This window comes from Diadema setosum, chromosome 17 (genome assembly GCF_964275005.1).
Source record: "Diadema setosum chromosome 17, eeDiaSeto1, whole genome shotgun sequence".
Classification (NCBI taxonomy): Eukaryota; Metazoa; Echinodermata; class Echinoidea; order Diadematoida; family Diadematidae; genus Diadema; species Diadema setosum.
This window is the reverse complement of record NC_092701.1, coordinates 7,002,286-7,071,454: the sequence shown is the minus strand read 5'-3', so window position 1 is coordinate 7,071,454 and position 69,169 is coordinate 7,002,286. Positions and strand designations below refer to the sequence as shown.

The window sequence follows — 69,169 nt, the reverse complement described above, 5'->3', positions numbered from 1 at the left end:
TAGATAGATGGGTAGATAGATAGATAGATAGACAGGCCTAGATAGATAGATAAAGAGAAAGAGAGAGATAGATTGATACCAAACATGATGAAAACAGATTTGTCATGTCATAATAAATAACCGAATCATGATGTTATCCCATCGAGAAATATCGAAAGATGGAGAAGACATACAGAGAGAAAAAAATATATGTATATGGAATATATACATAATATTGCTATGAATCCAGCTTCAGGGAGACATTTCAAATGCTCATACAGTGTACTTACTTTATTACGGAGACACTTCACGTTTTCAATTACTTTATGTATAATAACCCATTCAATCGCATACTTTACTGCTGACATTGCTTGTCTACAAAATTTCTCCCTATAAAGCTGGATCCAGAGTTTACTATATTCTCTGAAGAAAAGATATTTTATATGGATTTTTTAATACGAGAATCTAGCCATTTTATACGTTGATATTGCTAATTCCTGTAGATATAATTATTTCTGACATCGTTGTTAAGTATAATTCATTTCAATGTTGTGATTATTTACCACCGTAGGTAAAGTCACCGTATTTTTAAGTAAAGCCTACAGCGATGATTTTTATTAGACCTAATCCATTTGCCGATAGATTGAATGGAATGTTACTCCTACCTAACGGTTTATGTTCAAATAATTAGTCCTCTTTAAATCATAAGACTTGAGGACCTTGCGTGGTAAAAACGTTCCTATTTTGTTATTATTTTTTCCTCTCTAGCATTTTATTTTTTTTTTAAATATATTGAACAGGGAGCTCGATACATCCTGTAGCTGACATAGCTGAGGTGAGTGTACACTTTCGGTCAGAAGTAAAAGTAATACACATGTACACCCAACTGAAATAATAGAACGTTGAAATAATGCGTATGTGTGTGTGTGTGTGTGTGTGTGTGTGCTTCAGCTTTGCCCAGTGTCGTTTCTAGTTTGAGAAGTCGTAGACCTCTATTTTCTTCAGCCATTACTTGCCAGGGGCCTTGAGAAATGACAAATTGTGATGGTCTTTCTCACATGTTTTTATATTTCTTCTTCTTTTAATTGTAATTCCAGTCTACGTGAAAATCTACAGTATAAAGAAAACATTATTCTTGAAATTGGTTAAGGACATTAGAAGAAACATTATACGGGAATCATTAGGTGTGTCAGTTTTGACACACGAATTAATATCTATATGAATATGTTCACATGATCGTGTGTGCAGGATCATGTAAATATTAGCTGGTAGATAATAGTTCAAATTATCCATACGGAAAGCTATTTAGTTACGTAAAAGTACATGCTATACAAGCCATATGTTCGAGATATTTTGATTTTTCACTAAGCTCTAGAATAGTCTACTAACAACTAACGAAAAAAATCCTCCCATTTACAGAAGTAAAACATCTAAAAAGTGTGAGATAGCGAACATTTTTTTCTTGAATTAGGATAAGACTAATATTTCATCACATCATAGTCATTCTATATCGACTGCGAATTCAACCATGGAATTTTCTTACATGTCCAGAGTAATGAAATATTGGTTACAGTTCGTTATTCCGAAGGGTCGTTAATCCGGAAATGAAATAAGGTTCGTTAATCCAGTGTTCGATAATCCGGAAACGAATTACGGATTAATAATTCCAGAGGATGGTTAGTAGTCACCTTGTTTTCATTTTTATAGTAACAACCCTTGGGGTGACGAACCTCAATTCATCTTCGGTTTAACGACACTTCGGAATAACGAACATCACCCAAAATGTTATGCTCAGGAGATACATGGAATATAAAGTATAATAGACCTACTTCAGTATCATCCTCTGCGACGTCCTACTATACACACACACACACACACACACACACACACACATATATATATATATATATATATATATATATATATATATATATAATATTCCTCGGGTCAGGAAGTTGCGCGTCATCTGACGCCTCTTTGTGACGTCATTCTGTTGCATTTGAAGAGTTTCATTGCAAAATGTATTAAGCGCCATTTTTAAAACATAAATTTTGTTAGTATGCCCATCATTACATTGAGCGAAAAAGAATTTTAACAGTGATAACTCACTTGTAACATACAAGAAATAGTCTTGTTCAGGTGTGAGTTTCTTCAGTTTGTCTCCCTCTACAAATTAAATTTGTTAAGACCGCAACTGCTGATCTGTAAATTAACAAACATGTCGGGAAAAAAAAAGTCCCACTGGTTCCTTTTTTCCGACATGTTTGTTACTTTACAGATCAGCAGTTGCGATCTTAACAAATTTAATTTGTAGAGGGAGACAAACTGAAGAAACTCACATCTGAACCTTCACCCCTCTGAATAATATCTTTCTTTCATTGAATATTCTTGTTATTATGATTAACAACATCCCGTATTTTCAGCTATTTTCAGGTTTAATTGCAAATATCTCAAACTACCAAGAGGTGAGTTAGCTTGTTTTGCGATAAAACTCTTCACTTCTTCTTTCGGACTGGTTGCGAAGAGTACTCCAGTATCGCAATGTTCAGTGCTCTTTGGAAATAGAGTCGATACAAAAATGTAGCATGACCCAAGAGACGGAATACGTAATGGCGATACTATATACTGGCTTTACTATAATTCTATTTGTTAGCAGTCCCCTCCATCTAGAATCAATTTTGGTTTGGTACTTGCCATTAAAGCCATAGCATTCATTGCATTCCAAATGAATGTATTTTCCTTGTTTACAATTTTTATTAGGTTTGTGCACCTACGTGTAGGCCGATAAAATGTTTATCACATAATACTACTTAAATGAAAATGTGTGCGCGTACAAGAAGAGGGGGTAACGGGGATCCATAGGACGCAAGTTATTATGGCATATGAAGGGTTAGCAGGGGGAGCTACAGTATAATATACAGAGTCCCCGTTTTATCAAATTATAAAATCAATTTTAAATTTCCTTACCACACGGGCTGTCATAGATTTAAGAGTTGAAATCAACTATATAATCAATTTTAACTCTTCATAAAACAGGGCCCGGGTCTAGAGAAATTGGCTTGTTTGGTCTGTATTATTGTACTCTATTTTGCTATACAATTGTATTTACATTTCAACTGTTATCAATTAAACAAATGAAATACTATGTACTCAGTTTCTATTATCAACTTTTAATTTCTATAGTTTACTCTGTAGAAGAGAGAGAGAGAGAGAGAGAGAGAGAGAGAGATTGAGAAAAAGAGTTCCGTATAGTGTAAATTACACCATGAATGTATTACATGAATCAACATTCTTTATTTCCATGTCCAAGTGGAGTTCCTCGGATTAATAATAACAATAAGAAAATGATCCCGACTTTATCCATTTATAATCACGAATACTATCATAGTCATATTCAAACCATAAAACCCTAATGTTGATACATGACGTTTCTCTTTATGCAGTCTGAGGGGTGAAGGTCATACTGTCTTTTCTGACGAGATAAAGCTGCAGTGGTGAAATAATCAGATCAAATTCAGATCAGTTCATCTGAATGACAAAAATGTTTATTTACATTGACACAATTTATACAAATATTTACACAAAATTTACAAAATGCTCTACAGGCCTACTACACATTTTACTCCCAGTATACTCTGGTGTAGCACATTCTTGCAAGTTTGGTAAGCATTCTTTCGGTCAATTTGTCTTTACTTGTTTTTTGTCCACAAGTCATACAGCCCATGAGTTTGACACTAAGAACACAAGGCCCACGAAACGGACACCGCATGAAGTTGAGTGTTGTAATGTGGAATTCGTGGGCTGTTTTTTACCTAATAGTGTTCAGCTCGTGGGCTGTACGACTCGTGGGTGTCGGTCTCGTGGGATGACCCGGCTCATCGACCGATATCACTATGAACACACAAAGGACAACCAATCTGGAGGGCTCCTTTTGCGGTTCTTGCACATACAACCTGGCAACCGCACTATCCTGATATAGGTCCAAGCAAAGAAGACAATACAAAATGAAGTGATTCGGTTGAAAAATATGCAATCCAATTTGTTGCTCAAAACTCAAATGTTCGATAGGTAAAGCCTAATGTGTGTCCACCCCATGTTTTTAAAGTTCTAGAATATTTTCGCATTTAATGCTTTTTTTTTTTTGGGGGGGGGGGTTAATAAAGTAATTTGCTCATTTTGCATTGATGCGCTGTGTTAAAATGTGTTTATGTCTCTTATGCAAATGACAGCATCTGAACTTCAAAACGCCCCGGAAAAAAAACAAGACAAAATACAAACCCTATGTCTATCTGTTAGGTAGCTTTCTTACATTGCTTTTAATAGGTTCGGGAAATACATGCATCCTAGAGGGGCAAACTTATAACACTTGAAAGTCTGAAATATTTTAAAGGGACTGTACAGTACTGGTTGAGGTGGGGATTCATGTTTTGAACATTCCTTAGTGAGACAATGAAAAGCCTCTTATGAAATATGAAAGAGCATGTAATTTTAAGAAGGATTCAACTTTATTTGATGAAAATTGGTTTTCAAATGGCTGAGATATCCAAAAAAGTGCTAATAATAAAAGGCGACATGCCACAACTTTATTAGGATCTCTTTGTTTCACCTTGTTTTTAGATATCTCAGCCATTTCAAAACTGATTTTCATTGCATAAACTTTTGATACCCCTTAGAACGGCATGCTCTTTGACATTTCATAGAGTGGTTTCTGAATATCTCGCAAAACGTTAAAAGCTAAATCCTCACCTTGACCAGAACTGTGCACACCCTTTAAAGCAACCACAATCAGAATAAAAGCCACCTATGTTCGAGGAATTTTATGGCAACATACCACACAAGTAATACTCAATAATGTTGATGACCACAACGCTGATAATAATAACAACAACAATAACTTAAATATAATAATAATAATAATAATGATAATAATAATAATAATAATAATAATATTAACGATAATAACAACAACTGTGATGTGCATTGTTCATTATGATTATTTATGATAATTCTCTCTGTACTTCACTCTCATATAAATATAATACATACATGTACTGTGTTGAATAGCTGCAGGTACATGGGAAACTCAAGGTAGGTATTTTGGTTGGATATTGAGGAGATTGAATGATCGATTTCTTCTCTGTCCAAGAAATGCAAAAAGAGGCAATCATATTCATGCAGCAATACAGTTAAAGCAAAGTTAATTCTTGTGTGATAACATTCAAATGCAACATGGGGGGGGGGGGGGGGGATCCTTGACTCTCAGACAAACTGCACCAAAACAGAAACACTTGATGGTACTCTCATTTTTCAATACCGGTAATATGACTTGGGAATATTCCTATTGTGCATATATAGCAGTAATCTTGAACATACTGTAAACAAGGAAAAAAAAAATTGTTGATTTAGCAAGGAGCCAGGATTCGCAAAAGTTAAATACCCACAAAAAGTTTTGTTCATGCTTTGCTTCGAATGCCAGTGACCAATATGTAAAAGTTGTACGCCGCGAAAAAGGCCATCCACCCTGATTCATGAAAATTTCATGTCACGAATGTCACTGGTTTTACATAACGTACAGCAAGAGAATATCCTATTTTTTGACTTTCCACTCATCTATCCTCTTTTATCTGAACATTCCTTTAAAGCATTAGCGACAAATTATGGTACTGCAAATATCTCTATCCTTTCTCATTTCTGTAAGGGGGTTGGGTTCATTCGTTTGAGTTGATGGTACCGAGAATGCATACATCAATGTACACTGGATGCCCGACACCAAATACATTTGAACACACTACTGACTGCACTTTGTTCACAAAGTGGCACCAACACTGGAGTATTGTCTATTCGAACTGGGCACAGATATTTGGAAGCTACAGTGCCAATGAATACAGATTACCAGTACATAGTCACCCTAATTTCTATTGTTTTGTTATGGTCCCTCTTGTCCTATCTCAGCCTACAATACTAAGCCAGACTGATGATAAATCACTCCACATCTAGATGCTGAGGCCTACTTAAGTCACGTAGTCACTGATTTATTGTCTCTATGTTGCTGTTCTGCGATCATTTACATCACGCACAAGCAATCTGATGCAGAGCTCATATTGGGTTTGCATATTCATGTCACATCCGTTAGACTGATGCACATTGCTATGCCACAGAGTGGGCTTGCTATTCACTTTACAAATAGGTCATGTTTCGAGGGATTACTGCAGACTGATTAAAAAAAGGAGCTGGTCATTAGCTGAGTGCCTGGACACACAGAGGGTAAAAAGACAATAAAACCTGGCCTAAAGACCACCTGTCTATAGTGGTCTCCCCATTCATGCAGGTACCTTAAACTCCCTCTTGAGATCAGACACGTGGGAAGATTTTGCATAATAGCGGCCAGCTGCTTAAAGCTTAGAAAGCTGCCTCCCTTGGGCGACATTTCACCGTGTATAAAAGCCACACACTCCTAGTAGAGTCAGCAATCTGTCAGAATACTGATAATGCTGCTTAACTTTCTGCTGGGATTTCTGCTTCTCACAAGAGGAACTGGTATTCTTTGTCTTTCTCTCTCTTTTGGTTTTTGGATCTATCAAAGTGGTAACTGAGAGTGAAAATAATAATAATAATAATAATAATAATAATAATAATAATAATAATAATAATAATAATAATAATAATAATAATAATAATAATAATAATAATAATAATAATAATAATAATAATAATAATAATGATAACAATAATAACAATAATTATAATAATAATGATAATAATGAATAACACTTACATAGCACTTAACACTGACTTCTTAAGTGCATTAATACAGACAAAAAATTAAATTAAAATACAGCATTATGTACATATTTATATAAAAAGATTAGAATTGAGTGAATAGATAAGTTTTAAGGAATGATTCAAACTTATCTACACTTCCAGCATTTCCAATATAAAGAGGGAGTTTATTCCAAAGAGATGGAGAAATGACAGAAAAAGTCCTATCACCATAACGGGTACAGGTGCATGGACCATGTGATTATTAGAGAGTGGAGGAAGAACAGAGAGAACGGGTTGAAGTGGAGGAGCGGAAGGAAATCAAGTCTTTAAGATAAGATGGGGCAAGATTATTACATACCTTTATAAACAATGAGAAGGATTAAAAAAAGTAAATATGCAAATATTTTTTCTGCACTCTGCAATTTAATAGGCTAGCGATCTTCATGTGTTTGAAGGAGACATGCTGTAAACTTCATGTCAGATCTTGATTTTTAAGAGATAGTATAGTAGGCCTACTGGTGGAGATGAGGATTGGGCTTTAAACTCTTTGTGAGATATCAAGAAACCACTTGTAAAATAGTACAGAGCATACCATTCTAAGAGGAATTCAGAGTTTGTTTGATGAGGATCAGTTTTTGAATGGCTGAAACAATCCAAAACAAAGTAAAACAAAGCAATTGTAATAAAAGGTGGGTCTCACCTTTTATCACAATCACCCTGTTTTGGATAGCTCAGCCATTTCAAAACTGATTTTCGTTAAAATAAATGTTGATTTCCTCTTGGAATTACATCCTCTTTCACATTTCATTTCAGAAGAAGTTTCTCATTATCTCACCAAAAAATGTTAGAAACTTGAAGTTAAGTTTCAACCAAAACTATACGAGCCCTTTAAGACTCATTTGATTTGGTCCCATGTCTGTAGTGGCAACCGTGACTGTTTTTCCTGTAGCTGTGGCTACATGACCACAAACTCCGAATGCTGTGAACTGAAATCAGGACAAGTACACTTTGGTCAAGAGAGGGCGACATATCAGTAAAATTGCAACTGCAACATTGGGTTGAGAGTTATTGTACAGCCACAAACCACTACATGTATGGCATGAAACAGTAGTAAATTGCCACTGGCATTCAAAACAACAACTTTTTTAATTCATACAACACAATAGTTATGTTCAGACAGTGATCCTTAACCTTAAGGATAAGCTAACTTTGCGGATTTGAGGATAAGCTTGTGGTTAAGTACTGCACTAAAAGATAAAGCTAATTTGAATTCAACTCAAAGATAACAGCCACAAGATATCTCAGTGTAGCGCTCTATCCATGAGCCGTGGGGGGGTCCCCACTCGTAGTTGAGTATTGTGTGGACCCGATAATCAACAAACTTGTAGATAAGCGTGACCTCTCCATGAACTCAGCCCACTTCAAGGATAAGTCTCATCATGTGAATGTACATTGTATGAGACTCACCATCTGAACATATCTTATGGTAGCATGAACTGACAATTCAACAATGGAAATATGACAGCAATTGAGAAATTTAAAGAATCATAAGTTTTAACTTAATGACTGGAATGTTCAAAAGTATGCTGTCAACATTTTGGCATCTGCTAACATTCGGTAGAAAACCAGGTCCGTTAGTCTTTTCAGTACCAGCGTTTAGGACAACTCTACTTTGCCTAATGGTGTGTTACGAATACTTAGAATTCATGAAATGATATTTTTATTTGGTGAAGGAAAACAATATGGGAAGAAATGACATGACAGTATTTGCAGCCTCATTGGCAAATGGCCTCCTACAGCAGTTTCTGTACAGTTCAACAATCTTTTCCTTGCGCAACTGGGCCTGAGGTCTCAGCATTCTCTAGCTACCAATCGTGTCATCCTTGTCCCTCTTGTAACTGGTTCGACCCAGACTTTGTCTGCTGTGCATTGGAGACATCTTTGAGAGTTCCATACTGAGCCCGGGGGAGGCACTGCTACGAAGCCTCGTCCGCGATCGGATTGGCATGGATGGTGACGTCCACTATCCTGCAGTCGGTCAGTGGTCTGAAATTCTTCTCATTGACCGGTAGTTTCTCCAGCTCATCTAGGGCTTCGAGCCCATCAATCACTCTGGTGGAAAAAATTCATATTGGACACAGGAGCCTATAAATCAACTTTTTTTCTCAGTTACAATTTTGCCAGGTATGTGTATATGTTCAGTACAAAGTGAAAATCCTTACAAAAGTTGAAATGTTTTCTACAATGGTAGAAAGAGAATATTGATACACAGGAGGGAAGATGTGCTGTAAGAAGTTGCTATCATTTGTCACCCTCTGTGTTTTTAAGATTGCAACAGCTGATCTACAATTTTAACAAACATGTCAGAAAAAGGAACCACTGGGAATAGAACCTGTCATCTATTGCTTTCCAGGCAGTGACACTACCACCAGGCTGTCCCTGACTGCTGGGAGTGGCACAATGAATTTGGATAGAGCGTACACTGATAGGCTCACAGAATCTTTTGTGCTACACAAAACCAGGCACCTGAATGGGGTGACTGGGGTCAGCGAACACAGAAATCTACTGAGCCCAGCTTTGATGGCTATGTACATGTTCAAATGAGTATTACAGCAGAACAAGTGCAAACTAAATCAGAAAAAAGGTAAATGATACTGTGAATATACAGAGTACTAATTTTTCAAACAGAAGGAGAACAAATGATGATGGATTAAATCTATCAAACCCACTTTTCTGCGCATTATAACACAAACATGAATTTAGGCCACAAAAACAGGCACTCTTGTCTTCACCTTGGGAGCAAACCAGGTTCCCGTAAGGAACATGTTAATATAGTTCATCCTCAAATCATGAAGCTAACTCGCTATAGAAGAAAAGCACTGAGCAAACATAAGAGTCTAACAAATATCTACATTGAACCTAAACTGAAAGAGGCAGAGATAATATTTTAGTATAATCTTGAATACAGAACTGCTAAAATACTCACACATCAAAATGAGTGAGGTTCCAAAGAACTATCCAACTAATAATTGTGTATTAAATGTGGTTCCAATTTGTTTCTATTCCTTTTAATAGTTTTTTTTTTCATTAAGTGTTCTTCAAAAAAAGAATCTTCTTTCATTTTCTGATTAACTCAACTTCGGAATAATAACCTTCTGAATAACAAAGTGCAACCCTGGAACTAGAAATGTCGCTATGGCGACTGATGCCTCCGCCATAATGCATGATTCTCCCAATAGGTGTATAGTACAAAGTCTTCACAATGTGTGATGACAGTTTCACATAACTGGCAAAATATTGAAATGACAGGTTTATCAGAAATATCTTGAATTTTCACTTTCCTTGAACTGGGTTTGCTATAATTGTCTAAGAGTGCAGGTACACGTATATTGGTGAATTGAGGATTTTTACTTGACTTCTGACCAACCCTTTTATAAGTTTATGCATTCAGTAATTTTCAAGGTATGAAGAAAGAGTGTAATTACAGTACAAAATAGATTTCTTTTTTTTTACATTTAAACCTGGCCTTTGACCCTTAACCTTTGACCTTCTGGTTGGAAATTTCCCAGAGAATCTCCATTAGGTAATACATGTAGTTTTAAAACTAAAAATGCAAGCATTGCATATACTAGTATATGAGGGAAATAGTAAAATTTTGAGTTGACCTTGACCTTTGACCACCTGACTATTGACCCATGACCCCTAAATTCCCTAGATAATCCCTGCCAGTGTACCAAGTTTCATGAAGATACACTGAACCATTAGCGAGAAAAGTGATAACATTTTCACCTAACCTTTGACCTTTTGACCACTGACCTTATGACATGAAACTCTCTGGAGAATCTTTACGCAAGAGTACATGTTTACTCTAAGTTTCAAGGAAATAAATTTGGGCATTGCATAGATATAGGGGAAATAACATTTTTAGCATTTGACCTTGACCTTTTGACCTTTGACCTCATACCAATGTCACCAAAATCTGCTCAACTAATTGCCCCATCATACATCATCCTTGGACCAAGTTTGGTGAGAGCTGCTTCATCCAGTTTTGAGTTATCACGTAAACAGATAAATTTTAGGATTTGACCTTGATCTTTGACCTCTGACCTCAGTCCGATTTCACTAAAAACTAATAAAGTAATTGTCCCATCATACATCATCCTCGGACAAAGTTTGGTGAAATTTGCTCGATCCAGTCTTGAGTTATCGCGTAAACGGATACAATTTCATGATTTGACCTTGACCTTTGACCTTTGGCCTTCGGCCGATTTGACCCAAAATCTAATCAAGTAATTGCCTCATCATACTTTATACATGGACCAAGTTTGGTAAAATTCCAGTCAATATTACTCAAGTTATCGCGTAAACGAATGCGAACGGACGTACGTACAGACGTACGGACGTACGGACGGACGTATGGACGTACGGACGGACGGACAACCTGAAAACATAATGCCTCCGGCACCACTTTGTGGTGGAGGCATAAAAATGTGTGTGTGTGTGTGGGGGGGGGGGGAATCTTACTTTCCAATGATGGTGTACTTCATGTCGAGGTGAGGCTGCTTGGCGTAGGTGATGAAGAACTGAGATCCGTTGCTGTTGGCCCCATTATTGGCCATGGACACCACCCCTCGCACATTGTGCTGCAAATGCACAAACACAATGATAAAGCATGATATACACAAAAGATACACATGACTGCTTCAGACAAATAAAGAGTGAAATGGAATTCCCAGAAGAGCTTTTGTTGGATCATCCCACAGGAGAATGCACACAGGGTCATCTGTAGATCAGGCATGGTATTTTATACAGCTTGTTTTATCGGCACTGGGCTGGTGGACTCCATCTTTGAAGAATCAAAATGTAAATTATAAGTCACCTACACAAAATGATATTCCAAAGTATGCTGCATATTAGAATAGCACTCATAAAGAGGCACATGAGTCCCTAATGAACAAATTTGACAGTACTAGCTGATAGTCAAGACAAATGCATTATTAGCCAAGAATAGTGCATTTTCTTTTCCCTTCTGTTCATCTTCTTTGACAGAAGTGTTTTACTGGGGCCATAGACCAGGGTAAAGCTAAGCATGAGAGCTAAGTATGTGCTTTATATCGCATGCTGCCTGGAATGTCGCATGGCAGAGTATTAAAATTGTTGTTGTACTTCATATAGTGTATTAACAGTACTGAATGACCCATGCACAAATTAATAACTATAGTGCATGACTGTACTGTGCATTATAATGAAAATAATGCACGTCAAGTGGTGCTAATTTAACCAATTCAAAAACAATGCTCCAGTCGTATGATTCACTTCATTTATAAATGTCTCTGCACTTGACAAACCATAAACTAATACTGACATTCAAATCTACATCACGACTTATGGTTTTGCTACAAAGTAACTGAAATTCATGACCCTCCTTTTAAGATTAAATACAAACAAAGATGACTAATGCAGACCTTCAGGGAATCAACTAATTCATCTTCAAACTTCTTCCCCCAGATGCTGGTGCCTCCTTTCCCGGTGCCCGTCGGATCTCCAGTCTGTACCATGAAACCTTGGATGTTCCTATGACCAAAGAAAAAACAGAAACAAGCAACAAGGCATGTGAATAGAAAATAAGCTTAAAAATTTCAACCCATGGCTGTGGTTCAGTTTCACTGCTTTAATCATCATCATCATCATCATCATCATGATAATATAGCAATAAGGTTTTCTTTGTCCAAGATAACCTTTTTAGTGTTCTTTAATCATCATCATGATTGGGGGGCTGTGGCATAGTGGATAAGACTCCCGACTCCTGCTCGGAGGACCCGAGTTCAAATCCCGCCCAGCGCTTACGTCCTTGGACAAGATGTTTTACCCACCATGTCCCTCTCAACCCAGGTGTAGAAATGAGTACCTGGCAAGGCTGGGGTAATAATAATGGCAGGGCCCTCTGGCAGACCAGTGGCAACACTGAAGAGGTTACCCTGGGTAAATAAGACCTTATTATAATTATTATTATTACTATCATTATTATTATCATTATCATTATTATTATTATTATTATTATTATTATTATTATTATTATTATTATTATTATTATCATTATTATTACTATTATTATTATTATTATTATTATTATTATTATTATTATCATTACTATTACTATTATTATTATTATTATTATTATTATTCTTATTATTATTATTATTATCATCATCATCATTATCATCATCATCAACATCATCATCATTATCATCATGATAATATAACAATAAGGTCATCTTTGTCCAAGTTAGCCTTTTTAGTTTTCTTTAATCATCATCATCATCATCAACATCATCATCATCATTATCATCATCTTCATCATCAACATCATTAACAACATCATCATCATCATCATCATCATGATAATATTACAAAAAGGTCTTCTTTGTCCAAGTTAGCCTTTTTAGTGTTCTTTACTCATCATCAACATCATCAACAACAACATCATCATCATCATCATCATCATGATAATATTACAAAAAGGTCTTCTTTGTCCAAGTTAGCCTTTTTAGTGTTCTTTACTCATCATCATCATCATGATAATACTACAAAAAGGTCTTCTTCGTCCAAGTTAGCCATTTTAGTGTTCTTTAATCATCATCATCATCATCATCATCAACATCATCATCATCAACATCATCATCATCATCATCATGATAATACAACAATAAGGTCTTCTTTGTCCAAGTTAGCCTTTTTAGTGTTCTTTAATCATCATCATCATCATCATCATCAACATCATCATCATCTTCATCATCACCATCATCACCATCATCATCATCATCATCATCATCTTCATCATCACCATCATCATAACAATAAGGTTTTCTTTGTCCAAGTTAGCCTTTCTAGTGTTCTTTAATCATCATCATCATCATCATCAACATCATCATCATCTTCATCATCACCATCATCACCATCATCACCATCATCATCATCATCACCATCATCACCATCATCATCAACATCATCATCATCATCAACATCACCATCATCACCATCATCACCATCATCACCATCATCACCATCATCACCATCATCATCATCATCATCATGATAATATAACAATAAGGTCTTCTTTGTCCAAGTTAGCCTTTTTAGTGTTCTTTAATCATCATCATCATCATCATCATCAACATCATCATCATCTTCATCATCACCATCATCACCATCATCATCATCATCATCATCATCATCGTCATCATCATCATCATCTTCATCATCACCATCATCATAACAATAAGGTTTTCTTTGTCCAAGTTAGCCTTTCTAGTGTTCTTTAATCATCATCATCATCATCATCAACATCATCATCATCTTCATCATCACCATCATCACCATCATCACCATCATCATCATCATCACCATCATCACCATCATCATCAACATCATCATCATCATCAACATCACCATCATCACCATCATCACCATCATCACCATCATCACCATCATCACCATCATCATCAACATCATCATCATCATCAACATCACCATCATCACCATCATCACCATCATCACCATCATCACCATCATCACCATCATCATCATCATCATCATCTTCATCATCACCATCATCATAACAATAAGGTTTTCTTTGTCCAAGTTAGCCTTTTAGTGTTCTATCGTCAGCATCATCATCATCATCATCATCATCATCATAACAATAAGGTCTTATTTACCCAGGGTAACCTCTTCAGTGTTGCCACTGCTCTACCAGAGGGCCCTGCCATTATCATTACCCTAGTGTTGCCAGGTAGCCATTTATACACTAGGGTCAAGAGGGACATTGTAGGTAAAAAACATCTTGTCCAGAGAATGTAAGCACTGGGCAGGAATTGAACTCGGATCCTCTGATTGGGAGCTGGAAGTCTTATCCACTATGCCACACCATCCCCATCAATCATCATGTACACTTAAAGCCTGCAGTCAAACACATATCTGTTCCTGCCTGATAGCAGTCAATCATGAAGTTCAAAAACTATGGGAAATTACACCATTTATTTTTAATATGCAAACTCCAAAACAAACCTTAGAATAAAGAAATACACTGATGCGCATAGACTCTCAAACAAAGAAACAAACACACACAAACAGACATACAAACACACTAAATGTACATCATATTCATCACAGCAGGAATTTTGTTCTACCCTAGAATAAGCCCCATGACATTGCATTATACAATATGCTTCATCTCTCACTAATTTATGTGACCCATAATGGTGTGAACAGAAGCTTTCATTTCCCTAACCTTCGACAGCTTTCACAATATACCTGGTATAATAACCCTGGCAAAAACCATACATCACCTATCATTCATTGACATAAACAATATGCTTCCTGCTTATACATTATATCTTTATAATCCCCTCAGTGCCAACACGATAATTTTTAAATGAGCATAAACTCCCAGACACTTTTTTTTTTCACAAAGTGTTTCTGCAGGTACCAGAACCTTTTCACATCTGAAAAGTGCAATGCCTTCTGAAGAACTGCATCTTAGTCAATGAAGGCTTGGAATCATAGTTGTGTCATGCTTTACAATGAGACATCAGTTGGTATCAAATATCATACGCACACTTGTCATCAAGACGCCATAATCATTTCTAGCTGTTAAACAAGTCGTAAGAAAGCACAGGTGGATCCAGAAATTCTGTAAAGGGGGGGGGGGGCAGCTAATATTTCTGGTCCCACTTCATTTTTTTCTTCTTTTTATTTCTTTTATTTTTAATGAAAAATAAAGGGAGGGGGGCATGCGCCAGTTGCGCCCCCCTCTGGATCCACCACTGTTAAAGGACCAGCCATGGTTGACAGTGACATACAATGATTAATAGATATCATGGTACATGATACAAGATATCTGTCAGTGGTTCTTACATGAGGGTTTTCTGACGGTATTTGAAAGTTAAGGAAGTTCACAATGTGAATGTTCTGCAAATATGCTTTAAAATGTTATTGCACAGAAATTGTACAAAACATTCTCATTTTTTATGGGATGCTTACTTTCAGTCAAAACACAGTTCTTCTGCAATCAGAATTCACCTTCACGGATTGCATAGATATGGTGGCAATAGTGAAATTTTTAGGAATTTGGCCTTGACCTTTGACATTGAACACGTGCACCCAATGGTTGGTATGCACAATTTTGTCTACTCACACGTGCATATCATCGCTGGGGAAACAAGACCTCGTATCTACAAAATGTCAAATGTTCAGGAGAGCCAAAAAACATGGCAGCCAAAGCACTGTGGCGAATGGGATAGCCTTTCCTTTGACATGCCGTGGTGGCTTCATTTTTGGAGTAAGACAGTTGGGATTTGGACAGGACATCACTTAACCCATTATTTGACCATTAATCAAAAAAACTCTTTTTCACCAAAATTGCACATACAAGGTCTTATCACCCCAGTGACGATATGCCGATTAGTTTCATTAGGATACCTCAAAAGTTCTAGAGTTAGGCTGGCAATTAAATAGATTACGGACGGATTGAAGGACAGATGGATGGATGGAATTAAGGAGGGAATGACAAACAGACAGATAGACGGACAGACGGACTGACAATCCAAAAACACATTGCATCCGGTGACACTTCATGGCAGAGTCCTAAAAAACGGTGGCCTGACTTACATTTCTGGAAGCCCTGGGCCACCGGGCCACTGCCATTGTCGAGCCTTGTACATGACAATTTTGTAAAAGTACCCCCCCCCCCTCCCTTTACGGATTTAATGGATCTGCCCCTGTGTCAGAAATATGACTTCCTGCATTTTTTTTTTTGAATGTTGCTTAATGTCACTCTCAAGGTCTGATGGAGCTTACCTGTGAAAAAGACAGTTGTTGTAGTACTCGCTGGCACACAGGGCCAAGAAATTCTCGCAGGCTCTCGGCACCTGGTCGCAGAACAGCTCAAGCTTGATGTCGCCGACGTCAGTATGCAGCGTGACAGACTGCAGGGACAGAATCAAAACAGACAAACAGACAAACACTTGGGATGAGATGCATGCAAGATATGTATAAATATGGCATGGATAGAAAAAAATACAAACGAAATATCTAATGCTCTAGCAATAAGCCTGCCAAGAATAATCCCTGAGCATTCTAAAATTAACCCCCCTGACACCAGTCCAACACTACGGTCTGCAGCTGATTACAAAATTGTCAAGCACCATCTCATACCTGCCAGATTTATTGTTTTGTAAGTAATGCAAGCTACTATGAATATTTTTGCTCGTTTGGGGTATATTCATTTTTTTTTTTTTGAGGGGGGTGGCGTATTTTTTGCCCTACAAAATAGTAAGCTTCAGTAAAGAGATCTATGTCTGCTTAAGTGAGTGAATGAGTGCAATGTCTGTTGCCTCTACAGTTATAAAGAGATTAAAGTGTACATTCACTCCATGTTTGTATCGCCTTTAGAATCTAGAGTAAAATGAAACATCCCCCCCAAAAATCTCCACCCACCAATATTTGGTTCAAATGGAACAAAATAATACAGCATAAAGGGTTGAAGGACATGGAAATATCACTTCTTTCTGGAACAGTAATATTGGTTGCAGTCACATCAAAATGCACTTTAATGAAGTGCCCATGTTGTCACCTTGCTAGTCTCCTGTCAAGCCTTTCGACACTGGATAGTGCTGCACGGGGCAAGGAGATTCTGGTTATTAGACAGGCATCATATCCAGACAGACTACAATACTCCTAGCACATTCTCTGCATGTATACAATATGTGCATACCTGCCAACATTTCAAGATGAAATATCTTACTCGTGGATTGCAAAAATCTTATTTTATATGCAAACTGAAGTTAAAAATCTTGCTTTCAGTCAAATCTTCAGAAAATACACATGAAAGGTATATCTAAATATTTTGTAAAATCTGATTTCTCTGACAGAAAATCTGATTTTGCTATTTTTAACATAAAAAATCTTACTGACTCTGATAAAGTCTTACTAGTTGGCAAGTATGTATGTGCACACACACACACACACAACATGCAGTGCTAGGTGGAGAGCACTGAAGAAAATACTGTAAAACATGATATATTCGCGGCATGAATTTTTCGCGAATCGGAGCCGACGGCCTTTTTTTGCGGCATGAAATTTTCATGAACAGCCACTGGCATGCAGTGCATATAGTGTAGACAAGAACTTTCGCGTGCATTTTGATTTGCGAATCTTGGCGCTCGCAAAATTCGCGATGTCAAAATGCATGTGAACATTCGTTTTACAGTACCTAGTATGTGTGTACAAGAAACAGTTTTCACTGCATTGAGCTTTACAATCTTTGAACATGAGCGCACAGGCAAAGTAAAGCTTTACCCGAAGAGATTTGGCTTTACCTCGCTATAACAGGTTTGATTAACTATGTTTTTCCTTTAAATTTATCTCGTCATAGCAGTTAGTTTGTAATAGCCGATCTCGCTATAAGAGTAGTGTTTTACATAGACTTGTGTGGAAGGAAATATGGAACCGGGAAAGTTTCCTCATAATAATTAACCAATATCTTGTCATAGCAGTGTTCGTTATATTGAGTTTCCCCTGTGCCATACATGTAAACAGTTTACACTATCTACTACAAACAGCCAAGTCAACAGTGTCATTGGGTGGATGCTTGTCTTATATTTCTGGTGATACCGTGATTGTTTGTTTCTCTGGTGTGCATCGTGTACTTGCTGCCAAGTTGAACAAATTATTATTTTGTGTTGGCTATACAGTATTCATCGCATAATCGGGCATCTGATAATCGGGAACCTCGCTTAAATGACATACGCTTCCCAGAAACATTTCCAATGCACGCTATTTTCACTGGATAATCGGGCAGGGACCTCTGATAAACGGGACAATTTTTCTTCAAGCGATCTTTGATTTTGCTGATATTTTACACAAAAAATCTACCAAAATAACACAACAATATTTCAGAGATTCCCTATCAGTTGTCGTTTACATCGAACTTACAAAGCAAGCTTCGTACTGGTGTGTTTTGACCTCCATCCATCCAGTACACGTACATTTCAGCTCTCTGCCCGCCTTCGCTTTTCTGTACATGTGTATGGCGAGCTAGATCGCTACATATTGACAACACACGTACAGTGCAGTGATCGCGGCAAGTATAAAACAATCAAGCCGTGATGATTGAATGATTGAAGGACTTTTCATTGACGTTCCCACATCAGTTCGGGGTAATCATTTCCCATGGTTGTGGATACATACAGAACGCCCTACGTGTTCAAGAATTCTACGAATGTTTAAGAAAGTGCTAGCTTTTAATCCACATATTTTGTGTTCGGAGAGAGGTGACAGAAGAAGAACCCGGTTGCGATTATTCTACATCATTGCGAGAATGCAGGGAGAGCTACAGGGTCGCGCCGAGGGGTAGCGTGGTTGTGTATTCATGTACATGTACAGTACGTCAGTATGCGTGTGTGTGTGTGTGTGTGTGTGCACTACATGTACATGTCGTATGCCGTTAGTGTATGGTGAGTGCTCATCGCGAAATCGGGCACCCCGCTTAAAGGGGCTGTGTTTGCTACTCCCAACCTGTCCCGATTATGCGATGAATACTGTATTACATTGTAGCATTACCATTCAAGAGCATTCCTTTTTATAAAGTTTACTCACACCATATAATGTAGCCAATATCTTTTTCTTTTTTTTAAATATTTCAGTAGACTTGCATATCACACACACACACACACACAACACACACATATACACACATCTATATATTCTCTCTATTTCTCTCTGTCTATTCTAGAATACACTAAAATATTTGGGAAAGGTCATTTATGGAGATATTCTGACAGTAAGAGAAAAGGAAAGACGGAATCATTAGACAAAGGTAAAATTACGAGTTGATATTTATCCTTTTATTCCCCCACAGCTTTGAGCTATCAGTTAAAATCCCAACAATATAAGTTTCCACAATATACATTGTACCTTCCTATAAATGAAATATCACATGATTAGATCTTGCATAAACCAGTACCACAATTATAAATGACATACAACAGGTCACCACCACATCATAAAATAGAAAGAGTACAGGACGGTATTAAAAGACTGCACCTAAAATTATGTCACATGAATCAACTATCATTCCAACTTAACTAAAAAGATCAATACTTTACCATATTGCAGTGGAATCATACGTATTACATAGCAGTACCCTTATAATACTTAGTTCTGAAACGAGTTTACACTCATGAAGGTGAATGCAGTGAGTCCCCCATCATTATGAGGTAGAGTAGGTCCATAGGTCACATCTTCATTTCGTTTCGTCGCTGGGGTGACAAGACTTTGTATCTCAAATTTTGGTGGAAATGACTTTTTTTGTTTAATGGTCAGATAATCAGTTTAGTGATGTCCTGTCCAAATCCTAGCTGTCTTACCCCAAAAATGAAGCCACCATAGCATGCCAAAGGAAAGGCTATCCCATATGGTGCTTTGGCCGCCATGTTTTTTTGGCTCTCCTAAACATTTGACATTTTGTAAGGTCTTCGATTTTAATCTTTACTCCGGCAGTGCGAATAATTTTTCGAGCTGTATCAGAATATCAGACCCAGCACCTAAAAAAGAAAAAAAAAAAAGAAGAAAAAAAAAAAGAAACTTATTAAAACAAGAAAAACACTTTGAGAGTGCAGACCTCCCCCAAGCAGCTAATTGCATCCCATACATACAAGCTAAAAATCGTCCAGTTTCCCAATGTAGAAGCCTTTTATTTAAGTCATCGGCTTCCAGCTGCTCAGCGCATGGTGCTTCGCCCGAGCAGAGCACGCACTTTAGAGCGCATTATGTGAACCTCAAATATGCACAGCTTGAACTCCCTAAGTTCATTGACCCTATTTGCAAAGAGATAAAAAATTCTTCAAAAATCCATACATATTCCCAGATCACTACCGAAATTTTATCATCTGTTCCTTACAAGTGTCACAGGCAAACAAACAGACAGATAGACAGACAGACAGACAAACGTCGATAAAACATAACCTTCTTTCATGGCGGAGGTATATCCACCGCATAATACTTAAATCAAATAGAATACGTACTCATTCTTAAATGTGATTAGTAAAATGTAGAAATATATAGATTATTTAATAATGCCACCAAAATATAAAGAATAAAGTACTGTCTGATAAAATTCTTGAAAGCAGAAGAAATCTGTCAAATCTGAAATCTAGATTGAAAATTTTCAACTAGATTTTTCATCAGAGTTGGCAGACTGCAAACACTAACCCTTTCTAGGTCTAGGCACTATACATAGCTTGACAAGCTTTTTCATCGGTATTCAGTAATCCGTCCAAGTTGATCTACATTGTACATATTTTATGTAGTTGCATAGTTACATATAATTTAGCAACGCCCACTCAAGCATAGCAATATGCCTCAGTCCAACATGAAGGGAGGGTGACCCAATAGGAATTACTGGGATCAAATATACCAGGCCTGAGGGGCTCTAGTTGAAACTATGTGCATGGTTATATATTGAAGTGACTTCAGTAGGACCATTTTCTAAGGGGCGCAGCCCAAAAGAAAATACTGCTACTGAAGTCATCGAAGGCACATGTTACCAGAACTTTAAACAATGGTGTGGTATAGTTGTTTTATATCCCTCCCAATGAATGGTAACTCCTTGAGGACGGACTGATTTTACTATATCACACACATTTTCCATAGACATCTACCCGAGTATTCTTGGGACTCGTCTTCAACAGGTTAAACAAAGATCCTAATAAAAGGCGTGGCCTGTCGCCTTTTATAGGGATTGTACAGTACGGGTTGAGGTGGGATTCATGTTTTGAACATTCCTAAGTGAGATGATGAGAAACCTCATATGAAATATGAAAGAGCATGTAATTTTAAGAAGGATTCAACATTTATTTGATAAAAATTGGTCTTCAAATGACTGAGATATCCAAAAAAGTAATAATGATAACTAGAAATGTCGCTACGGCGACTGATGCCTCCGCCATAATGCATGATTCTCCCAATAGGTGTATAGTACAATGTCTTGACAATGTGTGATGACAGTTTCACATAACTGGCAAAATATCGAAATAACAGGTTTGTCAGAAATATCTTGAATGTTCACTTTCCATGAACTGGGTTTGCTATAATTGTCTATTAAAGAGTGCAGGTACACATATTTGGGGAATTGAAAATATTTACTTGACTTCTGACCGACCTTATTATAAGTTTATGCATTGAGTATAATTTTCAAGGTATGAAGAAAGAGTGTAATTACAGTACAAAATATTTTTTTTTCATTTAAACCTGACCTTTGACCCTTAACCTTTGACCTTGACCTTCTGGCTGGAAATTTCCAAGAGAATCTCCATCAAGTAATACATGTACATATATTAAACACTTTTAAAACTAATAATGCAATCATTGCATATACTAGTATACATGTATGAGGGAAATACAGTAGTAACATTTTGAGGAGTTGACCTTGACCTTTGAACTCCTGACTATTGACCCATGACCCCTAAATTCCCTAGATAATTCCTGCCAGTCAGTACATGCATATGTACCATGTTCCATGAAGATACATTGAACCATTTGCGAGAAAAGTGATATTGCAACATTTTCACCTAACCTTTGACCTTTTGACCTTTGACCTTATGACATGAAACTCTCTCTGGATAATCCTTACGCAGTAGTACATGTCTACACTAAGTTTCAAAAAAATAAATGCGGGCATTGCATAGATATGGGGGAAATAGCAACATTTTTAGCATTTGACCTTGACCTTTTGACCTTTGACCTCTTGTCAATGTCACTAGAATCTACTCAACTAATTGTCCCATCATACATCATCCTTGGACCAAGTTTGGTGAAAGCAGCTTCATCCAGTTTTGAGTTATCACATAAATTTAGATAAATTTTAAATAGGATTTGACCTTGATCTTTGACCTTTGACCTCTGTCCGATTTCACTGAAAAACTAATCAAGTAATTGTCCCATCATACATCATCCTCCAACAAAGTTTGGTGAAATTTGCTCCATACAGTCTTGAGTTATCGCGTAAACGGATACAATTTCATGATTTGACCTTGACCTTTGACATTTGGCCTTTAGCCGATGTCACCCAAAATCTTATCAAATCGTTGCCCCATCATACTTCATACTTGGACCAAGTTTGGTAAAATTCCAGTAAATATTACTCAAGTTATCGCGTAAACGAAAGCGGACGGACGTACGGACGTACGTACGGACGTACGTACGGACGTACGTACGGACGGACGGACAACCCGAAAACATAATGCCTCCGGCACCACTTCGTGGCGGAGGCATAAAAAGCAACAGGCCACACTACGCCTTTTATTAGGATCTCTTTGTTTAACCATGTTTTTTTTGATATCTCAGCCATTTCAAAACCGATTTTCATCAAATAAACTTTTGATACCGCTTAGAATTGCATGCTCTTTGACATCCCATAGAGTGGTTTGTGAATATCTTGCAAAACGGTACAAGCTAAATCCTCACCTCAACCAGAACTGTACACACCCTTTAAGAGTAATAGCAAAGTAAAGCAGGTGAGTTGACCGATTGAAAGTCATTTTTTTCACGCACAAAATTACAATGTGAAAGTGTATGTATCGACTGCGCAATGCCCTTTATCTCATGAAGTGCAGAAGCAGTGCGTTTGGTGGAAAACCGGACTGTGACGTACTGTCTCATACAACAAAATATGCGCTTGTGACAAGAGTGAAGCGTGTGCATTTAGCAAATATAGTCATGGCAGTGTGATATACATTTTTTTAAATTAGCAAATACAAATGTATAGTCATGGCAGTGTGATATACATTCTTTTTAATACTTTCCTAGGGAAACAGTTGGACTAGGATTTTCATGAGTGGAAATATTGTATGTTTTGTCACTTTCAATGCCCTCAACCAATCAGAGGACACGAAATAAGTTGTGAGGGATACAACAATCTCTATTCATTGACAGGTACAGATGTAGTTCCATAGACATATCTGTGCCAATTGGCAAAGAAAGCACAATACGGGTTGATGTCCACTCATGGGCACATACATAATATACATTCATACCAAGCTCTATGATTCATATACTGTAAAACATGATATATTCATGGCATGAAATTTTTGCAAATTGGAGCCCACGGCCTTTCACGTGGCATGAAATTTTTGCGAATTGCCACTGGCGTTCAATGCATATAGTGTCGACAAGAAATTTCGCCTGCATTTTCATTTCAAGAATCTTGGCGCTTGCGAAATTAAAATGCACGCAAACATTCCTCATTTTATAGTATATGGTGTTGCATATTGTTAAAACACTATGGATTATACGGTGTCCTCTTAGAAAAAAAAAGAACAAAAAGCAGAAAAAAGTTAATGATTAAATCAAAGCAGAATATCACCTGACCATGAAGATTTTGATAAACATTTATGTCACCAATACAGTCAACTCTGCATACAGTAAAGTCGACGGCTAACGTCAAATAATAGGCTATGTCCATGAAGAAAGGAAGAGTCCCAATGTACATTCATGGCCTCATATGTGTTGTTCCTCTATACACGCAGAAGTTGAATAATGCCTTTAAAAGTCAATGTATTTTCCTTGAATTACTGTATACGCCATATATTTTGTGAGTCTAAATTTTCGCGAATCGGAACTTCCCGACGATTTCACAAGTGATTAAATTCGCGATCATGGATTCCTGTACCGAATGGAGAAATAATATGCATATACATGTCACATTCATAGCTTGATCAGAGTCAATGTTTTCGGGTGTCTTTAATTTCGCGAATAGCACCCGACTCGCAAAATTCGCGAAAATAAAAAAATTGCAAAATATTCAGTGTATGCAGTAGTCCCATCAAGATCAACTTACAGAATTTGTAATCGAAGTTGACTGAAAACGTACATGTAATGTACATTGTAAATCATATTATACAGCACACATGAAACCACTGTTCATACTCGACAGTATACAACAAGTAACTCTGCTTTCTCAGAGGCAACACTTTAGAACTTTGACCTTGCATTTTTTCTTCTGGTTACATTTTGTTCCCCTTCCTCTTTTAACCGGCACAGGAAATGAACAATAGGGTGACCATTGCAGAACTTTCTGCAAAACTCCCTTTTAGGTTATGTTCTAAAAATCCTTATCTTACAATCATGACATTGTGCCGAGTTGGGCGGAATCAGCTCCCCCCCCCCCCTTCCTAAATATGCTGGTCAATATAGAGTTGGATTTTTCCATTCATAGTGGACTAAAAAATTGTGCTTGATGGCAATAGAAGAACATAGCAAGTTTTTGACAATGTAATGTGTGCATGTGCACTTTGCTAGGCCATCTGCTGAAAACAACCAATGTGACCATAACTCAGCCAGCTGGTTGCATATTTCTCTATACATCGAGCAGAAGTCATGTCAGAAACATTTTGAGTTGAATACATGGTAAAGAGTTTACACTATTCTAAAAATCATTACAGCAATTTTCACATGAAGGTACGATTGTATGAAAAATCTCACTTTGGTGCACAGCGGAGTAATTCTGTTAAAGGAAACGCAAACCCAAAGAGCAATGTGGATTGAGTGAAAGCAGCAACATTAGTAGAACACATCAGTGAAAGTTTGAGGAAAATTGGGCAATCGATGCAAAAGTTATGAATTTTTAAAGTTTTGGTGTTGGAACCGCTGGATGAGGAGACTACTAGAGGTTATGATGTATGAGTGGACAACAATATAAAGAAAATATAAAAGGAATAAAAAAAAAAATCACTTTTATAGCAAAATGAAAGAGTACTTGACTAACCGCTTTCAGGAAGCAGGGGAATAAGTGCTACCCCTAACATAATTATGTCAGTATCAAGTTGATGGAATGTGTAATTTTCATGAAAAATGAATTTCTATTGAATTCCCTTTATATTTTCTTCATGTTGTAGTCCTCTCATATGTCATAACCTCTAGTAGTCTCCTTACCCAGCAGCTCCAACACCAAAACTTTAATAATTCATAACTTTTGCATCGATTGCCCGATTTTCCTCAAACTTTCACTGATGTGTTCTACAAATGTTACTGCTTTCACTCAATCCACATTGCTCTTTGGGTTTATGTTCCCTTTAACGGTTCCATTTCACACACACACAAACAAAGTGTTATCATACATGTAGCAACACCTGCTAGAATGGCAAGTGTCATGGTAACAACAAGAATCCAGCTTCCTGATTGGCTGTTGCTACAAGCAGTTGCTACTCTAACAAGAATTGCTTTCTTAGCATCTTTGCTGACATGGGGGCTTGGTGATGTCTTGGGTGGTCTTTGGCGCGGACGCCAAGCAATTCTCACCGTAATATCACTGCCAGTGTGAATAGCCCTCAAAGAACTACATTGTACAATAGGCATTGGTGCATGAAAGAGTGAGATATCTACACAACTATGCCACAGTGGCACAAAGGCATCTAAACAGTGCTAAAGCTGACCTCCGTGTGGTCCAACTTCCCATACATGTGTCTGTCATTTGATTTTCAAATGGCATTGTAATTAAATGTAAAGCCAAGAGCACTTTCTGGCTGAGTTCACACTTGCCCAATTTTCCCAATCAGAGAGTTCAAACCAATTGACACCACTAATTCAAGGCAACCTGATGGTCACCTACAAAATGTAGTCTGTGTGAATATCATCTCAGAATTCACAGCGTGGCTGCTGCCAGGGTACAAAGATCTGTCTCCTACAAGCATTTTTTTTTGAAAGACAATTGCAATGGAGTAATAGCTTTAGATCTTTACATACAGAGAGGTTCAAAATTACGAAACAGAGATTGAATGGTTCAATTTTTGGTTTCTTCTTCCTCGCTCACTGCCAGATTTAAGGATAATTTAACCCTGAGAAAAAAAAAATATATATACTGACTGGCTTCAAGAAAATGAACCCTTAAGTGCATTGAGATTCAAGCTTTTGGTTCATATTGGAAATACATTCAGGTCACACAATGTCAGTTATATAATATCTAATTTCCATGAAGCATGTTAGTCTTATGTACACTTCTGTTTAGAGTAAGTCTGCAAAATCTGTTACCAATAACATTTGGCGGCCTTGTTGAATACAGCCCAGCACTCCCAAATGTAACACAAAAATTGAGCATGATTCATTGCTTTGAGTTGACTGATTTGATTTAAAATTCATGAAGTACAATGATGCAAAGTCATGATTGGACTGAATGATTATCAGAAGCACACTTCTCTAGTATGGAATATAAAAAAATATGCTTAGCATCAAACCAAGTGACAAAGGTTCGGTGAGGTTCATCGATATTGCATGATTTCTATCTTCAGTTTCTCATAAAGCCCGAGGTAGTATGCGCCACCGACTGCAATCCAGATGACACGAGGAACAACACCAGCAAACAGGCCCCTAATGCCGCGCTCCTGCCATACAGCTCTGAAGACATCTGGGATGCGATCCACCTTGCTGCTAGTCCCCTGCCCCCCTAGCATGATACGGGTTTTGACGACATCACAGGGACAGGTCACGACTGCCGCTGTTCCTCCAGCGATCGCCCCGCAAATCCCCGACTGCCAAGCATCCACAGGTCGTCCCTGGTATGAGGACCATACTTTCTTGCTGAGGTCCCACAGGGGATACTGGAGGAAGGCGTACGGAGCATCGCGGAGGACTGTGCTGGCAAATCCTCGATAGAGTCCAAGGAGGCCGTGTCTCTTTATGGCTTCACGGAGAATAACCTGACTGGGCCTCCGAGAGGCTTGAGCACGCTGCTTGACCACCTCAGCAGGTACACGCACAAGGAGCGACGTGAGCTCCCCTGAGGTTGCGCCCAACATCAGCACAGCGGGTTCAAACTCCACCGGAAGACGGGAAGCCCCAAAAGCTTTGGACGTCTCGTAAACACCAAAGAAGATGGCCGAGTTGGGCACCGTCACCAGGAGGACTGGAAGGATGCCCGAGAGGGAGCCGCGGAATCCTCCGGACTTCCAGAGACCCTGAGGGCTCTGCAGACGAGTCTTGATGGTGTCGATCGGGTGGAGGGAAGCATCCACAACGGCTCCTGCAGTGCCCCCAGCCAGCACGGCTTGGGGAAGGGATGGGATCTGATCACTCATTGCTCAACATATCTAGGAGAAAGGGGAGATGATGGACAGTAGTCAGCCTGATCTCATAACAAGAGTCTGAGTGAATATGATGCTGATCAACCTTGCCTCACTTTCAGAACAAATTCCCTCCAAAACTCCATCTACTAAAACTGCATATTAATATCAAGGAGAGTCCAAAGAGCCACCAAGAAGATAACTGCATACAACGTGAATCGCAATGACAAATTCTCAAATCAAGGAGATATTCTTATCAGGACATAAGAGTTTGGTATCTATTTTTTCAGCACACCTCCTGTGGAATCAATCATGGAGACATGTGGGCTGCGGAGGGACAATGTCTAACGGCTTGGATGTGACTGCAAACACGGCTCCTGTACCACACACATACACACACACGCGCGCACACACACACACACACACACACACACACAAACACACTCACATGAATAAAGCCATACAAGGCCTGGATCACACAGTTTGTGTGTTTTCATTAGCTCGTCGGTAGTGCAGGCAGCAAACAACTTTAAATACATTGGCGCACTGTACAGGGAAAAAGCAAACTCTTCACCAATGCTCCCAATATATGGCACAAGAAAAGCTTAAATATGACACAAGAAAGGCTTTTAAAATGTAACAGGAAGGACTACAAATAAGCAAGTGATATTATGCAATACCGCACTGCCGCCAATGAGTTTAATCAACACCACAATGTTGCGCAAGGACAGAATATTCACCCCAATCTTTAAAAGATGCTCAAAGCTTTCAATAGTCCTTAGAAAGGCTCTCTCTCCCTCCTGACAAGACTCTATAAGTATACAATTTGTACAAGCCTCAATATGTGACCCTGCACCACAAAACCAACAAAAAGTTGCCAGACATGGATTTTCAGTGAAGGACAGATTCTGAAAGAGCAGACTCTAAGCCTTAAAATGATGTATAGCTCCATTCAAATGGACTCTCCTGACCCATCTAAATATTGAAAAGAATGCAAATACTGTGGAAAAGTGTTTACTGAGAAAAGAGGCTCTTAAAGTGCAGGGTCCATTGAAGCGCTCAATCTTACCATGCCGTGCTAGCTGTGTAATGAATGGGACAAAAAATAGGAATTTTTACTCCGTAGCATTAACCATGAAGGAATTATCAGATTAGGCTGAAATTGATCATGCTCTATTAATGCATTCTATCCATGGCTGATACCATCTTTCAAAGCAGTACCATTATCCTTCCAAAAGTTATTACAGTTGAAAGGTAAGAGTGTTTGCAGGGCTTTTGAGAAATGAAAAGGGGAACTCTAAAGCCTGCCACACACTTTACAACCTATGACCATACGACCCCAAGACCATAGCACCCAGTCGTACGACCTGCCAACTCACACTATACGACCTGACCTTACGAGTAGGCTTATGACTGTTCTGTCTTCAGTACATTTTACCTATGAGAATCAAAGTGCACGCAGTGCCAACTACGCGCGCTTGCATTTTACTGTATCTTGATTGGCTGAAGGCCCACGACCAGCCATGGAAATATATCAAATCTCTACAGTGTATGACTGGTGCTAAGACCCAGTCTTACAACTGGAAAATGGCAAGACTGGTGACGTCACACTTCCAGTCTTAAGGTTGTATGACCAGTCGGATCAGTGTGGCGGGCTTAAGACATACCTAATCACACTATTCTATTTAAAAAAAAAAAAAAAAAAATGTTCTGGAAAACTGCTTAAAACACAGTTTCCTATTCGTATCATGATCCAAAACTTTACCATGATGCAGATGAAGGCTTGCTCTTTCAGAAAATATGAAAAACTCAATATTGATGAAGTTGACCCATTTCATCTATTTTGAATCCTCACTCAAAAGCAGTGTGTGCAACTTTTTGTTGGTTTTATGATGCATATAGTCACATATAAAAGCATGTGATCGCTTTTGATGTGGTAACCATGGTGACAGTGTTTCAATTTTTGTACATAATGCCAGGACATCAGGCCTTCTACCAGAATCACTCTTTACCACAGTCTGAAGTTATGTCTTACATGGTTGCAAAGATAGAAGTACATTTTTTTTTGCAAAGTCATCATTCATGGCATCATATCTGTTACTTTGCCTTTGCAAACATTCATCACAATTTGAATTAATGTTTTGGAAGTACATGGTTGCAAAGTTACACGGCTTTGGCTCTTTTTCTTTCTTTGTTTACATAAAATATGAATTTAATACCATATAAGGCATCACAAGAAGTATGTTGTACATCACTTTACCTACATCTGACTGGACAGTACAATACAGTGTATGTAATTCTCCCCATACTTTACTTGAATATGCTCTCCATAGGTGGTGGCATGGAGAAAAGAAAATGACATCTTTTGTAAATGACATTGATCATTATAATCATTATTACCAAGGGTACAAAGAAAATGTGTGAAAATGACAGCAATACAATGGTAAAATACAGTGGTAAAATACAATGATAATAAAAAAGATGATAAGATATTAGACAAAAGCAGTTGATGAAACCAGCAGGAGGCACATTGCAGAATCCAATACTAGCTCTCCTGGTGAAATGAAATTTTGTTACCTACACCATACTGTACATGTATTTCACACACAAAAAAAAAGAATGATTGGTACTTTTAAGAATTAGCAAGTGTTATTATTTATGGCATAGACAACTACATGTACTTCAATCCACAATGTACATTTGTACCTACATACTGTATGTGTACATTATTGCAAACACTTGGACTTTTGACAAAGAGACAAAAATTACTGGACATCAATTCATGCCTGATTACACATACATGTGTATGTGACATGTCCCCGGTACTGTACGCTTACCAGACAAGATCACTACAAATACAAATTCTCAAATTGTAGGATACTGACATGATGGCAAAACTCAGTGGATGAATGTTTTTGTTTCTACCTATATCCATGGGGAAATTTAGTGTAGAAACTATCATCTTGTCATTAATTAACCCACTGGGATGAGCTATTTCATACAACACACATTTTCCATAGACACCTGCCCGCATACAGTGTATATACTTGGAACTGGTCTAAACCCGTCTTCAACAGGTAAAATTGGCACACTGAATTTCACTGCATATCTCATAACATTATTGACGAGAGATTAGATGTAAAAGTGGTTTCATTCATTAAATTTGCACAAAATACCATTCTCAAAATAAAACAAGGCAAGTGCCAAATTGTGTCTCGCCCATTCGCGTACAAGAAATTAATTTTTCAAACTCCGAGAAGTTCATTGACCCGCCTATGACCTTTGACCTTGTGGTGACCTTCAACTCCCCAAGGGACATTTACCATCCAAGTTTGGTCACAAACGGACAAAGGGATCAAAAGTTAAGAGCCACAATCGAAACGCGCCCTTAAAACTTAACATTGGGCCCTAAAGTTTATTGACCTCTGCCTGTGACCTTTGACCTTGAGGTGCCCTTTCTGTTTGGTAAAATGTGTAACTTTGTATAACCACTCTTTCCTACAAGTTTGATTAAAATTGAAATCCTCAGTAGAGAGTTATTCAAGTTTTTGTAGCGTTACGGACAGACGACGGACGGAACGGATGACGGACGGACGACGGACGGACAGACGCCGCAGGCGATCCCTTAGTCTCCCCACGCCTCCGGTGGGCTCGACAAAAAGGAGCAAATTTGAGACAGGAATAAAAATCTATTTTTTTTTCTCTTTAATGTATCACCATTTCAAGGATGTCAAAAATCCAATCCAAAATCCAAAATCTGCAATGTAACCAAAATACACAACGGCACAAGACCATAATCACTCACAAAGGGACATAGCAGGAATATAATGGCATCATATGAAATATTTAAAGACTGTCTTTATGTAAACATTACAACAACAACAAAACAAAAACAAACAAACATGATACATTGTACAACACAAGCAACACAGAACACCAAAACAATCTTTGATAGTTGGCACTGACGGGAAAAGTCATATTCATTGCACAAAACTACAATGTTTGTATAGAGATCACTTAATTACGCGGTACAAACTTGGTTTCATAGACACTGAGCACTGCAGAAACATTGATCACAAGAATAGATAACACACACGCCGGTGGAGACCTCTGAGCATCATTGCTCACGTTCATTCCTCAATTCTCTAGACAATGAGCATGCATACAAATCACAGAAAGAATAAAAATAAAAATCAGATAAAATTGGCACCAGGGCCAATAGGACATCATAAAGGCCAATGGTGAGGTATATAGAGTAAGTGTGTAATACTCAGTATTGGTATACCAGGGTTTGAAATTGGCGATGGTCCGCTGGCCATTGGCCAACCAAAATCACGTCGGACTAGCTAAAAATCATAAAATTCTGAAGTTACTAGTCCGTCTGGCTAGCCAAAATATTGCTTCAGTGTTAAAATTGATTCTAAGTAGTCCGCCTGGCTAGTTTAAAAAAAAGTTAAGTGCGACCCCTGTATACCCTCGAGTGGGACGATTTGTATTCAGTTATACTGACTTGATTCACAACTAAGGGTTCTGCTATAGTGTTTGTAGCATTAAAAGTTTCGACTTCTCATACATTCCGAGGAATATGAACCCTCCAATGGCTATGAAGGTCACTCGAGGGGTCACTCCAGCAAACAGCCCCCTTAAGCCTTTCTCTCGTAGAACCTCCCTGGCAACGAGCGGCACATTTCCTACAGCAACATTGCTGCCCTTTGACGCAAGCATGATCCTGGTCTTCACGACATCCAGGGGCGTGGTGACCGCCGCGGCCACGCCCCCCGCAAGGGATCCACACACAGCCCCCTGCCAAGCGTCCGTGGGCCTACCCTGGTAAGCACCCCAGGATTTCTTGGCCAGTTCCCAGAGTGGAAACTGCACAAGTGAGAATGGAATCTCGCGCATCACTGTCACGGAATAGCCCCTGTATAGGCCTTTCATCCCTTCTTCGGCAACCGTCCGCCGTAGGATGCCTACACTCCACTGCCGCGTAGCCTGCGCCCTCTGCTTGACAACTTCAACAGGTACGCGAACCAGGCAAGCCATGACCTCACCCGCTGAGGCTGCGCCCATGTGAATGAAAGAGTCGTGGCATCGTGGAAAGAGCTTACTACCCGCAGACTTTGCCCCCTCGTACGTAGAGAAGAATATAGCGGCGGTGGGCGCAGAGCCCAGAAATGCTGGCAAGATGCCTGAGTAAATACCTCGGAAGCCACCAGCCTTCCAAAAGCCCTGCGAGCTCTGGAGCCGAGTTTTGATCGTGTCTATCGGAAAGAGAGATGCATCGACCGACATCCCTGCGATAGCACCGGACACCAGCGCAATATGAAAGGGAGCCGACTGATCGCTCATAGTGCCTGCTGTATGGCGATCTGGCAGGGAGACAGAGAAAAGGAGATGACCGTAAGTCAAAAAGATGCAAAGAAGAATACGGCAACCCTCCCCTTCCACTATAAAACAATATGTCCTGTCTCTACATGTTTGGACAAGGTACTTCTGAAACTGCTATAGGTGGCTATGTCAGATGGGAAACTCCACCAATAACTCTTAGAGTTAATATGGACGTCCAGCACATGAAATGGGTGAGATTCATAAATTATTGACAAATTCATAATCATTGTTTATTGAAAAAAGGTTGTATCATCAATGAAACAAGTTTTAGAACACAGCTCTACAGTTGATTACTTTATCCCCTCACCCTTTACTCATAATCTTGAAAGGAAAGATATCGCACAAACTCAAGATTATGAAAGTTAAAAAAATATAAAAGAAAAAGTGTATTTGACCACAGACACCCATTATCAGATAAGACTTTACACGTGCAGCCAAATATTTTGTGTCAATGATGTTTGCTAGTCCTGATGAAGTTCGTGTTCTGTGGTTTAAAATGTCCTAGATTTTTAAATATCTGGAAATCTGTGATCAAATGATAAGGAAAATATCATCTATTATCACTGAATGAGCAATTCAGTACTAGTATCACACGCATGCTGATATTCTTTTGTAATGAAACACTCGTATCCCTTGCATGCCACCTACAATACAATGAAGTCTAGTGCCCTTCTCGAAGTAAGATACGTACACTAGTAAATCATGTATGCACCGACAATCAAATGGGTGATAAAAATCGTCACACAGAGCACATGGCGGAAGCAACCAACCAGAAGGGATGGGGGGGGGGGGGGGATATACCGCAAGATCCTCACCTGCCACAATGTGAAGTCAAGATAAATGCAAGTACAATTCTGTAACTCAGAGGACAAGACAAGCCACAGAAAGCAACAGGCAGATCTGATGTTGCATGGATCCTGTGAATCAACTGACACTGACAAGATCATGGGCAAGATTATGGGCAAGATTTTGGGCAAACACAAGGGGACCCGCCACCGATTCCAGAGAGCAAGTTACCCATGTGTGCAATCATGTGCAGGAAGGTTCACTGAAGGTTGGTCAAAGTCCTTGTGGCAATAGTTCAGCAGTAGTCTTGAATTCTGTGCAGGTACAACTGTACTAGTACATGCTTGTACCTCTCTTTGCGATGAGTTCAAGAACAGTGTGGTTATTACATTGATAACACTAGCAACACAGCATTTTTTTGAATAGTCAATCAGTGTCCTTCAATAACAGATCTACATCTGGAGCTTTTACACACAGCTCCTTTTACCTCTTGTCCAAACATCAATGTTAGGTCCTGCATTGTGGTTTTTGAAGTCCTGCACTAGCCAGGACTTTGCCTTCCAAAACCACAGTGTTGATGCTCAAGTTATTTTGGTAGCGATCTGAATAACCATTTCTGGATCCAGGATAGGCCTACTGTTTTTAGATTCTTTTTAAGGATTATCATTGGCAAATACATCTATAGGGTCTACAAATGCGAGAGTTCAAGCCGTGCATATTTGAGGCGTGCATACATGTAACATGCCCACTGCGTGCGCACTGAGGTGCAGCGTGCAGTAAGCTGCAGATGAGGTAGACTCTGAAACAGGTTTCTGATTTTCAGCATGCGTGTATCAAGGGTATGGAGGAAATGAGCTGTTTCGCAGGTGTCTGCCCTCTCAGAGTGCTCTTCTAGTTACCTCCGCCAAGGGAGGAGGTTATGTTTTCGTTACCATTGGTTTGTTTGTTCGTTAGTTAGTTAGTTTGTTTGTTCGTTAGTTAGTTAGTTAGTTTGTCCGTGTGCAAAATAACTCAAAAAGTAGTTAACGGATTGGGATGAAACTTGCAGGAAAGGTTGAAAATGACACAAGTAACAAACGATTAACTTTTGGTAGTGATCCAAGAATTTGGGGGGAATTTATAAAGGATTTTTGATATTTTGGCAGGTAGGGTCAATGAACTTGGGAGTTCAGGCTGCGCGTATTTGAGGTTTGCATGCGCCCACTGAAGTGCGTGCCCTAGTTTCTGCTAGGGCGAGGAGCGCCGCGCAGCTGAGGGTTTATGACGTAACAAGGGCTTCTATATTGGGAAATCGGGCAATTTTTCAGCACACAATGCTGTAAGTAAGTATGCATGGGTGGAAATCACTGATATCTCTATGGAAGAACAAGATAAGTGGTGGAAATGAGCTGCATGCTTGGCGGAGGTCTGCGCTCTCAGAGTGCTTTTCTAGTTTATTAATGTGTTGATTTTACGCACATTGGTTTAACTGCACTTTTAATCATCTTTATTTTATACACGATGTACCGATATAATTCTACTGTATCAAAGTTTGATAGATCTTTTAAAATTACCGGTAGTCAATCAGCAAAGCGCAAGCTGAAGAGGGTAACTGAAATGCACGATACACTTTTTAGTACACCATTGCAACCATCTGAACCTGGACATGTTATACAGTGTACTGTATAAGCTGGACACACACACATTTAATTCTTCCCCAAGCAGAAATATACTGTAGGCCTTATGTGCATGCACTAGTTTACTTTAACTTGCATTTGTGTTCATCCACATAAAACCCCTTAAAATGAGGGGAGGGGGTACCATTAATTCATGGTAACAGCAACAGTCATGCTTACAAAAATAAATATGTCGACAGGAAAACATCCCAATAGCACAAACTGGTATTTGGTAGCAGAAGTGCATCTCTAGATTAAAGGGATGGTACAGTATTGGTGGAGATGAGAATTGGGCTTTTAACTTTTTGCGTGACACCAAGAAAACACTTTTGAAATAGTACAGAGCATACCATTTTAAGAAGAATTCAAAGTTTATTTGATGAAAATCGGGTTTGGAATGACTGAAATACCAAAAAACAAAGTAAAACAAAGCGATCGAAATAAAATGTGGGTCCCACACTTTATCAGAATCGCTCTTTTTTCGATATCTCAGCCATTTCAAAACCAATTTTCATCAAATAAACGTTGAATTCCTCGTGAAATTACATGCTCTTTCATATTTCATGGAAGGTTTCTCATTATCTCACCAAAAAAATGTTAGAAACCTGAAATTAGGTCTCAACCAAAACTGTACGATCCCTTTAACATTTTGGAGCATTGACACAGTAAGAATATGCTCAGCAAAATGTCAAGATTGATGAGGTTCCTTTTCAGGGTAATGCTCACATTCAAAAAAGAATTCATAGTGTACAGTGAGACTATTCACAGATTCTGGAGCATGTTTGGTGGCAAGTACACAGGTATCTGGAGGTCAAAGGTGCACTGTCGTCATGTGCATAGTTAAGTCAAGCGTGACAAACGTACTATGGTTTTGTCAAAATGGGGGATTCCTTTTGATGGAAAACAATGTCATGAACTTCAGCTGCTGACAATGAAAAATGCAGACCAGTGTGTACCAGCCAATCACGTCATGTGACTGGGGAGAATCAGCGGTGATGTGACAGTGAAATTATCCACTGAGGAAGACAGTGACGTGGAACCATTTATAAGTATAACTGGGTAAATTATGGAAAGCTAATCACATGTACACCATTGTACTGATCTCATAATGACTTCTAAAAATATCATGCTCTGATCTATTTTTTTTCTTTCTCCCACTGTTGAGTGTGGATGGACTGCTCAGAATCTGAGACACGCTCTGCACAGGAGAGATTCATGATTGATAGCTAATCACACTTATCATAATCAGTAAGTACACTGCAAAACACTGCACAAGTGGTCCTGTTGAGACTTGCTATGATTGTGGTTTTATAGTCTCATCCTTTCTATTCCTTTCTTTTCTTTTGGTGTCTCTTTCGTGCGATTGTCTGGCTCTCTTCTGTGCTCTTAGCATTTTTTCACCTACATAGCAGGTCATGTATGTGGAGCCAAGACGTTGGTTTTTCATTCTTATTTCATTCAAATACAAAAAAAAAAAAAAACACAAACACAAACACACATACAACACAGAACTAAAATGGAACAAACCTCAATCAACCACTTAAAACAATAATGCAAGATTGGGTCAAGCTGATGAGGAAAAGGGAAAAACATGCCTTTTTACAGATACAAAGTGTACATTCAGATCAAACCAATGACTGTATTGCGCGCTGTCCACCCATGAGAATGTGCATAATTAATTTTTTATGTGAAAATTCATAACTTTTTTAGAATTTAGAGTGACAAGGCCAGAGAGAGATGGAAAAGGGTTTTCACGTTATTTTACAAGCTTGGCCTACATTGAATTCTAATAAAACTGGAGGCAATCCTGGGTTTTAGGGGGCTAACTTATTTTAGGCTTCTAACTTCAGCACAGCCATATGTCATTTACCTCCACTAAAATTGGAGAAAAAAAAAATTAAGTGTTCGATACAATGTATATCAAGGCGCTGTGCTGAAGTATACATACGCAAACAGTGCTACGGTCAGAAGTGCAAGTACAAGATTTCGTACGAGGTGAAAGATAGATGCGCGAAAAGAAACTGCAGGATTTTTTTCCCAGATTTTGATACCCCGTTCAATTAAAAATTTGAAGTGGATTCTGAAAGGTTTGGCTGTTTAGTATTTAAGATAAAACTGAAAAAATAAACCAACAGCACAGAAACCATAATCAGATTGTTTATCTATCTCATCTATCCATCACGAAACACCGCATTGTACAATGGAGCAACGTAGCATACTCATACCAGATTGCTCGTTTCTATACAATCCGTCACGTAAAGTGAGTTGTGGATTCCTACTGGACTCTAGACACCCTGGCTTGACTCTACTACATTTTATACTACAACTTGACCTAGCTTCGTGCAACAGTAACCATAATCACAGCCTTAGCCCGACCAGACACCGTGCGAATCACTGCGTCTCGATCCATGCCCCTAGACAGAAAGATCCGTCTGTCCGGATGAGTCTTTTATTTTCTTGACATTGTCGCTCTCTTCCGTAGGAGGGGATTCCGTGAAGCCAGATGCAGACCAATCTTTCGGTCAACCATGCGCCACACTTGCGAGTTGTGTACAGCGACAGGGCTAGTGTGGCTTGCTTTGCACGGCGTCTGGTCGGGCTAGTGCAACAGTTGACCGAAAGATCAGTCTGTAGAACCTATCTGGTCGTTGGGGATATGTTCTGCAGAGTCTGCGTCTGGCTTCACGGATCCCCTCCTATAATGGACTGGAGGAGAGCGACAATGTCATCCCCGGAAGAGAGCCATAACGTCAAAAAAATAAAACTTTAAAAGACTCCTCCGGACAGACAAATCTTTCTGTTTACTAGTGCAACAGCCAATACTCAATAAATCAAGTTTTAAAGGGACTGTACAGTACTGGTTGAGGTGGGGATTCATGTTTTAAACATTCCTAAGTGAGATAATGAAAAGCCTCTTATGAAATATGAAAGAGCATGTAATTTTAAGAAGTATTCAACATTTCTTTGATGAAAATTGGTTTTCAAATGGCCGATATCAAAAAAAGTGCTAATAATAAAAGACGACATGCCACAACTTTATTAGGATCTCTTTGTTTCACCTTGTTTTTGGATATCTCAGCCATTTCAAAACCGATTATCATCGAATAAACTTTTGATACCCCTTAGAACTGCATGCTCTTTGACATCTCATAGAGTGGTTTCTGAATATCTCGCAAAACGTTAAAAAAGCTAAATCCTCACCTCGGCCAGAACTGTACACACCCTTTAATCAAAACAACTAAACTAGATAGAAAGTCTAGAATTTTTTCTTCTTCTCATCATGGAAAGAGGAAAAAAACAGTGCGAACTTGCGATCATTTATCACTGTTTATAGGCCTAACGTTAGATCTATATTAGATGTGAGATGGATGCACGAGAAGTGAAGAGGCGAGGAGGCCTCGTCACTTACATCACCACTGGGGGGTGTTTCATCGAGTTCGTCGGAGGTTTTCACCGACAAATTTGCTATCAGCCAATCAGACGCAAGAATTTCAGTAGCTTTTAACAGTTGTCAGTGTAAATCACTGGCAAAAAGTTTCATGAAATGGTCCCCAGGGGGGCATTTCATGAAGGAACTTGTCGGATAAAATTGACTTGTCAGATATTTTATCCGACAAGTTCCTTCATGAAATGCCCCCCAGACATGAGCACTGCTACAGTGCTAGGAGTAGGAGGGAGCATGCATTGTGAGTACGGTACGCCAGAGCCAGCAGGTGCTCATGAGGGGGAAGAGTGCCTTGTGAGACGGAGCAGATTTCCCCGACTGTAATTTACTGAGATGACTGTAAGTGTACGAATGTGCCTTTAACAATGCCATAGACTCTATATAATAGACAGAAAGATCCGTCTATCCGGAAGAGTCCTAATTTTTTTGACGTTATCGCTCTCCTCCGTGGACTTTGATCAGTGAAGCCAGACGCAGTCTCCTCGGAACATTCCATCCCCGACAACCAGTGTCGTGATTAATGTCATAATGCAAACGAATGAGATAAATTTTACAGACCGATCTTTCGGTCAAATTATACATTGCTTTATTCCTCACATCTGACCGTTACCGGCAGCATATAGCAACATAAATTCACTCACCATTATGACAAAGACTTCAGGACAAACAAATCTCAACTAGGGTTTCTCGTCTATGAGAAATTTAGCCGCAAAGTGAAAAATTGAAACGACGTCCGAGCACGGGAGCTAGAGGTCCACTGTCACTTCGTTCCCGCCCGAATCTCCGGGACCAGTGCAAGTCGCGTCGGTCATTACGTCAGCTGCTAGCTCGCTCGCCGGCGTGGCCGTGCCTGTGTGCCGCGCGCGCTCCCACACGTGGACGTGTACAGTGTGCGTTTACGTAACGTGTACAATGGGATGGAGTTGTAATTCAGTGGGCGCCAGCTATGTTGCATACTAGTACTTGATATGGTACGATCGTAGAGAAGTGCTCCAAAGAAAAGGACAGCCGTGCGACGCTCATCTAGGGCTAGGGTTCTAAACTGTTATTGGTATGTTCCCTTAGTATTCCGCTGAAAAAAACAAAAATACTGGGTGGTACACTACAAGTCATATTTCAAGTGGAGAAAGTTCTAGCCTCAAGCTCTTTCAACTTATGAAGTAACGAGCGAGGCGAGGTAAGTTGGACATCTCTTCTTTTCACAAATATTTCACATCCTCAGTCCGGGTGCCTTCATTTCGTGTGTTGTGTGCTAGTGGCGTGCTTCTTCTTCTTCTTCTTCTTCTTCTTCTTCTTCTTCTTCTTCTTCTTCTTCTTCTTCTTCTTCTTCTTCTTCTTCTTCTTCTTCTTCTTCTTCTTCTTCTTCTTCTTCTTCATCTTCAAAGGGCTATAATTAATGCAGCCTATCACGAAGATGAATATGACTTGTGTGCACGATAAGAGGAGGGGTGTGGGCTTAATCACAAGGTGTGATTTTAAGGTGGTCATTAAAAGTTCCTTGTTGAACTGTTCAATCAAGTGAGTCTGCACAAACTACAGAGCTTGGCCTGGAACACTCAGGTATCGGTATGCGGTATGGATCTCTGGGCAAATATAATTGTCGATGTTGCCCCTAGGGCGGTATGTTTGGAAGCACATGTCATGATTTTTCCTGGTTTTAGATGACTTTTAATTGTAAAGAATGTATCTGGATGGATTGCAACAAGGTCGTTCTTCTATAATCAGCTGTGACATAGCAAGCTGCTTGGCGTTGAATCCTTTCCAGTTTTTGGATATCCGAGGCGAGGCCATATTAATAGACCTTATGCATTGACGTCATCACTCGCTTGACAACCTCTCGCGACGCCATCTTAGAGGGCAAGCGAGTCCTTGACATAACAGAGGCGTGCATCTAGTTATGTGCTTTTCCTATGCGCGCTAGCGGCGATCGCTCTACTCGCCGCCAGTCCCCAGGCTAGTGGCAGGTTTTTTTTACCATCAAACAAGTTTGACATGACATGACACATTATGCAGCAATATTTGGGTAATTTTCTCACATTGTGCAATCGCAATACTCACAGTAACTACAGAATTCCTAGGTTATATCGCAGAAATTTGTATCCATAGCACAACATCGCCGTTCGCTGAATGCATGTCGCCATTTTGAATTTCATTAGCCAATCACATGCGAGGTACGTGTTTTAGTAAAAAACACGTAGAAATCTACCTCACATGTGATTGGCTAGCGGATTCGTAGGTTGATGAGCTGTTACGACCGCTGGTAGTTGCATCTTTTTTCATGAAAATTGTGCCAAAATGTTGGATATATCATTAACCTGGTGAGTGCAATGCATACATCAAATGTCGATTTTGCTATACAAGCTTGAATTTCCCGATCTAGGGCTGTAGATTACATGCAATAGAAAAGACAGTAAAAGAAACACCGATGTTGTGTGTAAATGCCCATTGCCTCGCGTGTAAAAGCACGCTCTAGCAACGCATCGCTTGCCCTCTGAGGGAGGGCGCCCTTCAGTTAGTAAGACCGTGTGACGTCATATGCATAAGGTCTATTATAATATGTGGGTCCCAAACACTACAGCAATATTCCAGGTAAGGTCATACAAGGGGCTGAGCTTTCATTAGCTGCTCCCATCCCATCCATTCCTCCGTAGAACTAACCCTTACAGTCACTTACAAAGTCAGACATAGTAAAATTATCTCAGCACCGTGGCAGGTACACGGTATCATAACCCGCTCTAATTGCTGGTTCTAATGTTTGAGCTGACACACTGCACTGAGAATGCGTGACTTGTGCGGCTGTGGGAGACTGGGTGGGCCACTACACTAGCTGTTTTTGACTCTTAGCAATAGTACTCCTGAGTCATAGTAGACCAGCAGGCCTGGTTAACAATAACAATTAACCTGTTTGCATGGTTAATGTCACTGTCAATTCTTGCTTTTAGCCATAAATATTGTTAATGTTACAAACATTCCTCATTGGAACATTGCATAGTAAATGAAATTGCACACCTTCACTGTTTGCACTTGCCACATCTCCTAATGCAAGGACGCAAGTCAGGATGAAATTGGCCTGTGTGAATTTTCAGGCCAGGTAGGATGATGTCTGTTTGAAGGTCTAGAACAGAATGATGGATGCTTGATGTGTGGATGATTTGTAACACTCTTACTAACAAATGAGAAACAAAGAAATTATTGATTTCTTTGTCACTCCAAAGTTAGATGTTTGGAGTGATAACAAAGAAACTTCAGACACTGCAATCAGAAGATCAGGCAGGCCACCTATCTCACCTACATTCATCCAGTTGTGGAGTATGCTGCAACAGCATGGGACCCACACACCTGGAAAAATGTGAACAAGATTGAGATGGTTCAGCGATGTGACTGGAAACTTCAAATGTCACAGCAGCGTGGCGTCACCACGATGCTAAATAGTTTACAATGGTCATCACTTGCTAGCAGACATCTACAAAGCCGTCTTGTAATGCTGTATCGCATCTGCTGTGATCCGGTGGATATTGACTGGCAGCAACACCTTCAGAAGTCAACATCTTCTACAAGGGGGCATGATTCCTGCTTCAGAACACCATTATGCACCAATCTGGTGTATACAATTTGTACGTGTAGCTCATCCTTCTTCCCCAGAACTGCCAGAGACTGGAACCACCTACCCTACCAGCAGACCCGGTTGACTCACCCTCCCTCAAGGCATTCAAGTCCTTGTTGATGGAGACATACAAATTGTAACTGCAGCTCATATAAGAAATTATTGATTTTACTTGCACTCCATGTAGACCTATGTTGTAAATACTCTACTTGTGGAATTTGACTGATGGGGCACACATTATGGCTTCACACTCTCACACACTACAGTGCGTAATCTTCAAGCATGAAGCTGCACTTAACGGAAGAAGAAGAAGGAAAAAAGGAGAAAAAAAAAGAGTAAGGGCAATCCATGCATGACCACTGTACCTTCATTGGCACATGACATAACTGTAGTTATTTAGGAGTTGCATTTGGGAAAACAATGGCAAGTAATTTCTGAATATATTGTGTCCTTTTTAATGTCCCATTTTTCCCTACCTACAGAAGATAATCCAATCTAAGTCTGGATGCACACATCACCTAGCAAACCAGCTGGCACCAACTATGGCTGACCAGGTTACCATGGTGATAGATTGTGATGCTGGAGTGGACGATGCAGTGGCCATCATGATGGCCTTGGGTCAGCCTAATGTCCAGCTCATTGCGGTCACCTGTGTGGATGGGAACGTCTCCCTGGACAAAGTCACCCTCAATGTCCTGAGAGTACTTCAGAAGTGTGACCATTTGAGTGTAAGTTATGTCTGCAGAACATTTGGCAAGAGATAAGTATACAAACAAACAAAATTATTTAGATGTTAAGGTATTAAATGAGGGCATACAGTACATATTACCATAAGCAAACACAACAACAATAGTAGAATGTATTGCATGAAATGTGTAAATCTTAGACCAGCCATGAATGAGTGAAATACTCATACAGTTGTGAATAAGTGCATGGAAAAAGATTTATTTTGATTATTGCAATGAATTGTATTTTCTTTTTCTTTCTTTCTTTCTTTTTTTGTAATTTCTAGTACAATCAAATAAAAGAATGACTTGTCCAGAGGGCATAAGTGTTGGAGACCACATATGTCACACTGGCTCCTATTAGAAAGTGTGATGCATAGTTGCCTCATGGTTTCTGAAATCGCAGTTTCTCTCTCTCCTTGATCACTTTCATTTTAAGATAATTGATATCACTTGTTTGACTGTCACATGATGACCCTTTTCTCTTGTAACTCAGACCATATGTACTCTGCTTTGTTTGTTCAACTTTTTGTTTCATTTTCTTTTATATTCATCTTTGGAGCCGGGTGCCATTGAATGTTTCAACAGATAAATGGTGCTGTATAAATGATTTTTCATCATCATCATTATTCAAATGTTTTTCCCTCCTATTAGATACCAGTTTATTCGGGAGCATCTAAAGACATTCTCGGTACAGCAACTGAAAAGAGCACCGTTCACGGAGTCGACGGTCTGGGGGACATCCCCAATCAGGAGCAACCACCCAGCAAAGACCTGATTCAATCCGAGCATGCCGTGCTGGCCCTGGTTCGCATGGTCAATGAGCGACCCGGGCAGATCACGCTGGTGGCCATCGGTCCGCTCACCAATGTGGCCCTGGCCATGAGACTTGACGCAGACTTTACCAGCAAACTTAAGGAGCTGATCATCATGGGAGGCAACATCAGAGGTACATTACCTCCCTCCTTTGGAGAAGATTACCCATCCAGTGGCCTATTCCAAAAAGGGATTTGTGCAAGCAAAGCTCACTGAAGTCAAATTCTCTTTAGAAGTGACCTTGCTATCATATAATATAATGCATGTTTTAATTTGAAACTCAACTCAAATATTGTTGTAGGCAGCACCTTGTTATACTGGCACCTCATCTCACAAGAGTGAGTTTTGTCTGACATTGGTTGTAAATTGTTGTACCTGCAGCTACTATTAGCAGCTTACTAATATCCTCAAGTTTCCGTCACGCTGTTACTGTGGTAACTAAATTTAAAGACCAATATTAATGATAGAATAACAATGATGACAGTGATTATAAAAATTGAAATAATTACAAAGATAGTAGTAATGATACTTGTTTCTTTTATTTATCCCGGCCATAAACTTGGCTGCATGCTTGTAAATATTGTGATGATATGCCTGATTCCTGGAGGAGTGCTAGCAAAAGCTGTTATATTTATATCTGATCTATAAGTATATAAAAATCAATCTAATAGCTATTACATCAATCAAATTTTGTACAGCACTTGTTACCATGTTAATGGATACAATGGCAATAGCGAATAGGTAAAAAATGTTTCATGACATGGCAGTATAGATATATCCACTGTTGTGTTGTGTATTTGACTTGGGATCTTTAGAAGGTACCACAGGTATGCTGAATATTGACTTGCAACACACAGTGAATTGTTAACAATGTAGTTTTATGAGAGAAGTCCTTTGGAAGGTTCTTTCATTCCAAGGGTCAAGTTAGAGCTCTCTTGATTCTTACAATTTACAAACAGATTGACAAGCATTGAAGGGGTGAATAGGATGGAGTCTTGATACTAAAGAAAGGTTTTCTTAAGTTGCTATGGAAACAAAGGGGGGATTAGTTTTAGAGTGTTCTACTGAACATCAACTCCAAGTAGTGAGTGGGAGGATTATTGACTGGTTGAGACAGGGGTTTAGGGTTTACTCAACCTGGTCATAAATACTTGGCCTATGACGGGAATTACTGCTGGATGTTGTCTGATACAGTGGGGGAAGAATGGGATCATTCTAACGTTCAAGCCATATACTCAAGGGATGATAGAGATCAGTGATTGGCTGGAAGTGGGGAGGTAGATATGGATAGAGGTTAATGACTAGCTGGAGGTGGGGAAGTAGATCTGGACATGGTGGCATGGAAAGAGTAATAATAGATTTGGGGTATCATTACACAACACTGCATTACTGAAAAACTCACATTGCTGGCATTCTTCAGTGTAATCTGATGTATAAAAAGGTTTTCCAAGTTAATCTACATGCATTTTAGTTAACTGGAGCAGTGATCAATTTGAGCAGTCACTGCTCATGAATAATAAAGCACACATTTTAGATATGTACAGTATGTTTTGTATAGAAATGAATTTTATTAAAGAGATATATTTGTTTCTTTCACAGGAACTGGGACACGTTTTCTAACATCTGAGTTCAACTTCACTACAGACCCAACTGCGGCAGAAATGGTTTTAACAGGAGTACGGTGTCCAACTATCGTTGTGCCACTTGAAACCTGTCTCTCTCACTCCATTTCTTACGTAAGTGTGGATGTAATTTGGTAGTTCCATACCCATTTTGTATATGCCAGCAGTGGTCAGAACTGAAGCCAAACTACAACAAGTACCTTGTACCCTTATGCTTGGGATTAATTCAAATAAACAAATGTTAACATCAGTTGGTCAATCAATGAAGCAGATCCTACTGGTAATTGTATGATTGGTTGAGGAGCATATATGTGACCAGGCGCTAATTTTGCCCGACACATTATATCGTCGGGTGAGAATGAAAAGGGCGTTAAGTTGCCACTAAACCCATAGTGACCTAGACAACTTAACAACCTTCTCATTCTCAACCGATGATATTACCTATGAACCCATCATAAAAAGTATAATGAATGGTCATCAGCACTTTCAAACTCAACACACAAGCACACACACACACTTTTGCACTTACGCACTTTGACAGTTGGCGGTGAATCTGGCTACTTGTTCTGTCCCAATGAAGGCATTTTTTGCACAAATAACCTTGGTAATCACTCTTTTCCTGTCATATTCCAGGATTGGTTTGATGATCTCTGCCAGAAGAGGTCCGCCAAGGCCAAATTCGTGTCCGCAATGTACGAGGGTCCCCTACGACGGAGCAAGAAGCTGGGAAGGGCCGCATGCGCCGTTCCGGACGGCTGTGCCGTGGCAGTCGCCTCCTGCGGGGAATCCATTCAGGAGGTCTTCCATGTTCCCTGCAAGGTGGAGATGTGTGAAGGACTGACGAAGGGGCAGATGCAAGCCCCTGCCATTGTTCGCCCATTTCTCTTTCACTTTGAGGGCCCACAGATTGATGTTGTCACAAAGTTTGACATGGACAAATACTACCAAATGCTGGATAGCGTTGTTAGATAGGGACAGTGGGTGAAACGTCAATCATTTTGGCTGAAACTGAATCTCATTTAGAGCTCAAATTAACTGAAAGAAATGTTATTAGATGATATGCTGTTTTATAGATGAATCTAACGTTGTGAAATTAGAATTAAACTGCACTATTTTTGCCCCTGTCTACCTCACTATCAGGGCCCATGTTGTTACTTCAAAGTTTGACGTGGACAAATACTACCAAATACTGGATAGCGTTGTTTGCTGGGGTCTGTGGGTGAAACATCATTCTCTTTGTAGTGAGATAGAGTCATTTTGGATGGTTCTGTGACCAACCTCTCTGAACCTTTTTTTCTCAGTGGATTTGGCATTCTAAACCAATTTGAAAGAAAATAAGCTCCTATGTACTTCCCAATAATGATGGGAACAATATTTACAGCCCCAAATTCAAAATGGCCGCCAAAATGGCTGTCACTGCCTATATATCAGTAACTAATTCACCTAGGAGGTTGACTTTGGTGTCTTGACATAGGTTTTTGGGTCAAGGATTTCAATGCTCCGCTTGTTTTTTTTTGTTGTAAAACGTGTCCATTGCAGTGAAATCCAATATGGCTGCCAATATGGCTGCCAATATGGCCGCCGATATACATTTTGTATTGTTTCTCGACTACTAAGTTGCCTAGAAAGCAGATCTTGGTGTCAAAACAGAGGTTTTAGGGGTCAAGCATTCTGTTGATACCAATATTAGCCTGTTCAAATGATTGCATTATGATTACATAATTTTCAAATTCATCATATCTGGAAAATTTTTATATCGCCGACTGTTTACTTCAAAGCCCAACATACCTAAATAGTCTGCTACATCACTGTCCCCATACGAGTCACTGACACTATCACTACATGAGTCACTATCAATGTATGACTCACTGTATGCACTCGTGCTATCAGAATCACTCTCTGCACCATCGCTGCTCTCATCACTGTTGCTCTCTGTGTTCTCCTGGGGTGGTTTCGTCATGGACGAGGGAAGTGGGGGTTCTGTCGATCGTACAGGTAGACACAGTCTGTTTACCAGATGCCATCCATGTCCTATCGGTGATGGGTGACTTTGCAGCTGGAAATGCTTGAGCAAATATGCAAGGTAGTTTGCACGAAGCAGGTGCTGATACAAACTGTCTGAGTTGGGCATTAATCGCATGGTGCTCTTCTTCCTCTGGGCCCTCCACTTTGCAGCCCGGGCTTCTCCTGGTGTCTTGCTTTTGGTATTACCATAGATGTAGCGAATGACGAACTGTTGTAAATCGCTGATGACATTCTGTGGGGCTGGAAGCTGGGTGCCACATTTTGCAAGCAGACTATGGGCCTCTTTAGAATTGACCAAGCGTCCTACAATCCGCAATTTACTTGCTCCGAAAAAAAAGCAAAATTAAGGTCACATCCACTAACGACATGTATTGGAATGATGGATGGAGAGATTGCTTCACTGCACAGACGTTTGGCATCAATCTGACAATGTTTGCATTTCAAGCACAAGTTCCCTGACGTCCTATGAGCAACATATGCCGCTTGGACATAGTTGTCAGTGTCTTCTGTGTCAAGTATTACTGCTGCTTTGTACCCATCTGACCAAAATGCACTATACATCGTGAACATGGCAGTGTCTGCTTCAGCTTGGAAGCATAGGAGTTCAAGCAAATCCTCACCCGTAGTGAGATTCCGTGCGACTAACTGCCGACTACGCAATAGACCATCTCAGTCCTTGTTGTTAACGCCACTTTCTGGAATTCTTTTTCAAGAAATGCCTGTAGGCAGATCTTGTTAGCAGGCTTACCTAGTGGGGCATGGAAATCCTTGCTAGAGGAAAACTTGTCCTCTGCCTTCATGAAGAAATTCTTTTTCGGCATCTGTTTCTGTCTAAGTATCCTTTCACTGTCCTTAATGCTGTAGTCCTGGTTGTAGGAATCGTTTACGCAAATGATCCTCTCCACATTTGGGTGCCTACTCTTGATAGTGTTCACCGTTTTCTGTGCATAGTCGCCACAGGTATACTGGGTTCTTTCCCTCTTCTCCCTGTCTTCAATGGTCGGGACTGCAAGTCGTCAAATGAGACCCATGTCAATAAGGGATGCACACACCTCAGGTTCTGGAGTCACATTCATGGTCAGTTTTTGCAGAAGTTTGCTTTTCTGTGACTTGTGGAATGTTCCATTTGCATTGAAGATAGAAAGGCACTCGGGCGTGACACGATGTTGCATGATATCTTCAAGGTGTAGCGTCCCACTGCTGTCAACTAGATGAAAATCTCATGCCAGTCTCTTGATCTAATCAGACATTATTTTCTCCATGTGCCACATGCTTATAGTTTCATCAGTTGTTTCCGTGTGGACCATGATTGTGTTCATTTGTATATTTTTTTTTTCTTCTCCTTCTTGTGTCGATATTACAGCTCACACAATATCATTGACAGCAGCAGTCATTGGTATGCATTGGACATTTCTAGTTTGGTGGACTGCCTTCCATTGTCATGTTTTGCTGACATTTCATCAATCTGGGGTTTTGGATATGTGTGACTTTCCACCAGTTGATATCATCCAGTCCTCACTACAGATGAGGAACGAGGATATATCTTTGACATAGTCATCCAAGGCAACTGCCAATAACCTGATGAGAGTTCAAGGGCTGAAAACGGCTTTACACTGCCAATTGCATCTAGTGTATCATCATCATCATGTATGTGAGGTACTGGTATTTGGCATGCGTCTTTTACTGTCACCACATTTATTCCACAGTAATCAATGCATTGTCACATAGAGCCATCCTTCCATTTTACCAAGACTATGATAGCAGCCCATGGGCTACCTGAAAGCTTGTTGACCCCATGTTCTTCTGGCTCCTTGTCTTGTCGGTTTATTTCTGCCTGATCACATACAGTACAGGTTGTCTCTTTGGTTCATTGATTGCAGAGCAGCCTTTGTATCGATACTGTGCTTTACAATAACTGGTTTTTCTACGTCAATGCTGTCTCTTGAGAATATGTCTTGGTATTTCACCAGACATTCCCTATGTCATCATGGAATTCAGGATGTATTTTTAGTATGCTCTGGTGATGTGAGTTCGTTGGATGTTCTGGTAGCTCATTTCTTTGTTGATCTTGCCTTCTTCTTTCATTCTTGGCCATACTGCCTGAAGTCATCATTCCCATTTTGGTGCCTCCTATCAGGATTTATTCTTGATTTTCAGGATTTACAACTTCCACAAAAACCCCTGCCAAGTGCCAGTTTTCTTTCTCTTAATTTACTCTCTCCATCTACAGCTTCAACCAGGGTGCTACATCACATTTTTTTACCACTTGCCCGGTCGGGCAAGCAGGTTTTGTTGCAGAACACTTGCCCGAACATGAATTTTACTTGCGCGAAAAGAAAGTCCAAAGACATAAGAAAATGATATAGAAAATCACATGTAAAGTCAATCACTTGAATAAACAGCACATGTGCGGAGTTACAAACTTGGTTCAATAGAGTGTTGTTGTTGGATTGCATTGGGACTTCTTCACTGTAAGCATTTTTTCCTCATTGCTCCGAAACACTTGCCCGACTTTGATATTTACTCGCCCTGGGCAATTGGGCAAGTGCTTATGTAGCACCCTGCTTCAACTATAGTAATGCACCTTGCATGTGGTTCTCTCCTTCTACAATTTAGGCATGAGCAATGGGCCCGTGTCCAGGTGGAATAGTTGCAGTTTCTACCAGCACAGCTCTGGCATTACAGTGTCTTCTTGATTTGATTTTGCATATAAAAATTATGATCATTGGTCTCATGGTCCATGGTAAGAAGAATAGGATCGTAAGAATTCCCATGTAATGACATTCATTTCATCTTTGTGCTTCAATCTTCAAAGTTTTCAGTCTCCAGGGATGTCTTTCCGCTACCAGTTGGTATTCTGAAGCAGCGTTCCATGTGTTTTTGGTGTTTCCACATTATACGCATATAATATAGCGAGAAGTGATAACATTCTGCTCCCGCTATTGTAATTTGAGACGGTATTTTTCTGTGTTTTTCTATTATTGTAGCCATACATTTGGCTTTGTTGTGACAAAATGACAATAAAGAGAACAAGATTATTGGAGTGGTTTGGCCACTACTAACTAATGTCGGTAAAGCAAGTTGGGTTTTCCCTTACACAGGATGGCTTTATACAACAGTATTGTAAGGAAGATATTGTCCCTCAAGTAAAAAAAAAATGACTTCTTTTAGAAATTACAGATCCTGTAGGCATCTACTAGTAGGTAAATAATGTCGAATTGGCATAAATCTTGAAAGACCTTCAGATGCCGTAAAGCAAGTTGGGTTTTCCCTTACACAGGATGGCTTTATGTAACAGTATTGTAAAGAAGATATTGTCCCTCAAGTAAAAAATGACTTCTTTTAGAAATTACGGATCCTGTAGGCATCTAGGTAAATGATGTCGAATTGGCCTAAATCTTGAAAGACCTTTAGAAGCCAGTCAGTCCATGACATCAAATATGATGGCTGAATTGAGAAATACCTTATTACAGCTTCTTCTTTCCCTTCGGAAGAAGCTCCTTTTTTTCATCATCTCAATTGAACCTTGTCCGCCATCTCTCTGTTTAACAAAGAAAACTACAACCTCTCTTAATATATTTTCCCAAAACTAGTAAGAGACTGTGAGCATGTAAGGAAATATTCACGAACAATTGGCACACCATACTTGTCCCTACTCTATAAAGAAGCAGAGTTTATTTTCTCCTTAGTCGAAAGGAAAGAAACCCTAAATTCGCCATCCATCTTCTCAGTGAAATTGATTGTTTCCAATTTCCCTAACTAGGAAGACCATCACAAATATTTTCTAAGTATTTGTTTATATTATCATATCTCAGTTTATAAGTTCTAAAATGCTAGCAACAATTAGGGACTTAAAAAAGAATTTAGACTTACGATTGCTCTAACTTAGCCTCAGACTGTAAGAAATCAGATCACAAATGTAGCATCAAGACATCAAAGACGTACAGAGTCAAGATCATCATCAGAAATGTCAGTCAGGGTAAAAATTCAAGCTTCCATTCACCCTTGGAGTCGTTACTCTCGTCATTACTGGGGTTGCTGTCAGAGTCATCATCATTATTGCTGCTGCCCTTGTCATCATTGGAGTCGCTGTCAGAGTCGTCATTATTGCCGCTGCCCTCATCATCACTAGAGTTGCTGCCCTTGTCATCATTGAAGTGGCCGTCAGAGTCGTCGTCATTATTGCCGCTGCCCTCGTCATCACTGGGGTTGCTGCTCTTAGAGTTGTCGCCCTCCCCGTCACTTCAATCACTGCTAGTGCTATCACTGAAGATCTCCTCCCACTCACCTTTATCTTCTACCTCAATTGTTGGTACTTTTTCTTCACTTCCCTCGCTTAGCTCTTTTTCCTCCTTCTGCTCGTCTTGCGTCTCCTTGCCCTCCTTCTCTTCCTTGTCTCTCCTTTCCTCCTTACTCTGTCGATACTTCCCACTCCTGTTGTTCTTGTTCTCTCTCTCTCTCTCTTCTTCTTTGATTCCCGTTCGCCCCTCACTTCGATCCGTGACCTATTCTTTAGCCAATTTCGACGATAGGTTTCACTTGCGATTCCATACTGGATAGTGGGCAGGCGTCGACGGGGATGATGCGTTCCATGGTGGAGATCGAGTGCCCGCTGATTCTCGACCTCTCTCCCACAGATCCTACATCTGCCTGTTATGGTGGTCTCATGGTGATTATTGAGATGTTGGCGGTATACTTCCCACGTGTTATAGTGGGATGGGTAGAAACGGCACTTCATCTGTGAAGCAGTCAGGTGGGTGGAAACAAAACAAATATGATCTGGTTAATCATCTACTCATCATCCTTCCTAAATCTTAGTGGAGGCAGTCTAACTCTATGGGGATTGCGTCTCACTGTCTCATCAAGCGAATTCTTGCGGGGGAAACCATCATAAATCTTAAATGACAGATCCTGTAGGCATCTAGGTGAATGATGTCTCCTTATTCTGTTGATTCTTCCCACTCCTGTCCTTGTTCCCTCTCTCTTCTTCTTTGATTTCCGTTCGCCCCTCACCTCGATCCGTGACCTATTCTTAAGCCAGTTTTTACGATAGGTCTTGTTTGCAACACGATACTGGATAGTGGGCAGGCGTCGATGGGGATGATGCGTTCCGTGGTGGAGATCGAGTGCCCGCTGATTTTCGACCTCTCTCCCACAGATCCTACATCTGCCTGTTATGGTGGTCTTATGGTGATTATTGAGATGTTGGCGATACACCTCCCACATGTAATAGTAGGATGGGCAGAAACGGCACTTCATCTGTGAAGCAGTCAGGTGGGTAGAAAGAAAACAAATGTGATCTGGTTAGACATCTACTCGTCATCCTTCCTAAATCTTATTGGAGGCAGTCTAACTCTACGGGGATTATGTCTCACAGTCTCATCAAGCCAATTCTTGTGGGGAAACCATCATAAATCTTAAATTACAGATCCTGTAGGGATCTAGGTAAATGATGTCAAATTGGCATAAATCTTGAAAGACCTTGACAGACCAGTCTGTCCATAGCATTAAATATGATGGCTGAATTGATCAATACTTGATTGCAGCTTCTTCTTTCCCTTCAGAAGAAGCTTTTTTTTTTTATTACCTCAATTAATCCTTGTTCTTCAGAGTTTGCAGGGCGTAATGACTTACGAAATTCAGATCCAATTTTCTGCAAAATCGTCTTACGAGGGACATTGTCACGTACACCACTTTCAAATTCTTGTTTGGTTAAGCATGAAAGTCTGTCCAAAAATTCTCTTTGCATCTCTTGCATCTCTCTGCGTTATGTATGTACTGTGCTTTTACTTCCACCTTTGAGTGACATGGGCAACCTTTGAAGTATATCTGAGCTAAAAGTTCTTTCTGTATTTCGCAAAGCATACATGTGATGTTCGTTTCATTAGATGACTTGCACATACAGTGTACATGAATTGTTGCTAAGCTGAAATCTGATGGCTTCATACTATCAGTTAGTATTCTGGGGCAGCATTCCTTGTATGTTTTCGGTGTTTCCACATTAAACGCCTCTTCTGTCGTGTCCTCTGATGTCCCCACACACTATAACTGTGGCTCTGAGCACTGCAGGAACAAGACAGACCTTTGGGAAGTCCTTGTGAAGTGTCATACATTTACACTTCTCTTCATTCATCGGCAGACGACAACTCTCCTCTTCATGGCAGCAACGGCACTGCAATGGGGAATCCAGCGGAATGCAATGTTCACAGTGGCACCACCAGTTTCCGTTCATGCGATTTGGAGGAGGGACAGGCGCTGGCGGCGCTGGCGGGTCATCATCCCTGTCAACGCTTGACGTACTGCTACTACTATCATTATACTCATTGTAGATCTATGCTGAATTCGGGCTTCCATCTCTGCTGCAGAATACTGTGGTTTGAAGTTATATGGCGTCGGTCCAGCCGTCAGTGAAGGATTACGGAATTCCAAAAACAATGTATATATGTAGCTGTCCATTTTGGCTTTGTCATGACAATGACGATAGAAAGAATGAGATTATTGGAGCAGTCTGGTGACTATTAACTAATGTCACTAAAGCAAGTTGGGTTTTCCCTTTCACAGGATGCCTTACAACAATATTGTGAAGGAGATATTGTCCCTCAAGTAAAAAAAATGACTTCTTTTAGAAATCACTATCCTGTAGCACCTATTTAAATGATGTCAAATTGGCATATATTGCAAATGACCTTGACAGACCAGTCAGTATACCTGATTACAACTTCTTCTTTCCCTTCAGAAAATGCTTCCTTCTTTTATTATCTCGGTTAAACCTTGTACTTCAGAGTTTGCAGCGCGTAATGACTCACAATATTCAGATTCATTTTTCTGCAAAATTGTCTTACTAGGGGCATTGTCACGTACACCACCTTCAAATTCTTGTTTGGTTAAGCGTGAAGGTCTGTCCAAAAATTCTCCTCGAGCAGGTTTATATTGTAGCGTTCCTTTTGACTTGGTCTTCCTGCAGTATGGATGTATTGTGCTTTCACTTCGGCCTTTGAGTGAAATGGGCAACCTTGGAAGTGTATCTGAGCTAAAAGACTTTCCTCAGAGTTAAACTCTACTTTTACATGTAACACTGCAGTCTGTGAAGTTACAATATCCTTTGCAATAAAATAACTTGCTCTAACTGAAAAATTCCTGATTTATCTCACTTTGAGGAAATTAAACTGTGTACAATACAGAGGATCGATAAATTTAATTCCCTAAGAAAACACATTGACCCATTCTCTTCTGAGCTTATGTCCCCCAAAGGCCTTGGACAACACTGCAAAGATTGTATCGGGACATATCTTCACGTCCTCCCCTCTACCAAGGATTTCATGGCGGGCCTTTCCTGATAGGTGACCATAAGTGAATTGTATTACATGAAACTGTATTTTCAACGACTCGAAAAATGGTGGACTGTAGTAATGGTCTCCGTCTGCTCACTGTCAATGCAAATGTCAATGATCGACTTCAATGAAGCGTTTTTCAAACAATGACATAAAGGGAGATTGCAGATCATCTACATTATGTGAAAACAATGATTTCCCTCCAACTTCATGTTGATCTTTCTCAGAGGTTTCATGTGCATTTACATCTTCATGAGCAGTTGATGGTTCATTATCCACAGGTTTACTCAAGAATGTCTGCAAGTTGCTATAGTGATATAATATGTTATATGACTTATTCTTACTGAGAGTTATGACAGCAATTGATTTATTACTTTAGTCAGCTGATGAAGATTTTGGCATCGTAAAAGTCCCCGATCCAAAAATTCCAATCTTGTCATTCTTTCTGTATTTTGCTGAGGATACATGTGATGTTTGTTTCATTTTAATGACTTGCACATACATGAATTGTTGCTAGGCCAAAATCTTATGGCTTCGCACTTTCAGTTAGCATCCTGAAGCAGAGTTCCATATGTAATATAGCTGTATGTGTATAGCTACATAAAGATGCTTCGTGAGGCCTGGGAGGAGCGATGATCCCTTCGAGAAGACTGGGAAGACCGTCCGTAATGGGGCTTGTCACCATCGCGATTATGGTGGTTGCGAGATCCATCTCGATGACGGCTACGATGGCTATGACGGCTACTTGCGCCAATCTCGCGAGTTGTTACCGGTGGCTTGTCTGCAAGGCGTGAGCGGCACACGATTGCGAAATGATTAAGTTTTTGGCAATGCTTGCAGTGGTAGCCACGGGCCGGGCACGAGTCCCTCGATGAGTGCTGCATGCCACAGTTTTTGCACGATGACGAATTGTTAGACTCATTTCTTCCAGTAAGCATTTTTATGTAGCTACACACATACAGCTATATTACACCATGTTGTGTATATTTTTGGTGTTTCCACATTAAAACACCTGTAATACAGCAAGACATAACGCTCTGCTCCCGTCTATAATAATTTGAGACAGTATTTTTGTGTTATTGTAGCCATACATTTTGGCTTTGTCATGATGAAATGACAATAAAAATAACAAGATTATTGGAGCGGTTTGGCGACTACTAACTAATGTCGCCAAAGCAAGTGGGGTTTTCGCTTTCACAGGATGCCTTACATCAATATTGTGAGGGAGATATTGTCCCTGCAGTAAAAAATGACTTCTTTTATAAATTACTGATCCCTGCAGTAAAAAATGACTTCTTTTATAAATTACTGATCCTGTACCATCTAGATAAATGATGTCAAATTGGCATAAATCTTGAAAGATCTTTACAGGCCAGGCAGTCCATAACATCAAATATGATGGCTGAATTGAGCAATACCGAATTACAGCTTTCCTTTCCCTTCGGAAAAACCTTCTTTTTTTATTATTGTTGTGTAGCGGCGTTTAGCTACTTGGGATCGGTATGTTCATTGATTAATATATATAGAGGTACCAAGTCCAAATATGCATAAGAAGACGCAAGAGAAACATATTCTCCGTAGACTGGAATTGTCTTTCAGAGTATATTTACTTCTTGAGTTTAAGTTTATAACTCAGAAAATGCTTCTTTTTTTATTATCTCAATTAGACCTTGTACTTCAGAGTTTGCAGGGCATAATGACTCTCAATATTCAGATTCAATTTTCTGCAAAATCGTCTTCATAGGGGCATTGTCACGTACACCACTTTCAAATTCATGTCCAGTTTATAAGCGTGAAAGTCTGTCCAAAAATTCTCTTCGAGGGGGTATACATTTTTGCGTTCCCCACGACTTGATCTGTCTGCATTATGGATGTACTGTGCTTTCACTTCGGCCTTTGAGTGACATGGGCAACCGTGGAAGTGAATCTGAGCTAAAAGATTTTCCTCAGAGTAAATCACTACTTTACATGTAACACTGGAGTTGAATTACTCATTCTTAGAGTTATGACAGCAATGGATTTTATTACTTTAGTCAGGTGATGAAGATTTTGGCATCGTAAAAGTCCCCCGATCCAAAACATTCCAATCTTGTCGTTCTTTCTGTATTTTGCTGAGCATACATGTGATGCTCGTTTCATTTAAAATGACTTCCACATACAATGTTCTTCAATTGTTACCGAGCCGAAATCTGATAGTTTCACACTACCAGTTAGAATTGTGAAGCAGCGTTCCATGGGGATGGACTCTCTTGAACATCATTGCTTGCAGCATGCGATGTCTCTCTAACATTGCTACCCTCATTGACTTGTGTGGTAGCATGCTCTGCCTCTTTCTGACAGTAATCCTTCTCCTTAATCTGAAGCTTGAGAAATGCCTTCTGACAATCCTCGATCCATTTCTCTTCGGCTTCGAACTCTGCATCATCCTCTATCATCTGTGTGTAAGCCTCATGCTGTGACTGAAGACTTGCGTAGGCTTCGTTGTAACTCTTGAAAGCCTCTGAAACTTCACAAACAGGACGGTTCTCTGACAGCATGAAGTCCAGAGCATTACCAAGACGTGTGAATTTAGCCTTGGCTCCTCTGCATCGGTGCTTCAAACTCTTAGCGTCGTCCGCCATCTTGTATCCTCTGGAACACCAGACCCCAGGAGAGCAGAAGAAATTGAATGTATGGATCACAGTAGCTCCAAAGAATTCGGCCTAATACACTCTGCATGTATTGTATAGGTGCATATCAAGTCTACATAAGCCCGACTGGACGTTGCTTGCATTTTTTATTGTCATGTCGCACTTCATCAGAAATCTTCGCTGCAACAACTTTGCCGATGTATGACGTCAAGTTCTGTAGACTGTAGTAACGGTTTGGTTTAGGACATGACTGCTTACTGTCAATGCAAATGTCAATGATGGACTTCTGACGCATTTTTCAAACAATTATATAAAGGGAGATTGCAGATCATTTACATTATGTGAAAACCTGATTCTCTTCCAACTTACACTGTACATGTTCCTTCTCAGAGGTTTCATGTGAATTTACATCTTCATGAGCAATTAAATGGTTCGTTATCCACAGGTTTACCAAAAATGTCTGCAATTTGCTTTAGTGATATATTACTTTGTCTGACTCATTCTTACTGAGATCAGTGGCAACAATTGATTTTATTACTTTAGTAAAATATGACTTCTTTTAGAAATTACAGATTCTGCAGGCATCTAGGTAAATGATGTCAAATTGGCATAAATCTTGAAAGATCTTTATAGGCCAGTCAGTCCATAACATCAATTATGATGGCTGAATTGAGCAATACCTGATTACAGCTGTCTGTTCCCTTGGGAAGAAGCTTCTTTTTTTTATTATTATCTCAATTAATCCTTGTACTTCAGAGTTTGCAGGGCGTAATGACTCACAATATTCAGATTCAATTTTCTGAAAAAAGCGTCTTACTAGAGGCATTGTCACATACACCACTTTCAAATTCTTGTTTGGTTAAGCGTGAAAGTCTGTCCAAAAAATCTCATGATATTTCATTAATTGTTTCAGTTTCCAAGTTACTGGGGCCAATAACGGGAAAATTATGTTGGGAGTGGTTTTGTTGTTGTCCAGTTGAAATTCTGGGTCTGCTGGATAGTATCCAACCGTCCGCTGGAGACGTCGTGGGAGTTGGGAGGCGGTTTGTTGGGACAGTTCGACTTCCAGTGTCCTGGGTGGCCGCGCTCTAAGCACTCCTGGCGTTGGCCAACAGACCCCTTGGGGCTGCTCGACGCCAGATCCAGCGCCTCAAGTCTCCCCTCAATTGCAGCCACCCTCTTTGTGGTCCTCCTTTGTGTAGCCATCACATCTTTCAGCAAGGTCAATGTGCCTTCTGATGTCTTACTGATCTGGAGTAGTCTGGCCTTGGTGTCCTCAGTGTGATCAGGAGTGGTGGAAGTGTGGATGTAGCTTGCAGCGGGAAGACGTGTCTTCCCTTGTTGCTCTCGGATGAACCTCCTAACTTCCTTGCGGAGGCCTGGAATAACGTGGTGCGGGGTCTCATGGGGGCAAGCCAAGGTCGGAGCTCCTCGTCCCTCAAGCCACGCATAAACTGGTTCACGAGGATGCAGTCCCCTTGCCCATCATGGATGGCCTGCAGATAGTCATCGGCTATGCGCGTGAAGAGGGACTGGACCTCTGCATCCGCTCGTAGAAAGCGGCGAACGGATCATCTGTAGCGGCGTCTCCATATTCCACCCTCAGCTCGTTGAAGGCCGCTTTTGGAGTCTGGTAGGCCAGGTTCAACACCAGACGGCGGGCCTCTCCACTGAGATTCCTTACGATTGTAGAGAATTGAAGAGAGGGCGGGGTACGGCTTGCAGAGAAGAAGTACTCCAGGTCCCTTATCCAGTCATCGATGCCTATTTTCAACTCTCTTCCACTGAAGATAGGGACCCCCTAACCTGGGTGAAGGCTGGGCCTGTCGGTGTTGGAACCGCCTGCTGGGTCGACAGATTTTTCTCCTCCAACTTGACATTGATCTTTCTCAGAGGTATCATGTGCATATAAAATCTTCATGAGCAATAAATCGTTCGTTATCCACAGGTTTACCAAGAATGTCTGGAATTTGCAATAGTGATATATTACATTGTCTGACTCATTCTTTCTGGCAGGAGAGTCACCTGTACAGCTTTTTGGATTAAGTTTTGTCTTGGGCTTGGCTCCTTTCCCTTTCATGTTAAAAAACCCTTAAAATGAGGTCTCATTTTCAGAAATTTCCACTGGCTCCTTCACACGCGAGCTTACTCCGCCGCTGCCATTGTGACTCATTCAACTGAGAGTTATGACATCAATTGACTTTCTTACTTTAGTCAGCTGATGATGATTTTGACATGGTAAAACTTCCCCGATCCAAAACATCCCAATCTTGTAGTTCTTTCTGTAATTTGCAAAGCATATGTGTGATGTTCGTTTCATTAAATGACTTGCACATACAGTGTACATGAATTGTTGCTAAGCCGAAATCTGATGGCTTCACACTACCAGTTAGTATTCTGGGGCAGCGTTCCTTGTATGTTTTTTTGTGTTTCCACATTAAACACCTCTTCTGTCGTGTCCTCTGATGTCCCCACGCGCTATAAGTGTGGCTCTGAGAACTGCGGGAACCAGACAGACCTTTGGGAAGTCCTTGTGAAGTGTTATACATTTACACTTTTCTTCATTGATCAGCGGACGACAACTCTCCTCTTCATGGCAGCAACGGCACTGCTATGGGGAATCCAGCGGAATGCAATGTTCACAGTGGCACCACCAGTTTCCGTTCATGCGATCCGGAAGAGGGACAGGTGCTGGCGGTGCAGGCGGGTCATCATCCCTGTCAACGCTTGACGTACTACTACTACTAACGTTACTTGTTGTAGATCTATGCTGAATTCGGGCTTCCATCTCTGCTGCAGAATATTGCGGTTCGAAGTTATATGGCATCGGTCCAGCCATCGGTGAAGAATTACGAAATTACGAAAACAATGTATATGGCCCGAATAAACAATACAAAAGTGTAACTGTGAAACAAACCTCAAGCTTGAATGGCGTGAACAGCGTGTGATGCGCGACTGGTTGTACAGTGTGCCAGCTCAGTGACGATGCTGTACATAGGCACTCGCTGTATGTGTATGTTGTGCCTGCACGTCACTGCTGCATGCATGCATGCACTGGAGTAGCACGAAACGGGTATGAAATATCGAGACTACGTGGGATCGGGACCGAACATTGTTTACCGAGCCTAAAGCTGCCAATCTAACAAAGTAAAGATTGTAAGCTTAAAAAAGAGAAAACGCAAAATTTGTAGGCATCTAGGTAAATGATGTCATATTTACATAAATCATGAAAGACCTTGACAGACCAGTCAGTCCATACCATCAAATATGATGGCTGAATTGACCGATACCTGATTACAGCTTCTTATTTCCCTTCGGATAATGCTTCTTTTTTATTATCTCAATTAAACCTTGTACTTCAAATTTTGCAGGGTGTAATGACTCACAATATTCAGATCCAATTTTCTCTAAAATTGTCTTACTAGGGGCATTGTCACATACACCACCTTCAAATTCTTGTTCGGTTAAGCGTGAGAGTCTGTCTAAAAATTCTCTTCGAGGGGGTTTTATATTGTGGCGTTCCCCCTGACTTGATCTTCGGGACACATCTTCACATCCTCCCCTCTTCCAAGGATTTCACGGCGGGCCTTTCCTGATAGGTGACCATAAGTGAATTGTAACATGAAACTGGTTTTTCAGCGACTCTAAAAATGACGGATTGTAGTAATGGTTCGGTTTAGGACATGACTGCTCACTGTCGATGCAAAGATCATTGTATTGATCAACTTCTCTGAAGCATTTTTCAAACAGTGACATAAAAGGAGATTGCAGTTCACTTCCACCTTTGAGTGACATTGGCAACCTTGGAAGTGTATCTGTGCTAAAAGATTTTCCTCAGAGTTAATCACAACTTTACGTGTAACATTGCAGTTCAATGACTCATTCTTACTGAGAGTTTTGACAGCAATGGATTTTATTACTTTAAGTCAGCTGATGAAGATTTTGGCATCGTAAAAGTCCCCAGATCCAAAACATTCCAATCTTGTCCTTTCTGTATTTTGCTGAGCATACATGTGATGCTCGTTTCATTAAATGACTTGCACATACAATGTTCATGAATTGTTGCTAAGCCGAAATCTGATGGCTTCGCACTAATCTTGAAATACCTTTACAGACTAGTCAGTCCATAACATCAAATATGATGGCTGAATTGAGCAATACCTAATTACAGTTTCTTTTTTTATTATGTCGATTAAACCTTGTACTTTAGAGTTTGCAGGGCGTAATGACTCACGATATTCAGATCGAATTTTCTGTAAAATTGTCTTACTAGGGGCATTGTCACGTACACCACTTTCAAATTCTCCTTCGGTTAAGCGTGAAAGTCTGTCCAAAAATTCTCTTTGAGGGGGTTTATATTGTAGCGTTCCCCGACTCAATCTGTCTGCATTACGGATATACCATGCTTTCACTTCCCCCTCTGTACCATTTATAGGTAAATGATGTCAAATTGGCATAAATCTTGAAAGACCTTGACAGGCCAGTCAGTCCATAACGTCAAATATGATGGCTGAATTGAGCAATACCTGATTACAGCTTTCCTTTCCCTTCGGAAGACCTTCAGAAGAAGCTTCTTTTTTTTTTATTATCTCAATTAAACCTTGTCCTTCAGAGTTTGCAGGGTGTAATGACTCACGATATTCAGATCCAATTTTCTGTAAAATTGTCTTACTAGGGGCATTGTCGCATACACCACTTTCAAATTCTTGTTCGGTTAAGCGTGAAAGTCTGTCCAAAAATTCTCTTCGAGGGGGTTTATATTGTAGTGTTCCCCCTGACTTGATCTTTCTGCAGTACGGATGTACCATGTTTTCACTTCCCCCTCTGTACCATTTAGGTAAATGATGTCGAATTGGCATAAATCATGAAAGACCTTGACAGGCCAGTCAGTCCATAATGTAAAATATGATGGCTGAATTGAGCAATACCTGATTACAGCTTCCTTAGCGTAATGATCATCTAAGTCTTAATTCATCTTTCCTAGCGAAGGACTGCATCATCATAGAATTAGGTTTTCCTGTCTGCCTGGGGATGAAGGTGTGGGAGTTTGGGATGCAGTGACAGACACCATTGGGCTTCCAAACGTCGTAAGTCTGCATGATTTTGGAGGAAGTGTTGGTTCAACCAAAGTGTTAGGTGAAGATTTCATAGTAATTGCAGGGATGTCGTAGATGGATGCTGAGATAGGTTGTTTGTACGAGTACTGCAGTACTCAATAGAAGTTGTTAGCTTGTTTGATGGTGGAGCGTTGTTCTTTGGAACCATTAATGCTGTGTGGGATGGGGGACTAGAGTGATGTGTCAGTTTCTCTTATCAGTTTACCATGTGAGAAGTAATTGATGATGTGTCTCTGTGTAATTGAAAGAAATGTGGTATCCTCTTTGCACTTCCTTGATTTCTGGTCTTTATTCTGCTTCCTTATCGTCATGATTGTCTGAGTCATAGTCTTCTCTTGCTAAGGACTGCATCATCATAAAGGGTGAAGGCGAAGTAGTTGAGGATGCGAAGAGTGACACCGTTTTGGCTTCCGGACGTTGTAGGACTGCATGCTCTGGCAGCTGGTTAACACAGATCCAGGATGATTCTTAGGGGGAGGTGTTGGTTCAACCAAAGTATCAGGCAAAGATTTCACAGAAATTATAGGGATGTAATAGACGGATGCCTGAGATAGGTTGTTTGTGAGGCTGCTTCTCTGCACGTAGAAGCTGTGGGCATGTTTGATGATGGAGGGTTATTCTTCAAGGTTATTCATGCTATGTGGGATGGGGGACTGGAATGTTGCATCCTAAAGTGTCGAGCCAGATTTGAAGAATGACTGCTAATGAACATGTAGTTGCACCGTCTGCATGCATACGTCCGCTGCTGATGTCTTTCCTGAATATAGTGCTGGAGATTTGTGTTATCAGCACATCTTCACCCACAGTCTTGACAATAAACAGTATCTACAGTACTACCAGTCCGTATAAGTGGGGGAGCTCTACTCATTCATTCCACCCAATATGCCAGTTAGAATCACATTTCGATTTCCTTGCTTGGAAGTCAACGTCTAAGAGGCAAGTCAGGGGGTAGTTGGAGTCCTGGGATTAGCCAACTATGCCAGTAGTTAGATATCTTTACCAGAAAGAGTGATAATTAACATGGCCATAGCAGAGTAAGGAAAGGTGTGATAGACGTCACCACTGCGACCTCCACTCAGGGACAGGCAAAGAGACACATTTACAGTACTCAATATCTTGATGTATGACATTGTGAACTCCTGCTATAGGTGGAAAAGAATTAATGGAGTTGTACAAAGGGATTTTTTTTTTTTTGGGGGGGGGGGGATGGGGGTGGGGAGGGGTGATATGATCTTCAGCAAAGTGATGAATACAAAGATGAGTGATGGCCTACTATTGACATGATTACCAGTTCTTTTGTCTTCTTTTTTTTATGCATTCAGGGTATTATGAGTAACGCATGTAATTTGCTATGAATGTTGGCAATGAAATTTCATTCCCTATCATTATATGTGTGTGTGTGTGCTTTTGTGCCTTAACTCTTTCTGAAATATGCCCTGGTTACTGCCTTTACCTCCTGTGGTATGTAAAAAATGAAGATATACGAAAGAAAAAAATAAAGAAAAAAGAGTTGTTTTGAAACGGTCATTACAAATGGTGCAAATATGAGCATAAGAGTGTTAGTTTGTGAGATGATGCAAATCGATCAGTATTTACATTTTAGGATGATGGAGAACTACAATGCCACTTAACTGCCCAGAACAACTATACGTCACTGTCAGAATGGTAAAATATATGCATACTTGTCACTATCAGAGTCTCAGAATTTGTTTTACTGTCCATATGAACAACACATGCATTTTTTCTTCTGCTTCTTTGTCAAAAATTCATTGTTAATTGTATGGATGATATCAGAGTACTAATTACAAACCTGGCAGGGCTGTCGACAATTAAATTGTCAGAAACCGTGAAGGTGTGTCACAGTGAAATTTTGGTGCAACCAATAAAAGTTGTTGGACATTAATAATGCATTACAATCTCTTCCTTTCATCTTTTATGCGTAAAAATGATTATATACTTATTGGTGCGAGAAATATATATTAGGCGTTTTCACATCAGCCCGATGTTTCGAAATAGCGCGCTATTTTCTGACTTGGGAAATTAACCCGATCACGAAATAGCGTGCTAATTGATAATGTGAATACAAATTAGCGGGCTAATTGATCGAGAAAATTTCTCGAGTCCAACTTGGGAAATTTCCGAAATAGGATAATTAATGCGAACTAGTGCTCTATTTGATAATGTTCGGGCTGATGTGAATAGGAAATGAAATAGTGCGCTAATTTGCGATCGCGAAAAATATCTCGAGCTTGGATTTTTATCGAGCTGATGTGAAAACACCTATTGTAGCAACTTGGTAGCTGCCCTTCTACTGGTTTATTGTGTAGAAAAATGAACATGGACACATCATACACACAGACATACAATAGACAAGTACATGCACCTTGTAAGTAGGGAACATACAATATTGTAGTACACATGTTCTTCAGTTGTAGCAGAATTTATTGGTTTATTATTGGTTTAAGGCACCCAACCACCTATTATTGCTCTTCTGTGAAATTTCTCTGGGTGCAAATGTTATTTTTGTAGATTTTGAATCTTACTCCATACAGCATAAAAAATGGAATACACATTTATACTTTGGGTCATGACATAAAGACAAAGGTTTGAAGAAGAAAATAACCAAGAAAGACATTCAGACCTTGTCCAGAGATGCTCAAACGCGGTGGGGTCATGAACTAGGGATCTTTTGATTGCAAGCCTTAAGCCTTATCCACTGTGCCAGGATGCTCGATTTTTAATACAACTGTACAGGGGAACCTCAATATGAATTTTAAAAGTTTCCGTGCTGTTGTCGGTGAATAAGGAGAGAACTACAGTTTATGACATCATTATGAATAACAGTATAAAGAAAATATAAAGAAAAATCAACATATTTTCACTTTTCTTGCATAATGAAAGACCACTTGGCTAAACTCTTCCAGAAACCAGGAGGTAATACAGGTGTACTGTATTACCCATAACACACAAATGTATGTCAGTACAAATGGATAATGAAATGGAGAATTGAAATTCTATGAAATTCTTATATTTTCTTTATATCATCCACAATGATACCATGAACTGTTATCAAGCGATGATGGCACTAAAGATTAAAAAAAAATTGTAAATTTTTACTCAATTGTCTGATTTTCCTCAAAATTTCACTGATTCCAACGTGTTTGCATGCACTAATATTGCGTTCAGTCCATTCACATTTATATCTGGGTTTTCGTTTCCCTTGAATTATGTACAAACACAGTCTCTGTTGTAAAGATACAAAATTTGATTTCATTAAAATTGTTCAAGTGCTAGCAAATCAGAGCAAAATTTTCACTTTTACAGGAAATTATGACTTTATTAAGTGAGCATAAAAGCTTCACTAGATATGTAACATTCTGCCTGTGAGCCATTGTGTATGTGACTCCAATAGCGAGCAAACATATACAGGTACTGCTTTAGAAGAAGTAAAACAACATAGCCTTTGATCTCTCTTTACTATGCATTTCAAAGTTATGCCATCTTGAAGTTTACTATCACAACACTAACACTTGAAGGACAAGTTCACCTTCATAGACATGTGGGTTGAGTGAATGCAGCAACAATAGTAGAACACATCAGTGAGTGTTTGAGGAAAATCGGACAATCCGTTCAAAAGTTTCCGCTCAGTCACGGCTGGATGAGACTACTATACCTTGTGATGTCAGATGGGTACAACGATATAAAGAAAGAATAAAGAAAATTCAACATATTTTCACTTTTCTCCCATAACAAAAGAAAACTCGACTTCTCTCTTTCAGAAGGCAGGGGCAATAATATTGCCTTCAACATACGTCAGTAGCAAGTCGAAGAAATGTGCCCTTTATTGAAAAAGTAAAAGTTTTGTGAAATTCTCTTTTTATTTTCCTGATATCGTTGTACGCATGTGACATCATACACTGTAGTAGTCTTCTCATCCAGAAGTGACTGCACAGATATTTTAAAAGTTCATAACTTTGGAACAGATTGTCCGATTTCCCCCAAACTTTCAGTGATGTGTCCTACTAATGTTGTAGCATTCACTCAATTCACATGTAACAATGAAGGTGGACTTGTCCTTTAAGATTATTTACGGGAAAGAGAAGGGGAAGATGAGGTATATAGTACATTGGAACCTCGTTATAACGAGGACCTTTCAAATCATGGCAATTGCCGTGATAGTTGTATTAGGTTTCTCTTTATATAAGAGCACAAAAACAAAGGAGTGTAAGGAGGTGTGACAGAAAAGATTTAACTTTGTTTTAAGAGGGTTTTGTTATATCCGACCTCTTAGGAAACAAGTTGCGCTGTATTGAAAAATTATAGTATAATCGGTCACGAAAACACTAAATGACAAAATGATAAAAAGAAATCAAACGATAAATGAATGCTTTTGTACAAGAGAAAGAAAAAGACAGCATATATTAGATTAAAAGAAAGATCATAATGAATATTTCGAAAGAGTAGTATAGGTCTTACCCTTATAAAACATGAAAAAATGAACATAATAATGATTTTTTTTCCTTTCTAATGCCCATTAGGTTACTAGTATATTACGCCTGCACAATCAAATAACCCCATGTATCAAATAATCAATGGCATACCACATGAATCTTCATCTGATTTTTTTTTTAACGTAATGTATCATTCAGTCTCCCTGAGAAGAATGAAGTCATACAATGAGTCCAAGTCGTAAATCTGACTATATACAGAATTCCTTGTCTACCTTTAAATTTTGATGCGTAATTTGGTATAAAGCTTGAACGAGCAAATACCATGATGCTGCTAGCAACAATAGTGCCGTTCTTATTGTTTAAAAAAATGGATATTTGGGTCGCTATCAGAGCTGCGTCTATTTTTCTTTAAAAAAAAAATATTGAAACTTTTGGGTGGCAATAGCCGCATTCATGTAGACAAAATAGCGGGATAACAATGGCGATCAAAATCTCGAGATTTTTTTTTTTTTTTTTTTTAGTCGTTCACACGAACAGATATATCCAGCTAACTGACATGCAATCTATCGTGATAAGACGAAACTGCTCATGCCTGAAATTCAGTAAACTTGGACCATCAGTGGGATTCACACGGAGGCAAATTAACTGGATACAATTAAGTCTCGATAGTTGCATCGCGATCGAAATCTCGAGATTTTTGCCCGTGTGGACACAGAAATCCCACTTATTATCGCGATAAACATCCTGATGCAAATCCCAAGAAATCTTGCGCTTATTTCTGAATTACAGTATCGCAGATTATTTGACCCGTGGTGAACGTAAGAACGCTGGAGCAAGTAGCAGGATTCTATATCCCATCATTCAAAGCGCACGTGTCACAATTAGCGTGCACACCACAACAACAGCGCGTGCATTACACCAATTAAAGGGACATTCCAGACGATTTTCATAATTTCACATCATGTAGGGCCTAGTACTTAAATCAACAACTCCATGTATAGATTTATGGAATTTATTGTGGTTCTTGAGCAGAGAAACAATACTTTAAAAAATCTTAAACAAATTATATTGAACAAGGATGATGACATAGGAGGTTCACATAATATTTCAGAAATGTAGCAATGTAATTCCATTACAATATCGCTTGCTTGCGAGTTCACCTGTGTATAATCTATGCATGCCTTCTTCTTTTGTTCTGCTTCCTTGAGCCCCAACTCGTGCATTCTTATGGTGACTCTGCCATGTCATCATCCTTGTTCATTGCAATTTGTTCTAAATTTTGAAAATATTCTTATTCTTCATCCTAATCATCACAAATTCTGAAACTCTGTCCTCAGTATAACTGATTTATAGTTGTTCAAATGTAAAAATCTAAAAATCATCCGGTAGTCTCCTTTAAGCCCAAGAACAAAATGACAAACAGCGTGTTTCTACAGAACCCAAAATTCCGGGTCTATCGGATTGTATCCGATAGAAGAGCCTGTAGAAACGCACCATTATCGGTTTCTTTCAGATTCCGATTCCGATTCCGATTATTGTAACCGTCTCCAGAGGTAGTTCTTTCCGGGTCAGTTCCCCGTTTCAGCGCTGTCGAAACAAGCCAGGTTCAATAACCCGATACAGCTAGCTGATTGTGAGGTCGTGGTATGACCTGGATGTTTTATCTGAAGTCACAATTGACGTCATCGTGCTTCATCAGACACAGTGTTAAACTAGACTG

At 39.7% G+C, this 69,169-nt stretch overlaps 3 protein-coding genes and 1 pseudogene across 3 annotated transcripts; 1 reads left to right on the top strand and 3 right to left on the bottom strand.

Annotated features, from left to right (window-relative positions):
* Window positions 1-8,717: 8,717 nt before the first annotated feature.
* On the bottom strand, window positions 8,718-39,892 carry LOC140241136 (peptidyl-prolyl cis-trans isomerase-like 3). The gene is made up of 5 exons (XM_072320897.1): window positions 39,770-39,892; window positions 16,600-16,727; window positions 12,207-12,315; window positions 11,266-11,384; window positions 8,718-8,853 (listed from the first exon to the last, which is right to left on the bottom strand). Exons 1-5 carry the CDS (start codon window positions 39,770-39,772, stop codon window positions 8,718-8,720), a joined length of 495 nt encoding a protein of 164 aa, XP_072176998.1. The 5' UTR covers window positions 39,773-39,892.
* LOC140240374 (mitochondrial S-adenosylmethionine carrier protein-like) lies at window positions 27,054-27,869 on the bottom strand. The gene has a single exon (XM_072320143.1). The coding sequence runs from the start codon at window positions 27,867-27,869 to the stop codon at window positions 27,054-27,056; it is 816 nt and encodes a 271-aa protein (XP_072176244.1).
* Window positions 39,893-43,274: 3,382 nt separating the features above from the next.
* LOC140241265 (nucleoside hydrolase-like) lies at window positions 43,275-46,867 on the top strand. The gene is made up of 4 exons (XM_072321012.1): window positions 43,275-43,460; window positions 44,112-44,406; window positions 45,873-46,009; window positions 46,529-46,867. The coding sequence occupies exons 1-4, from the start codon at window positions 43,275-43,277 to the stop codon at window positions 46,865-46,867; spliced, it is 957 nt and encodes a 318-aa protein (XP_072177113.1).
* Window positions 46,868-60,212: 13,345 nt separating this feature from the next.
* Window positions 60,213-60,720, bottom strand: LOC140241135 (uncharacterized; annotated as a pseudogene).
* Between the last annotated feature and the right edge of the window lie 8,449 nt (window positions 60,721-69,169).

Bases quoted from the DNA above. Each gene is read 5' to 3' on its own strand.
- LOC140241265 (XM_072321012.1), top strand. From the start codon at position 43,275: ATGGCTGACCAGGTTACCATGGTGATAGATTGTGATGCTGGAGTGGAC. The intron at 44,407-45,872 runs GTACATTACCTC...TTTCTTTCACAG, and splicing joins CATGGGAGGCAACATCAGAG to GAACTGGGACACGTTTTCTA. The intron at 46,010-46,528 runs GTAAGTGTGGAT...GTCATATTCCAG, and splicing joins TCTCTCACTCCATTTCTTAC to GATTGGTTTGATGATCTCTG.
- LOC140240374 (XM_072320143.1), bottom strand. From the start codon at position 27,869: ATGAGTGATCAGATCCCATCCCTTCCCCAAGCCGTGCTGGCTGGGGGC.
- LOC140241136 (XM_072320897.1), bottom strand. The intron at 12,316-16,599 runs GTAAGCTCCATC...CTTTGGTCATAG, and splicing joins AACAACTGTCTTTTTCACAG to GAACATCCAAGGTTTCATGG. The intron at 8,854-11,265 runs GTAAGATTCCCC...TTTTTCCACCAG, and splicing joins AAGTACACCATCATTGGAAA to AGTGATTGATGGGCTCGAAG.